Genomic DNA, 72,089 nt, shown 5'->3' with positions numbered 1-72,089 from the left:
CTACAATAATGGAAGGGCCCTACAATCTTGGATAATCCCTACAATGGGGGTTGTAACAGTGAATCAAGGTGATCTAATAATGAGATCTTAGATTAATATTAAGGTATTACAAACTCATGTGCAGGATTTTCCTATATTACTTAGTGCAACAGATTGAAAACATTGTGAATAATATGGACAATGAGCAATTAGAGAAACATAATAGACACACACACATAACACAACAAATAATCAAGGAGTTCACCCAAAACTCTTGGGCTACGTCTCTTGGTCCAACTTTTAGTGGTGACCTCTCTATTATGTCTTCAAGAGCATATTTTTTACAAAGGTGAGCTCAAATTGAGTCTCAACACAACAGGAACAAACAATAGGGTTTTTCTTGAATCCCTCAAGTCTTTCTGAGTACACAAACTCTCCCTCTCGCTCTCTTTCTCTGTTTTCTCTCTGTCTCAGCACCTCTTGTCTCTATCTCTGACACTGAGTGGCTTTTAAGCGTATTGACGCTTGTCTGTTCATTTTCCCTTTCGGGCTCTCTGGCTCCTGGCCTCTGTCCGCTCAAATCCCCTCTGAGCGTTAACCAATCATGGTGTAACTTCTTCAGGTATGGTGGCCACCTGTTTTTAAATGGAAGGTATCATCGACGCGTATGAAATGCCAAAACAGTCATTTCTTTGTTTACACAGAGAAATTACAAAAACACTGAAAAATTCGCCAAAACACCTTTTATCGGACTTGAAATATTATTGAATCCGCCCTAAACTCCATCGGGTCTGCCTTTATATCGCTATCGCAAGTCGCTAGTCGCGGGTTCCTTTGTATTTGGGTTTATAATGAAAAACCCAAATACATAAGAAAACCCGACAAATTGCTCCATATCGGAATTCATACTATATCATATCGCATTCATAAACCCTTTCAGGTTCGACTATATCACATTTTGCATATCCCTTTTGACTATTGATCGTCGATTGCACCGATTGGCCTTATCGGCTATCGACGCATCGCTATCGCATGGTTGCTGGTCTTCTTGGAATTACCCCTTACAAAGTTGCGATGCGATATTGCGATGTGATCACAATCGCATATCACCAATCCTTCAGACCGCGGGCTAAGTCCTTCTGTGTATGCATATGAGAAATGCGATATTGCACGAGTAGATCTGGGTCGTTGATTTGCGCGCTTGATCGATGGTCCTTGTTTAATTGCGCTTGATCGCTATCGCGATTTCCATAAGGCTGCTTCTGATTAACTCCGCTTGCTACCTCTGATTGCAATATGCCGATTAGATCTGGACTATTGATCGGCCAGATCCGACGGCTCCTGTGTGATGTTGCTTAAGCCTCTGATAGACTCTATTTTCGCCATTTCTTCATGTTTTTCCCTTCTTATAGTGTTTTCCGCCATTCTTGAAGGTTTATCCTTTGCGATAGTGTTTAAGTATTGAAAGACTTAAAGGATTTTAGGATCCATTTTGGATCACGCCTTCCCACTAAAAAGCTTTTGGACCACCAAAAGTTGGTTTTTAGGCATTGATTAAGTGAGGGTACAGCGTCCTCACTTGCCCAATTTCTATCCATTGTGCACTGCTTGGTCTTGAACCTTTGAGTCTGATTCTCAGGTACTCAACATCCCTTCTATGCGTAGTTCTCACCTTCCTGTCTAAAACTGTGTCTTCCTGCAACTCATTGAGATATTCAGGCAATAGATCATCAATAGAAGGCAACTAACTTTGCTCTTCGGGATCTTCAATAAATGAAGGTTCATACAATCTCAAGTTTTGTGAATTAACAACTAAATATATATGCATATAAACTGGCAAATCAAGGAAAAAAGCATTTTCACAAATTTTCTCAAGTATCTTGAAAGGCCCATACCTTATTGGTTTCATCTTCTTACCTTCACCTTTCATTTTGTCTTTGCTGATGCACAGCCAGAATTGATCACCAACTTGGAAACTATGCTCAATTCAATGCTTGTCATGCCTTGCCTTGTACTTGGCCTAGCTTCTTTCCAGCTATTCTTGTAATGCTTGGTGAATTTCTTGGATCTATTCAATGAACTTGGTTGCTTTGTCCACATCACTGTGTCCATCAACTTCTATGTCTTTACCAAAGACAAAATCCAAGGGAGAATTTGGTATAAAACCAAAAAAAGTCTCAAAAGGAGATCTTTGAGTAGAAGAGTGCTTGGTACGGTTGTAAGCATGTTGCACATAACAAAAATGTTCATCCCAAAGCTTGGGATGCTTGCTGCAATAGCCTCTGAGAAACTGGATCACTATCCTGTTGACCACCTCTGTTTAACCATCTATTTGTTGATGAAATGTTGTGCTCTTCTTCAATCTGGTGTCCATCAACTCCCATAGACTTGACCAAAACTTCCCAACAAATCGGGAATCTTGATAAGATACAATAGAAGTGGGTAACCCAAAATGAACCCATACATGATGAAAGAACAACTTAGTTGTTTGTTCAGCTGTAACCTGCTTGTTACAAGGTATCAAAATACACATTTTGTTGAATCTATCCACAATAACATACAAATAATCATGACCTTTTCTAGATTTTGGAAATCCCCCAACAATGTCCATGGAAACACTTTCCCAAGGACGAGAAGGAACTAGAAGTCGAGTGTACAAGCCTAATTTTCTATTACTAGGCTTGCTTTTAGCACACATAGTACACCCTTTAATATATCTAGAAACTATTTCATGCATTCTTGGCCAATAATAGAACCTTTGCAACTGTGCAATTGTTTTACTTACACCAAAATGACCTGATAATGGAGAAGTATGTGCTTCTTGGATTATGTTAACTCTTTCAGTTTGTGGAATGCATAACTTTCCCAAATGATACAAGAGTTGGTCCTTAACATAATAATCTAATTCTTCTACTTGCTTGCCATGACTTAAAGTTACATATACATCTTTAAAATCTACATCTTGAGCATATTGTTCAATGTAACGTTCATGCATTACTAAGTTATGCTTAAGTATAGTACATGCATTTATGATTGGTCTTGATAGCATATCTACAACCTTATTGTGTATGCCCTTCTTATATCTGATGACATGATGAAATTGTTGTAGGAAACCCATCCACCTGTAATGTCTTGATTGTTGCAATTTAGTTTGTGAGTGCAAATATTGAAGTGGTTGATGATCGGTATGCATGATTGTTTCTTTGCCCATTAGGTAATTCTTCCACTTTTTCATACTCTGTCATAATGCATACAACTCTTTATCATATGTGGGATAATTAACTACTGCAGAATTAAATGTCTCAGAATGATAGCATATGGGTTTACTGTGTTGCATCAACACTGCTCCCATGGCATAGTCACTGGCATCTGTTTCAATCTCAAATGGACGTTGAAGATCTGGCAGTGCTAGTAATGGTGCTATACTAATTTTTTCTTTTAAGGTGTAGAAGGCTTTCTATTGTTTGCCTCCCCACTGAAACACCTTGTTCAATCCTGTTAAAAGATGTAATGGAGCTTCAATCAAAGAAAAGTTAGCAATAAACTTTCTCAAATATTGTGTTGCTCCTAGGAAACTTCTAACTTTTATAGCAGATTTGGGTTTAGGCCAGTTCACAATGACTTCAACCTTAGAGGGATCTATCTTCAATTCACCATCCTCTACAATATGACCGAAATAATTTAAAGATGTTTTGTCAAATTCACATTTTGGTAACTTCATGTAGAGATTTTCTCTTTTCAAGACATCTAAAGTATGCTTTACATGCTTCAAATGGTCTTCCCATGTTTTACTAAAAACAAGAATGTCATCTAAATATACAATTACAAAATCATCAATAAAAGGTCTGATTACATCATTCATAACTCTCATGAAAGTGGCAGGAGCATTATTTAAGCCAAAAGTCATAACCAACCATTCATACAACCCTTGCTTTGTCTTGAAAGTAGTCTTCCATGCATCTTGTTCTACAACTCTAACCTAATGATAGCCACTACGCAAGTCTAACCTAGAAAAGTAAACTGCTTCTTTCAACTGATCTAACAGATCTTCAATGCAAGGAAGGGGATAACAATTCTTGATCATTATTTTATTCAGTGCTATATAATCAATGCACATCCTCCACCAACCATCTTTCTTTCTCACCAGTACGATTGGAGATCCACATGGTGATGTGCTTGGTCTTATGAACCCTTTATCTAGCAGCTCATGTACCTGCTTTTTTATCTCTGCATTCTCTAAAAGCGGATAACCTGTACATTCTGGTGTTAGGTAATGGAGCATCTTGCTTCAAATGAATATCATGTACTATTTCCCTTTTGGGTGGCAGACCTTTAGGTTCTTCAAATAGGATATCATATTCTAGAAAAACTTTAACTAAATCAACTTTCTATTTAGCATCATAACCTTCAAATACATTGGTTTTATTAGGGTTCTTTTCCTTTACAACCATTAGTAAAAATTGCTTTCATGAATTTACAATTCTTTTCATCTGCCCTGAGTTTATGAGAGAATAGTTATTTTTGAGTTTATGAGCTCTTACAATATATTCTATTCCATCTTTAGTGAGTTGATACTTATTTTCAGCTCTATAGAAAATGGCTTTTCTATCATACAAGTAAGGACTTCCTAAAACAAAACCACATATATCCAAGGGAACTATATCTAACTCAACCTCATCTACAAATGTTGACCCAATAGCAAACCCGAGTTTACATTGTCTTGTCACTTGTAGCTTTGCTTTATCAAATACCCAACCTAATGGATATGGCTCCTTGTGAGTTGTTGTTATAATCCCAACTTCTTTACAATTGTTTCAGAAATCAAGTTTACTTGTGATCCACTATCAAATAAAGTATCAAAATTTTGGTGGTTCGAAATAACTCTAATATGAAAAATATCATGTCTTTTCCTCTCATTATCTTCATTATCAATAGATTGTGCAGAATTACTTGAAGATGCTTCAGAATTTTTACCTTTTATACCTGTGGCTATGGCTGTTGTTTCATCACCTGAGTCTGACCCCAAGTCTTTCTGAATAGTAGCAGCAGTGTTTTTCTTCTTACCACCAAACTTCTTAGGTTTCAGCTCTGGATGCAAAGACCAGCAGTGTGCATCATCATGTATGTCCTTCTTGCAATGAGTGCATGAATGTTTTTCCTTCTGTACAACGTTTGTCTTCCTCTCCTTCCATTTCAGCTTCTTCTTTTCCTTGTTCTTGCTTGCAGAGGGTTTTGATGATCCCCCAACCTCTGGGTTCACATTCTTGCCTCTAGCTTCTAGATGTGTAGCCTAAATTGATACATCACCTAGGCTAGTGGGATTAAACATGAGAATGGTGTGCTTCAAATAGCTATGCAGACCACCTATATACTTCAAGAAAGTTTCAGGTGAGTCTAGATATATGCCTAGAGTTAAAGCTCTTTTTCTAAATTCCTGGGTATAACTCTTTACACTTTGGCCCTTTAATTGGCGAAGAGTTTTCCAACTCACCATTTCTTGCTGCATATAAGTTAGAGGATAGAATTTTTTTCCGATGGTAGAAACAAATTCATTCTAGGTAGAAATAATTTTACCATGTCTCTTCAGATCAACTCGTGTCTTGCCTTCCCACAACACTAGTGCAGTTCCTCCAAGACGAAGGTTAGCCAGCTGAATCTCTCTCCTTTTTGAATCAATGTTCTGCACCCTACAATAGACATCAATCTGTCTAATCTAGTTATCTAGCTTTTCTGCATTTAGTTCTCCATCATAAATTGGAAAATCAAACTCTACATCTAATTTAATCAAAGAAGCTTACTTATTTTTCTTATCAAGGCTAGGAGATGAGGATGATGAAGGAGATGGTGGAGGAGGCATTTCTCCTTTCCAATTTCCCTTTGGAGCGGCAACTAGAGAAGGTTCCTCTGCTCCTTTGTCTTGTTTGGGTGTTGAAGTGCTTTCACCTCGACCCTTCTTAAATTCCCGATACATCTCTTCCACCATGGCTCGCATGGCCATAAAACTGTCCATGAACTGAGATTCTGATTCCAATGAAGTTTCTTCTGCCATTCTCCTCTGAGGATAGACTCTTCCAATCTCTGGATTAGCCTCAACAAGTTCTCCTTCTCCTAGTTTGAGCTTTGACCTAGTTAGCATTCAAAATCCAGCACAAGCTTGTCTAACATTAAAAAAACCAAAACCAAAATATCTAATACCACTTGATCTAATAATGAGATCTTAAATTGATATTAAGGTGTTACAGTCTCATGTGCAGGATTTTTTTATATTACTTAGTGCAACAGATCAAAAATATTGCGAATAATATAGACAATGATAAGTTAGAGAAACATAACAGACACACATACATAACACAACAAATAATCAAGGAGTTCACCCAAAGCTCTTGGGCTATGTCTCCTGGTCCAGCTTTTAGTGGTGACCTCTCTATTATGTCTTCAAGAGCAGAGTTTTTACAAATGTGAGCTCAAATTGAGTCTCAACACAACAAGAACAAACAACAAGGTTTTTCTTGAATCCCTCAAGTATTTCTGAGTACACATACTCTCCTTCTCGCTCTCTGTCTCTGTTTTCTCTCTGTCTCTGACACTGAGTGGATTTTAAATGTATCGGCACTTGTTTGTTTGTTTTCCCTTTCGGGCTCTCTGGCTCCCAGCCTCTGTCAGCTCAAATCTCCTCTGAGCATTAACCAATCATTGGTGTAATGTCTTCAGGTATGATGGCCACCTATTTTTAAACGGAAGGGACCATCAACGCATTTGAAATCCCAAAATAGTCATTTCTCTATTTACACAGAGAAATACATAGAAACACTGAAAAATTCCCCAAAACGCCTTTTATCGGACTTGAAATATTATTAAATCCACCCTAAACTCCATCAGGTTCGCCTTTATATCGCTATCGCAAGTCGCTAGTCGCGGGTTCCTCTGTATTTGGGTTTATAACGAAAAATGCCAAATACATGAAAACCTGACAAATTGCTCCATATCGGACTTCAAAATATATCATATCGCATTCATAAACCATTTTGGGTACATCTGTATCGCATGTTTCATATCCCTTTTGACTTCCAATGGCCGATTGCGTCGATCGACCTTATCGGCTATCGGCGCATCACTATCGCATGGTCGCTGGTCTTATTGGCATCACCCCTTACAAAGTTGCGATGCGATATTGCGATGTGATATATCACAATCGCATATCATCAATCCTTCAAACTGCGGGCTAAGTCCTTCTGCTTATGCATATGAGTAATGCGATATTGCGTGAGTAGATATGGACGTTTTTCTACGTACTTGATCAACAGTCCTTGTTTAATTGTGCTTGATCGCTATTGCGATTTCCATAAGGCCTCTTTTGATTAACTCTGCTTCCTACCTACGATTGCGATATGTCGATTAAACCTGGACCGTTGATCGGCCAGATCCAACAGCTCCTGTGCGATGTTGCTTAAGCCTCCAATAGACTCTGTTTTCGCCATTTCTTCATGTTTTTCCCGTTCGATAGTGTTTTCTGCCATTCTTTAAGGTTTATCCTTTGCGATAATGTTTAAGTATTGAAAGACTTAGAGGTTTTTAGGATTCATTTTGGATCACAAGGTTTGATCCTCATGTATATGAGGGTGGCATGAGGAGTCCCAATCAAGAACCCTTGCGTCGGTGGGTAGACAAGATAACTCTTTACATCAACCCTCTAGGTATCACAAAGAAGGTAAATAGGTCAAGTTCATGTTAATCGTTGCCAAGGAAATAAGAAGGTGGAGTTGCATGTAGTAGGTAAAGATCAACGATAAACATAGAAATTCATCGCCTCTAAGTTGTTAAATGCTCAAGGGCCTCAGTGAAAATGAATGGACCTAAATTTCATTAAAAATCAATTCAATTATAATGTTTTGTGTTGACAATATGGTCATATGGTGCGCTACGAAAGCATCAAAAATCTTCTTGGATGATAAAATAAATAATTTTCTCAATGATCCAAGATTTTTTATCATAAAAGGATTTTGAGTTGCATCAAACATTGTTATTTCCTTAACAATTCATTCAATTTGTTCATGGATTTTCACAATCATAAAAATTGGTGTGAGGACAAGCTAAGTAAGATAAAGACAATTTTGTAGGATGAAGGTGCTAGGCTATCCCATTTATTGGACCTTTATGTGGGTTTGCAATGACGATTATTTCAAATTTTCAATCTTGTGATTGCTTCAACTAAGGGTCTAGGCTAAAACATAATATATGCTATAATGGTCACTACATGTCTTTGGATATTGATTGCAGATATCCTTCAAGGGTAAATTATGTTTCTCCTAGTTATAACATGCAAATGTTCCCTAATTAATCCATAGAGTTTATCCTTAACACATTAATTTCACTTCACACCCTTTGACAAATTTTACCTTTAAATTTTTAATCCATAACCTAAATTCCTAATGCATTATAGCCCCTAACCATTAACCCACGCGTCAACAAACCATCCTTCTTTTACCTAGTTTGTGCCTATTCAAAAATATTGTAACCCCCACATTGTTAAATTTATATATTCTCCAGTAAGCTCCTAATATCCAACAAAATTTATAGCTCATTTAAAGAAACAAAATTATTCATCATCCTATCCTAAGAGACGGTTAAGTTTCTAAGAAACATTAGCAAAATTCAAATATGGTATATATTTAAATTTGATACATAAGGAGTTATCAAAACAAGAGGTATTTTCCAAATTCATCTTTTGGTTTAGGTCATTAATTTGAGTTTGCAGGTTGGCCATATCATCCTCCATCTAGCTAATTTAAGCCTTAACCTCATTAATTTGGTATAAAGAGACAACAAGGATGGTTACCAATAGATTGTGGTTTATTTCCATATTCATGAGTACATCCTGCGAATCATGGAACTCCAGTTCAATATTATTCCTTTTGGATGTTCTAAACATGACTTCTAGTGTGCAACCCCAAGTTGAGTTACACTCTTCCTCCTAGAATTTGTCTACCTGAAAAAATCCACTCCCTGTTTTCTCCACCAAAAACTAACCTTAATTTCAAATCTCATGAACATGTTGAGCCACCCAAAAGAAAGAACAAATGGTGCCAAGGGTTCCTATAAAGCAAACCCAACCCAATTTTTACCCTAATTTTTTATCTAGATTTTTTATCATTCATTATTAGATTCTCCCTATCTAGATTTGTTCCTTTCAAATAAGTCATACATCTAGATATATTGGAGTTTTTTCCATATAGAAATTTTGTTAGTTATATCGTGAAATTCCTTTTCATGAAAATGTGAACTATGAAGTATGGGAATATATAAGTTTTCCAAGTTCTAGTTCTAGGTAGTATTATTTTTATGGTGGAAAATTAATTATAATTTAGTTGTTGATTAGTAAGGAGGATTTTGATTACTATTTAGAAATATCGATTTATTTATTATTATTAATCTAAAAAATGCATGTCATTTAAAAGCACTAGCTAATAGTTTTTAAGGGCATAGACTTTCACTCTATCCAGATGTTTTCAAGTCTTGGGTTATTAACTTATTTCTTTATGTCAAAGAAATATGAGTTCTTTGCCATTGAAATGCTATATTATTTTTTATTCCAAACTCAAAACTCAATTACAACCTAGTCAATATTTTCCAGAATGCTTTGTGATCACCATTTAAGTCATATCCAATGTGATCATCTATTGTTTAATAATAATTAGCCTTAATTATATGAACACAATAAATATTATCCAATTTATATTTCAAACTTTTATCCAAAAATTAATTCAAAATACTTATACATGGGGGAAATAAATTTACTTAATTCAACACTACACTAATAATAATTATTATTATGTTTTTATCAAACAAATTCAAAATTACTTTATAGTATAGTAAAGTAAGCATTAAATTATGGTAATAATAAAACAAAATAACCAAATGTTAAAATTATTAAATAAAGTTTTTTATTTAATAAATAAAAAATATTATGTAAAAAAAAAATTAAAAAATTTTAAACTCTTCCAAGATAGTAGATTTTAAAACTAGTAGAAATATTTGCATTTTTTTTTCTTATTATATATTTTATTTATTATTCACTCATTAATATTATTTTCAATTATTATATTATTCAAATATATTTTAATATATTGTTATTGACTCATTAGCATAATTTTCAATTATTATATTATTTAAATCTTTTAATATATCTTTTATAAACTATTAGAGGTGAATGCAAATTTTTTTGGAGGACGACACAAAATGAAACTTGGTAAAATTAATTGTATTTTTTCACAACAATAAATTTGATGTATTATGAGGACTGAGCTCAATTATTTGAAACAAAGAGAAAGAAGCGAAGAGCTCATATTGTTACATTACATACATACAACCATTGCATTCTGAATTGAGACGCGAGTTTCAACATGAACGCCATCAGTATTTCACAATGACAAAACGTTTGGGTTTTCTAAAACCTGAATCAAGAAAGCGTGTACTGGTTTTCTTGATGGTGTGGGCATTGTTCTTGCTTTCTTTATTTAAGAGCCCGAGGTGTTGGAAATGAAAGGAAAAGGTTGAAATGGGAGGTTATGATGGAGAACTCGGGTGTGTCAATGATGCACATGGCCTTTCTAACCAACAATAAGATCATCATCTTCAATCTTACTGATTTTGGCCCATCCAATGTCTCTTTACCATTTGGGAAATTTCGGCTTAAGAAGGACTGCTAAATTCATTCTATCAAGTATGTTAAGTATGATTTCCACAGGAACTAGGTCCTCTCCCTTAAACTTCAGAAGGAAATATGATGTTCTTTTGACGTGATGGCGCTTGATGGGTGAATGATCAAGACTGGCGGTTTCAATGAGGGAGATCAGATGGTAAGGGTATTCAGTCCCTCTTGTTTCTACTATTGGACTGAAATTCCAGCTGGGCTGCCAAACAAGAGATGGTACGACACCATTGACATTTTGTTCGACAGGGAAAGCATGGTCATTGGTGGGCGGTGGTAGTTCAACTACGAGTTCGTCTCAAAGAAACAAGGAAAGTTGGTGTACGAGTTCCCTTTCCTTTAGGATTCGATGGATTCTTAATTTTGATCTTTAATTTACTAACTAATAACTGTTATAGACATTTTTGTGCCTTACAGCATTGAGCATGAAATGTCCATAAACTAAGGGATCCAAAGTCCCTAAACATGTTGTTCCTACCCCTAGAGGAACAAGGCCAACTAACCACAGCAATTCACAGAAGTTCTCCACCTGAACACACTAAAAAACAAGCCAATTCTGGATCATGTCAACTGCTCCACTGAGCATCTACGCTGAATGTCAACTGCTACACTGGCTACCTGCGTTGAATGTCAACTCCAACACTAGCTACCTGCGCTAAGCGAGCTTGGACATGTGGCAGAGTCATTCCTCAAGGTGTCAATGCCCAGGAAGCTTCCAAAATGACACTTGCATAAAGGAATTCGACTGGTGATGAGTAAGAGGTTCCAAATCTCCAAGTGGACTCAAGAACTGAGAGAGGGAGAGGACACTAGTCAGATCTCAAGCTGACTCATCCTCTCTCCAAAATAACTATATATAGATCTCTCCTCCATGGGATCTAGGGGCTGGAATGTTGTGATTGTAAAGAATTGTTGTTGGTTTGTGGCTGGAAACATTGGGTGCTTAATGCTTTGAAGGGAGTTGAAGAAGGAATTCCATTCTGCTGGGAAGGAGATGCTGGATTGGAGCCCTATGGGTTGTATCTCTTCCTGAACCCTGTTGCTTATCAATAAAGCTATCTTGATTCTTTCCTATATGCTGGTGTATTTTGTATGATTGCATTAGTGTATTTGATTTACTTCTAATCCTGAATCATTATGAATATGTATATTTGCCTTTGTATTGTGTTCTTCTCTTGTCGCAAGTAGCTGTTCTCTTGTCACAGGTAGCTGTTCTCTTGTGATCTCGTGGGATTCAAGTAGCTGTTCTCTTGATCAAGCGAGGAGACAAGTAGCTGTGGATACACAAAGAGAAGAGGATTTAGATCGAGGGACAACCGGAAGACAACGGTAAGTCTGCCGATCTCCCCTCTTTCACATTTCATAAAGGAAGAAATCATAATAGCTGTATTCATTTGTTGCTAAGGCGTTGTCACACCTTAGGTGGATAGGATCGTCCTGCATAGGCATTTTTCCCCACAACAAATTGGCGACTCCGCTGGGGAAGAACTTGTTTATTCATTTCATTTGTGTTTCCGTCATTTGTTTACTTCATAGACTTGACAACAACTATTGAACTGCATCTTTCCCGGATGCAAAGTAAAAAGTTGCTGCTTTGATCCAGTTGTTGGACTTTTCTATGATCTAAACTAGATCCACAAATGATTTGATGATCCTTGTGATAGTCTTTAGTACCCTATCAAAGCATCCCTCTGTTTATACCTTGCTTGTGTTTCTGATTTGGCCTGAAACAGTTGATTTTTGAGCATTTTATGACCCAGAAACCAAGGGAAACGAGAGTTTCTCTTTCAGCGCAACTGCTGTGAAGGCAGTCTGCATTTCAACGCAGGTCCCGAAGGGGCTACCTGCGCTGAATGTCAAACTGACAGTGTTAGACCTGCGCTGAACCAGTGTGGCCTTGTGCAGCTGGGGTTCTTTGTTGTCTTTTGCCCTGTTTTGATCTCTGTTTTTGCAGCCTTTAACCAGCATAGGTACCAGTCTGATAAGCCTTTTCTTTGCTTAGATTCCGCCTCTTTTTTGCACAAAAAGACTGTGAATGTTTTTATGTGTTTGTGGCGTCGTTTACAGTCTTCCTTTGCATGAGTAAAGTAGTCATCCTGTAGCCTTTGATTCAGATCTGGTTGATAGTGGTCTTAGAAGGGAGTTCATTGGCTGTTTTCAGATTGATTATAGATTTACTTTTGCTTATTGGTTTGAATTTGTCTCTTTCAAAGTGTCAAAACAAGTCTTTATTTCGAAAATCGCAAAGTGATTGTAATCTCTTCTACCCTTGTTGATTTCGAAGAAAGTGAACTTGTTTGTATTGATCATCTTAAAAGCAAATTCAAAATTGTGCAAAAAGCTTTCTTTGTAGGCATTTATACTAAGAAAGTGGAAAACAAACACCTGCATTATGCATTTTGCATTTGATAGTTTGCATGTTGGATTTAGGCAAAGTGCATTAGAGTGTGTTGATTGCTCTTTGAGAAAAGATAGTGTTATTCTTTTCCCTTAGTAGCTAGGATTTTCAAAGTTCAAAAGATAATAAAGCTTGCTTATCATCTTAGACTGCATTTATGAATTTGTATCATACATCTCGTGGTGAACCTTGAAAGGCAAACTTTAAAAAGATCAACCTAAAATAAACTGAATGAACTTAACAACGCTTTGTAACATAACGCACAACATAGAGGTCTAGGCTAGAGACGTGTTCCGGCGTCGTTAAACCTAGTGACTGTCGATCTCGAAGAAGGTGGGTGATTCCTCCTGAGAGATGGTGGCGCTAATACGGATTTGTTCTCCCATGTACCGTCGCGTATATATTGGGAGACCCCTATAGGCATATATATTTTATCCTTAGGAAGCTGTGTCGGCTGCCCTACTGATCGCAATGCAGTGAACACAGCATTCACGAAGATCGACCACCCGTACCGTAAAAAGTATTCTGTGGTTTTGCGAAAAGTTTGGCACAACCTCTGCCTAGATCTCCAGAGCAGTTTCTTTTGGCCTTTTTCAGACTCTATAACAGAAAAGGTCCATCCGAGCATTTGTCACTTCGGGCTCATTAAAACATCGAAGGAGACTAGAGTCATCTTTAGATTTTTCTCAACTCTTTAAAACTGAAAAAGCAAGTTGTGTCTAAAAGCGTCGTTAACAATTTATTTTAAACGGAACAATCACCCTTTAATTCCTGCGTTGATCTTTAGGTCGAAGAGATGGAGCACACCAACCAAGGAATTCATCTTGGTGGAAATCCTAGTCCCTTCTCCTCTTGGGGAGATGTTGGTGCGCCCCACATGGCCACATTGTCGCTTCCAGGACTGACAATTGGCCTACCAGTTTGGCTCTTTTCAACCAATGTCATTCAGAATACCACCATTCCTGAACAGTCGAGTCAACAGTTAGATCAGACAAGAGTTGCCTCCCAGCCTTCAACTTCATCTTCCTCCCCTCCTTCCTCTTCGCTTGACGGAACTGGTCGAATTAAAAACCAGGTTCCTAAGGAGAAGAAGGAGAAGAAGAAGAAAGAGAAGAAGAAGAAGGAGCCTAAGGCGACTGGGGGCAAACAAGTGTCATCTAACAAAAACCCACACACCCCACTCGTAAGGCCTAAATCGCCATGCGTCATATGCAGGGAGACCACTTCCATAGAGATTGTCCCTGTATCCCGCGGATACTAAGAGACTGGTCCCCCCGTTTGCACAATTCGGTAGCATCGACCTCTGATAGCCATGTCGACTACTCACCGTCAACTAGTGGGAGTGAAGCTCCAGGACAAAGCGGGAGAGCTAAATTTCCCTGCAGACTGTGTGAAGGCGATCACACCATCCACCGTTGTCCCTTCTTAGACAAGGCAAAAAGAGTTCTGGAAGATCGCCCGATTTTACGAGCGCATCTCCCTCCTGGATATCAAAGAGTCCTGCCAAGTCCCTCACTAGTTGAGAATCCGGCTAAGCCACTTAGGTGGTCAGCCGAAGCATCTGTCATTGAAGAAGAACCGTCTGGATCCATGCCTGATGAAAGTCAAAAGGTTGATACGACAGTTGACCCGGTTTTGCCTTCAGAGGCTCCATCTTCGAATGACACCATCACAGAGGAGAATAAAGACGAGATCGTCCAGATTCTCTTCATCAGCACTGACTCTAATGATCAAGAGGGCAATGCCACCATTCCTTTATCGCAGGAAGGAAGTTCATCAGAGCGCTATCCGGTCGTCTATTCGGTCCCACCACCAAGCAATCTGGTTGTGTCCTTTGATTGGAACCAACTAGGCAGACCCCGATTGCCAGCCGGTATACCATTCAGAATTATTTGTCAAATATACAGAATGGTAATGGCTGGCACTATCATTGATGAAGGGGCATCTGTGAGTATCCTTTCCTCTATTTCTTGGAAAGTGCTTGGTTCGCCAGCGCTTTTGCCTGAGATGAGAAGTCTATCAGGTTTTGATAAAGGAACCAGTCGACCTTTAGGGATCCTCCCCAATGTGCCTATAACATTGAAAGGGAAGACCGTTCAAATGAACGTGATGGTCGTTCAAGGACCCTTGGATTATAACCTACTCCTTGGACGAGACTATATATATTGCATGGGAGCTGTAGTCTCCTCACTCTTCAGAGTAATGTGTTTTCCGCATGAAGGAAGAATGGCCAAGCTCGTAGACCAACTTTCGTTTCCCGGATCACACATCGCAAATAGTCATGTGCCATCCCTAAATGGTCTATTCATGCAAGAAGTGTCTCAACCCACGGTCTGTCCTCCTGATGAGCGCGAGTAATCCGGGAGGATATGACTGGAACCCAGGGGGCATGCGTCCTGGCCTGCTTCGGCAGGAAAACTTTGGGTATAGGGTAGGTTTCCGCGGGAGAATATGACTAGTCCGTACCCCGTCCGTGGATGGAAGAGGGGTTGTTCTAGAATAGGATTCTTTTGTCAAAGTTACGTGTTTGGCACCAGAGTCATTCACCCTTGTCTATTTCGGTAGACATTGCCGAGGAAGTGTTTGTTTGAAAGAGTAACGAGACAATCTTTGGGTAACCTGAAAGAGGTAAGCCTCTCTCGATTAAAACAAATGTTTTGGTGGAGGGTAAGTAGAGGTAACCTTGAAACTCTGTTTTATACCTGGGGGCATGCAAACCTTTTGGAGTGCAAGCAAGGGGCGACTATTTATTTTTTAAATTTTTAGGTCCTCCCTTTAAACCTGTAGGTCTAACCCTTTAAACTCGTAGGATTAGTCGTTTCCAAACTTGCATAAAGAAAGGATCAGGAGCAAAGCTTAGTGAGATGAAGCTCCATAAAAAATAGAATCTTGATGAGACACTCTTATCTTATGACTGGGTAATCGAGCAGTTTTAGCATAAATTTCATGCTCGTTAAAAAATAAACGCAAGATCCGAGCAGTTTTAACGCGGTCTTCATGCTCGTTAAAAAATAAATATAAGCAGTGAGCAGAGTTTCCTCCAGTGTTTAAGCTCATTTTTAACTAAAAAATGAACCTATCCCGGTAAATAACCACTGTGATTGTAAATTTATCAGCCATAAAGCCTTGGTTGTGTTTGCACCTGCCACCTCCACTTTTCATTTGGCCGATCGTTCACCCTCATATGATTGTTTACCTATTTTGAGGAACAGCTGCGAAGAGTCATTTCACCTAGCCATCCTTGTGACACTGCCGTGATTGGAAAATTCCAACCTGTACCTGGAATCAGTTGCTATCCCTGTTTATCACTCGTACCTCAAAAGACGAGTCTTCTTTAAGCTCTTTTCAATTGACTCGTAAAATATGAAAAGATTGTCGAGTTTTGGCCTTCCAGCTCGTTAAAGGACAGGAAGAGCTATCCCTCCTCTAGATTTTAATCTTTTTGGACCTGAGGGATTATTGCACAAAAAGGTCGAGCACTTGTTTTATTCGGCTCGTTAAAATTATCGAAAACTCATCCCTTCTGTATTGTTTTATACTTTTTCGGACTTAAGGGATTAAATGACGAAAAAGGAATTTTGGAGTTAACTTTATGTAATTTTTCAGACTCTCTAAAAATGAAAAGGACCGAGTTATCCTTGTCTTTAGACTCGTTAAAATTATTAAATAGCGACAAACTTGTCTTTAGACGAGAACAAGTTTCAATATCGCTAGGCTCGTTAAAACATAGCGATGGGCTTGCCCGAAGGGCAGGTTATAGAACAAGCATATGTTATCCTCCTCAAGCTTGACAAAAATAAAGAGGTACTGGTCAGCAATGACTGGGGAAAATTGGGAAAGAATTGAGAAAACTTTGATGGTAGCAGGTCGCTCTTGAACATGACACTTTTCCTCCTTACCACATTCGGGTTGGGTTGTTTCATTCACCGGTCACATCACCATGGTCTCGCCATACCATCCATATTTGGGGTAATGCTACCGATCCATCGCATCAGTGTCGCCATATGTTCAAGAGAAGTCGTTCAGAAAGAGTCAACCGGGTCCCATCCACTGCCATACATTATCCTTCATCCATTCATGACCGCCATCCTGAATCATATGTCACAGATCGTTTTCACCTCCATTAAAATCATTAGCTTCGTTCCGTGTCACTGATGTGGGATTCATTAAGGCCCTCCTATGACGGATCGCTTCTTGTCGACATCAGCTCATTATCCAAGAAGTTGATCTAGGAACACCCCCTTCAGTACTTTGAAGCTTGCATGCCTCAATGGCAAGTTTCTCACTTCCGGCGACAGGTATACATTAATGACCTTCGACCAGAAGATTTTGCGTGGTGTTCGATGCCAAGTCCTTTATTCACGCCACGTGAATTGTACTGCAGTACCTTGAGGGTCATCATCATTATCGGTGATTCCTCTCGCGCTTGTTAACGGTTTACATCATTGACCGGTAATCAAGCGATGTCTTTCCATGTTCGACTTCAGCGTAATTCTCACATGGATCGACTTGTACTTAGAGTGAAGATCGAACGAGTTTGAAGACCCCGGATCTAGTTTCATCCATCCGGGCTGCAATATATATTCAGGAAAGATAAATACATTTGACATGTACATCATTGCAGCAGATGATCATCCTACTCAAAGGATGATAATTTCGCCAAAATTATCAGTCTACCATCAGACGATCGTCTGTTCTATGTACAAAAATGAATTTATAAAGCTGAGCATGGGAATGCCCGCCTCAGCTAGATCATGAAAGCAGTATGAATCATAATGTGTTGTATTGTATTTTATTTATAGGTCTCCTCCCAGCAGATGGATGAACTTCGGACCCTCCTGGATAAAGCATTTCACTCGATAAACGGCCTCATACTTTAGGGGGCAACTGTTATAGACATTTTTGTGCCTTACAGCATTGAGCATGAAATGTCCATAAACTAAGGGATCCAAAGTCCCTAAACATGTTGTTCCTACCCCTAGAGGAACAAGGCCAACTAACCACATCAATTCACAGAAGTTCTCCACCTGAAAACACTCAAAAACAAGTCAATTCTGGATCATGTCAACTGCTACACTGAGCATCTACGCTGAATGTCAACTGCTACACTGGCTACCTGCATTGAATGTCAACTCCAACAATAGCTACCTGCGCTGAGCGAGTTTGGACATGTGGCAGAGTCATTCCTCAAGGTGTCAATGCCCACGAAGCTTCCAAAATGACACTTGCATCAAGGAATTCGACTGGTGATGAGTAAGAGGTTCCAAATCTCCAAGTGGAAGCAAGAACCTCCAAGTGGACTCAAGAACTGAGAGAGGGAGAGGACACTAGTCAGATCTCAAGCTGACTCATCCTCTCTCCAAAATAACTATATATAGATCTCTCCTCCATGGGATCTAGGGGCTGGAATGTTGTGATTGTAAAGAATTGTTGTTGGTTTGTGGCTGGAAACATTGGGTGCTTAATGCTTTGAAGGGAACTGAAGAAGGAATTCCATTCTGCTGGGAAGGAGATGCTGGATTGGAGCCCTATGGGTTGTATCTCTTCCTAAACCCTGTTACTTATCAATAAAGCTATCTTGATTCTTTCCTATATGCTGGTGTATTTTGTATGATTGCATTAGTGTATTTGATTTACTTCTAATCCTGAATCATTTATGAATATGTATATTTGCCTTTGTATTGTGTTCTTCTCTTGTCGCAAGTAGCTGTTCTCTTGTCACAGGTAGCTGTTCTCTTGTGATCTTGTGGGATTCAAGTAGCTGTTCTCTTGATCAAACGAGGAGACAAGTAGCTGTGGATACACAAAGAGAAGAGGATTTAGATTGAGGGACAACCGGAAGACAACGGTAAGTCTGCCGATCTCCCCTCTTTCACATTTCATAAAGGAAGAAATCATAATAGCTGTATTCGTTTATTGCTAAGTCGCTGTCACACCTTAGGTGGATAGGATCGTCCTGCATAGGCATTTTTCCCCACAACAATAACCCTTCACCAATTTGATAGCATATTAAAATCTAATTCTTCAATTACAAAATATTAACTTATTAAATGATAATCTATAATATGGAATGCACTAGTCTTTGTTAAATAATTATTTTACTCCATATTTTTTAAAAATTTTAATGACAAATCTTTCATCCATACATAAAATTTTAAGTATGTAGACTCTAATTTTTAATTTTAAAATATTAATCTACTAAACCATAATCCATACTAACACAAATGTACCTATCTTGTTATTGGTTATCATTTTAATTCTTAATCTTTTAATTTTTAATTACTAACTTTTTATCCACAATTAATTAATTTACTAAACCATAACTCTATATAGGTAACATATTGTTGTAGCGGCTACAACCACCCTCCAAACTTTTGGGCCTACACCAATTCAGAGCTCCCTTGAGATTTTCACTTGATGTCTACACACACTCGGGTTCACTTCATGAGAATGTGTGAGTCGTTACATCCTCCTTGCTTCTTCATTTCATTCAAGTTTCTGCATGCTGATGTCTAAGTCATGTTTGCGACCATGTTCTAGTTATGATCAAAGTCTTCGCTTCATATGTGCTTGTTGTATTTGCTATGAAAACATTTGTTGCAGTCACACACAGAGTCACATTCACTGTCTTGCAAGCGTCATCACGATCAATGAACGGTCATTCGTGAGTGTCGCTCTAGTTGCTTGTACCATCAGGCAGTCATGTTGAACATGTGTGTCTGGATGTTTTGGGTCGTTTCATCATCGAGTCATGTGAGTGTGTGTTTTTATGATCACCTTTGTGTCTTTCGATCGTTCACAGACTTAGTCATTTTTGCTGAAGTTCTGATGACCAGACTCCCCTCTGATAGCCGGACCATCACCCCGCTTTCGACTCGAGCGACTGTCAACCAGAATAGTGCAGAAGCACCAAGCTAGTATTTTCAAGCCACGCTACCCAAAACAAAGTCAATCAACCCTCATGATGGCCACCTGGATAGTTAGACCTTGTAGTCACCCCTGGATTGACTCCCCTAAAAAATTGCGCAGATTCCACTGATCTTACTCACTCAGCTGACTGAGGAAATTGTGCAGATAGGTCAGGCAGACACCAAGTACCTGTCCATGTCTCCCTCAGAAAATTGTGCAGTTTTCCCAATTAGTCATCCCGACAATCGACCAACTGTTCATCTTAGAAATTGCACAGTGTTCATGAGCAGGACTTTTGCTGCCCATCAATTAGCTCAGCTCAAAAATTGCACAGAGATCATCAGCAGGCTGACCTCACAGCCTTAATGCAGTTTCCCTTGCCAGTAGTAGGTTGCCAGTTCCCTCCAGGAATTATACAGTTTCTACTGCTAGTGTCTCCAGTAGCCAACTGGTAGTTCCCTTTGGGAATTGCGCAGTTTTTAGCTACCAGTGACCCTAGCAGCCATCTGCTAGTTCCCTCTAGGAATTGCACAGTTTTAGCTGCCAATCTCCTGGGAAGTTCCAGCAAAAAACAACGCAATCCCTACCTGCTAACCCTTCATGCAGCCTGGCCCGCTCCTCTAGAAAATTGCGTAAATATGGCTGTCCAACCCTCGTTTTCCGTTCATTCCAAAAAATGTGCAGAGCATGCTTGCCTTGCCTTCTTGCAGCCTGGACTATCCCTCCAAAAATTTGCACAATTTTGTCTCCCAGTCAAACCAGACCTTGCAGACAATCATTGTTGACTCAGATTGCCCATATTCACCACTCAGTGACCCTTGTGTAGTTTTCATCATCAGTGACCGGAGCCATCATCCCACTTCACAACCTTGCTTCCTCTCCCGATCACCTGCATCCGAAATGATCATGTGTCATGTTAGACTAGGAGGTTTTGGATTTGATGTCGTCTCATCATGCGTGACTGCAGGTATAGGTATACCAAAAAAACATGCCAAGATGACGAATGGAATGAACGAAGGGAGCATAGGTAGAAGGACAGGTTCACCAATGGACAAATGAACATTGCATGCGAAACGGACAAACACGATGAACATGCACCTTCACGAATAGATGATCCTATCAAACCTTCCAACGTGCAAGCAAGGAACAACATGATAAATCTTCATCAAGTGAACCAAGGACCATTGACAACTTCGCACACTTCGCCATGCAGAGGTGAAGCGATGATACACCATGAAGACACCCATCACCCAGCAACATTGAAGCTTGACATGCACTTCAACAACAACGTTAATGTACCATCACTATCATGTCAAGTCATGTCATGAGTAATGTTGTCCACATCTCTACTATGGGCTTGTTTTGAATCAATGTGATGTAACGTGGAAGTCCAAGAGACCCACTTGTTGAACAAAGAGTCATGTAAGTTGAAAATTCAAGGAAGTCAAATGGTCAGGAGGGTAGTCAAATAGCCATAAGGGTCAGTTTCAACCTTGGCTATAAATACCCCCTCATTTGTACATGAAAAGGGATTTTTCACCTGAGATCCTCCCACATAGCTAAGAGAGTCTCTAATATTTTCTTTGAGGAGTAAGCAATGGCTCCAACGCCCCGCACTCAGGGTTAGTGTTGTATGGTGTAACGATGTGTCTTGGAACTTTCACTTAATTCAGAAGCCTGCTACAGGCCAACACGTTTTCACACATGTATTATATATGTTGTAAGACTGATCTTTCACACTTGTAATGCATGTTGCTTTAACCTATGTTCTACATCTGAACTATTTCATTTGTTGTAATGCATAACCTATTAATGGAAATGTGTTGTATACATTGTTAACATTGTCTCGCCCGTGTAGATTTCTCTCTCGGACATCAGACAGACCTTTCACATGAAGCTTATTGTAACAACTGATGCACTCATTCGGACTGATCCGTTGAGTGTTGTACGTGTTATCTTACCTTGTATGTTGTGACTTCCACATCCGTGTGGACTTCTCCTCTGGAAGCTGTGCATGTCTAGTTGCGTTGTGTGTTCCTAGCCAACTTGGGACTACATTCCATCCAACCTGGAACTTACTCTCACCATATTCCCCTTTTACAGTGAAAGAAACATTGACACGAGTACACTTACACTCACCACGCACGGGAAAATCACTTCCCGAAGACAAAGTAGACCACTCTTCTGTGCTGACAAGCAAGAGTTGAGGTAAATCCTTAAGACAATGGAAACCGGGCCATCATACCAGATGGGATTTCCACACCAAACGGTGTGAGGTCTAGCTAGGAATTCATACTGAGGTGATCCCTTGAATGTTGGCAGGTCCAACACCGTCAATATTTCTGGCGCTAGAAGGAAGGCAACTAGTTATATATGGCTGAAATTCCCCTCACATTTATTCATCAACCATCTGGTCAAGGCATTAACTCACACTCCCTCTCACCTACACATGACTCTGCGATTGGTTACTCCTCACCTCCAAGTGTTGAAAATGATACTCTATATCAACACCTTCGCTTCGTCCGTCCCATCACTCACTAGTTCACGAAAGAAGTTAGACTAATCCCAGAAAGCCAACATCTTCCACGCGCAACAAGGAAGCCAAAAACCACTCCCATGGGAGTTGTTGTATCATCGGTGGAAGCAGAAAGCCTTGCCGCACTTGAAGGTCTAGGAGAAGCTATCAAAGATGGAAAGGAACCTCCAATCATCTGACAAGGTGAACAAGACACTCTTGTGATCTTGGGATTAGACTTCGGTGTAGGAGGCAGAGGGGGAGGCAAAGGAGGAGACGAACCAACAAACTTAGAGTCAGAACCATCAGACTCTGAAGGAGAGGAAGAGGACGAGAAGAGATGGCTAACCCAAATCTTGAATGGATGACTCAGGGACCATTGGCTCTATTGGCTGTTTTGCACAAGAAGCCGAGGCGAGCAGAGAGAATGAACGTCAAGTTTGACCCTGACAACACGATAAATGAGGAAGGCCACTTAGAAAACTTCTACCTATTGTTGCAGACCCTTGAGGTACGTTATGATGATGCAGAATGTAGATTTTTCCCATGCACCTTGGTTGGTCGCACAGCTACTTGGTATCACAAACTTCCACTGAACTCTATACACAACTCGATTGCATTCAAAACGTGTGTTCCTTGAGAATTTCGCTGATGAAAAGACCCCATCCATGCTACTCAAAGAGTTGGGAAGCCTCAAGATGGAGGGAAAAGAGAAAGTGAAAGATTTCAATTAGAGTTTTACACGTATATTGAACAAGTTCACAGCAGGCACTAAGCCTCATGACTCCATCACCACTAGTTACTACACGTCCACACTGCTAACCAACATCGTGTAGTTCATCAAGTGAGCTATGAAACCAACACTATTGGAAAACTGTTAAGAGCCTATTTCTATTGAGAAATACCTGCGTGCAGTCGGAGTCATCATGGATGACGAATCAATGAAGGACCCCAAGGATACAAGCAAGAAGTCCCAAGCAACGACGAGCAAGGGTAGAGACAAGGAAGCAACCAATATTTAGACCCTCACTCTTCTCATCAAGAGCAACAAACACATTTAGAAGCAGCCACCTACCTAGGTAGAGATAGGAAAACAACACATCAAGCAACAGCTAGTTCATTTCAAAAACTACGCAGAAGCCTGTGTTCCAGCTCAAACAATGTACAGATTCGAAATTTTGTTCTTTCCACAAAGAACATCATCCCGAGAACTCTTGTTCATGTTGGAAGCGAGTCACAAATTCTTTTTACAGTCATACACTCAATGCAGGAAGCAATATACAGGAGCAATTAGAAGACAAGGACAACAACGAAGAGGTTGCACTTAATGAGCCATCAAGCTCTGAGCATGTGGTGAACGCATATCAGTGCTCACAAACGATGTCAAAGATGAACACCAAGAGGTAGCCCTGAAAGCAAACTGACCATTACAATCTTAGGAGTAAAGGGGCTCCCCCCACACCTAGGGAGATGCAAGAAAAGTTTATACTGTTGATAAGGAAGACCGATGCACCAGCCGCCCCAAAGTAGAAAACAAAAAGCAAGTCCCAAAAACAATGGTAGACCAAAGCACATCCATGAACAGCAAGCTGCATAACACTCCACCGATAACACAAACACTCATTTTACTCCAGACACCTCGATGAGTCTTCCACCTCTGGATTACAACATTGTTGATGATATGAAGAAAACTCGGGCAAATATCAATTTGTTCGAGTTGGCAAAGATCCTGAGCCAGCGAGATATCATGTTGTGTGCATTGGGACAAACAACGACAGACAACACAACCTCTACTAGCAAGGGAGCAAGCACATCTCCTAGGTCAATTTTCAATTCTGCTCAATACACTCCTAATGGAAGAAGCAAACTCAGGTTGCCCTCAATTCCTGCTATCTTTTTAAAATTTCAACTGCAATGTTTAAAATTGTTTTGTTGATTCCGACACAACAACCAACGTCATGCTGCTTTCCATCACTAAAAGGATCAATGCATAGTGGAGCAAGACATTCGCACGAATCATACAACTTGATCAAACATCGGTACCAACCGTTAGTGAATTACGAGATGTGAACATTCGACTATCTCATGATGGTCGAGTCCACCAATGCATTAACATAGTGGTTGTGGACATCCCAGAAGCATATGGTCTATTACTCAGAAGAGACTAGTCCAGCAAGTTAGATGGATATTTTTCTATAGACTCCTCTCACATGTGGCTTCTGTATAAGGGCAAGTGCAACCAAATCTGGGTAGAATCTAAGAGGTACATGAAGCATAATTTCACTCCCATCAATGGCAAGAATGAACTGTTGGCCTTCGTAGAACTCATGTTCGGCAACTGCCTCCTTGAGACAATATTGGGGTGTTATCTTGTACGTCCAGCTCAAACACCACTAGACACACAATTACGACTCCTTCCTTGCCCAATTGATGGTAATGAAACTTGTACAACACATTGTACCAATAGTAGCAATAGTAGTAGCAACAGTAGTAGCAGTAGTACCAACACATCAAGTGGTCCATGTACAGATGAGTTGTGGACTATGTACTTTAACTAATCAAAGACACATGACGGCCCAGGAGCTAGGTGTGTTCTAATCGACCCTTGCAACAAGAAGCATCTGGTGTCAATTCGCTTGGACTTCGAGTGCACAAATAATGTAACAGAATATGAAGCACTCATTTTGGGCTTCTAGAAATCCATTAGCCTCAATGTGGTCATGCTCAAAGGGGTAGTTGATTCATAGATAGTGGTACAATAGGTATGTAACACCATTCACTGTTTATCACCGCATCTCAAAATTTACCATGAAGAGCTATGGCGACTAATCTCAAACCTCCAAGAATTTAATATCATTTTTGTACCACGTATGCATAATGCAGCTGCCAATGCACTGGAAAATGTAGCCTGGTGAATGTCACCGATTAAGGATAGATTTACTATTGAAATTTTGTACAAGCCATCTATCCCGGACAACATAACTAACTTACGCATGTTTAATGATGATAAACAGATACTACATTTTATGGCCAATGCTGGTGTATTCAAAGATGCAGGGATAGAAGATGATGAACATGAGTGCTCTTTGCAAACTAAAGATGGTAATATGAAATACCACATTATCACAGAAGGTGTGGCATCATTGGAAAAGATATATGACTTGAAAGAACGGTTCCAGGGGCCAAAGAACAACAAGACACACAATTCCACCATGAGGCATGAACTAATAAGCCTGGGAACATAAAAGAATCTGAAGTTTTTCAATCTTAGTACATGTTGTACACAACAAGAGTGGCAAGCCTTTATCAGCTTGTTCAAATAGTACCGAGATGTGTTCTTGTGGATGTATGATGAACTAAAAACTTATGACATGCAGGTCATCCAACATATCATCCGAATTAAAGAAGGGGTCAAGCCGTATCAATAGAATCTTAGGAAAGTACATCCGTTGCTTGAACCCCTCATAAAAAAAGAGCTTACTAAGTTGTTGGATGCACGGATCATATACAAACTTTGAAATTCCACATGGGTCTCCAACCTTGTTCCTGTACGAAAGAAATCTGGGGAAATCCGCTTGTGTGTCAATTTCCAAAATGTAAACCGCTCCCCGGACAAAGACAACTACCCCGTGTCATCATGGACCATATTTTGCAAACAATATATAGGGCATAGATGCTCTCTCTCCTTGAGGCTTTCTTAGGATACAATCAGGTTCTGGTAGGAAAACCTAATAGACTCAAAACTACTTTCCGTACCAAGTGGTGCATGTTTGCTTATAGACGAATGTCGTTTGGGCTTGTAAACACAGGCGCAACATTTCAGTGCACTATGGACATCACCTTTCATATAATCATTGGGCAGAGCGTGCTGGTATACCTCGATGATGTGACTATGTTATCAGGAAGACAAGAAGACCACATACACCATCTTAAGAAAAATTTTGAGCAATGCCGGAGGTAAAGGATTTCCTTGAATCCCAAGAAGAGCGTATTCATCATGTCGGAGGGGAACCTCCTCAGACACATTGTTTCCAAGAGTGGGATCAAGGTGGATCCATATCGGGTGCAAGCCATCACACAAATTCCTCACTCGGCCCACAAGAAATCCATGTAGTACTTCTTGGGCAAGATAAACTTCCTCTGGAAGTTCATCTCGAATTATGTGTAGATAGTTAAGCCCATGCAGGACATGATCAAGAAAGATGTAGTGTACAACTGGGGTAATAAGGAAAAGTATGCACTTTCCTGGATCAAGCAGGCCATTACAGAAGCACCTGCACTCTATAACCTAGATTTCAAGAAAGATTTCCTGCTATACACCTTTGCTTCCAATCACTCACTAGTCGCAGTACTAACTCAGAAAGACGAAGCTAATGATGAACGTCCCATCTCTTTCATGAGTGCAACCATGTAAGGATTAGAGCTCAACTACCCCGCCATTGACAAGCAAGCTTATGCAGTTTACAAGGGGGCGAAACACTTCAGGCCCTACTTGTTGAAGAACCACTGCATATTCCTCGTCCCCCACCCAGTACTCTGCACAATACTAGTACAACAAGAGCTGGGAGAATGACATGTGAACTGGATAACTGGATTGCAATAATATGACCTTGAAATCAAGCCAATGCACATGATCAAATTACATGGGCTCTGCAGACTTGCAGATGAAGCAGTGCATGCTCCGAAGAAGGAAGAAGAGCTCACCAATTTGGAGCAGGAGATTGAGATGTATGACATAAGGCAAGCAACAACCATGGAAGATGAAACCTCTTGGTACGTAGATGTACACTAGTATCTTGAGCATGACACCATACCCTCTCACTTTTATGTCAGATAGAAGAGGGAATTATGCCTGAAAGCCTTAACCTATCAGTCAGTGCATGGAGTGCTTTATAGAAAGTACAGTAATGGAGTTTTTCTCAGGTGCCTGGAGGCACATGAATAAGAGAAGGTACTTCACGATCTGCATGATGAACCCGTCGGGGGTAACTTTGCGGGAAATACCACTTCAAAAAAGGTTATGCCAGCCGATTTTTACTGGCCCACATTATTCAAGGATGCACATGCCTATGCCCACAAGTGCCTCGTCTGTCAGTGATGCACCGATAGAACATGAAGATTAGTTGTTATGAAACCAGCTCACAAAAAGATAGAAAAGATAGATCAACGCCTTAGAATTCAACCTCTTCGAGGGGGTAACCTCCATTACATTCCACAAATGAACAGTTCTTGGATGATATAAATGACTAAACCTCCCTTCCATATATAGGAGTCTAAGGGGTCACAATATAATCAAGCCGATAGAACAGTAATAACATAAGGGCACAACAATAACAATAGGGGGTTTCTATGGGGCACACTAATAACAATATGGGGACAATAGGGGCACAATAATAACAATAAGCGCTAAAATGACAATAGTAATGGGGGAATCACTAGTATTATAGGGACCTAACATGACCCTCTCCTTTTGAAAAGTGTTGTCCTCAACGCTTGAGTAGTTTTGGATGCTTATGTATAAAATTCTTATCCTCCCATGTGAAATATTCAGCGGATAAGTTCTTCCACTTGATGAGATACTCCGAAATTAATCAATTTCGTAGCTATCGAGTTCTTGTTTCTGTGACTGCTTCTAGTTCCAATATTGTTTTTCCTTCCTCATCAATTTCTGGCAATATTGTTTGAACTGGGAGCTTTTCACCTATAACCTTCTTTAAACATGAAACATGGAAAACTGGGCGCACTCGGGAAGCTGCAGGAAGCTCCAATTTGTATGCCATAGTACCAATCTTTTGCAACACCTTGTACAGACCATAATACTTTGGTGATAATTTATTATCCTTATTAGCTTGCTTGAGGGACATTTGTATATATGGTTATATCCATAGGAATACCTAGTCACCTACATCAAAACTTCTTTCACTGCGATGTTGATCTCCCTGTTGTTTCATTCTATTATGTGCCAACGTGAGCTTATCCTTTAAGAGTTGGAGAACTTGTTGTTGATGCTCGATGTGATGTTCCACTGCTTGAACCTTATAATTTTCTCTTAAATATGATGTGATGGATGGTGGATGATATCCATAAAGTGCCATAAATGGGGTCATTTTTGTTGCAATATGGAAGGAGGTGTTATACAACCATTCCATGTGGCCTATGGGCTGCTATAGTGAACAAATCCTCTCTGTGTGCTCTACCTCCTATATTTCTTGGCTATATTTTCTCTGCCTGGAAATAATGGAATGCCTCTTCCTCCTGGTGGCCCAGTTATAACACAACTCAATAGCCTACTAATGGTTAAGTTTGACTACATCAACTCTTGGCTAGAGTTACAAAATAGCCTCTTCTAGAATCTTTTTGATCCAGGTGAATATTGGTGGCCACCCACCTATTCCACTTGGGCCCTCAACATTGTCTCTATCAGTTTTTAAGTTTCCTCAATTGTAGCACAATTTACTATTTTTGGCAGCTTTTCGAGTCCTAAACTTCCGAAGTCGTTTTGAGGCCCTAAACGACGTTTCTTGGGAGAACAAAGAAAACATGGATATGGGATAAATGTTTTCATTTGAAAGTTATAGTCCTCGGATAGATATTTATAATGAGGTATGGTGCATGTCAAAGGAAGATCGTATTGAAAAGTTACGACCCCAGGAAGTTGATGTACCAATTTACCCAAATGGGGCCCATAGTTTTGTCACTTCATATCCTAGGGATAGGTTTTGGATGTTTAGGGTTTTCCATTGTTTCTCAATAATAAATAGGCCTTCAAGTCTCATTCTAACATAGTTCAGAGGCATGTAGCCGCCAGATCTCTTCTTAGATATAAGCTACCATTGCCCGAGCTAGTTTATTTCCATTATGTTTGTAAGCATGTTTCAGTATTTGATATTAATGAAATGAAGTTTTATTTCAGTTGCATCTCCGTATTTATGGTTATATCTGTGATTTGTTGCATTTATGTTAATTTTGGATCATTGGTATCAAAGCGATCTCCTCTTTCTTCGTTTTTCTTTGCATGTCCCCAACGAGGTCGGGATATAAGGAGTCAGGGCTCAAACTGATCAAACCTTTGCAAGACCAGCCTTGCAAATATTGACGACCTCCCATGGTAGAAGACAAGAACGATAAGGGGGCAGGATATCCTTTCAAAATATTGCTCAAAGAAGCCCTCAAACGACAGAGGAATACGATGATTGAAAACATTTCCCATATCCCTCAGCGACTACCCAAAGACGACACATCTTCTTCCAACAGCCACTCTAGAGGTGCCACACCCTTTAAGGTACAAGTTAACTTTGACATCCCCATATTTGAAGGTCATATAGATGCAAATTTCATAGATAAATGATTAAATCTATTAGAAGAATATTTTTTCTGTTCATGATTTTTCCAACTGGGAAAAGATCACTTTTGCACTTCTCAAAGCTACCTCCCACGTCAAGGACTGGTGGGAAACCTATTGTTAGAAGAAGGATGAAAATACACCCTCACTATTTTCAGCAGCACCCATTTGGAATTTGTTTCTGGATGCCATCAAGGAGAAGTACTACCTTGTCAGGAGCTATGAGAATAAATACATAAAGTGGAACACACTGCAACAGGGAAGAGACCAAGATGTGCTAGAGTTTACCAATGTTTTTCATACTCTTCGCACGAAGTTGGGTATCAAGGATTTTGAGCTACATTTGGTACTCAAGTACCGCAGCTGTCTACACAGATACATCTAGGATGATATGGAGTTCTTGGACATCTCCTCACTCAGCACAACATATCGATACACTGTCAAGATTGAGAAAAAGTTTAAATAAAAGAAGCAAGACTTTGGATATGTGAATTTGAAGAAAGGGAAAGGTGCCCCTAAACCACAGAGCAAAGAACAAAGCCAAGGTGGGGTGACCCAAGACAACACGTTGAAGTTGCAAGAAAAGAACAACACCCCAAAGAAAGAGAAGGATATGAGAAAATGGTGTGAGTTCCATAAGAGCTCCATTAACAACACAAGTGAGTGTCAGGCCAAGCAGTCATTGGTGGCTGAGATGAAGGCTTCCAAATTAGACACATGTTCTAACTCTAAGTCAAAACCTGATAAGGTGAATGAAAAAGGGAAGAAGATAATTGAAGTGAAGCCCAATGCCACCATGGCCACCACCAAGATCTAGAAGAATGAGCCTGAAGATCCAGAGGACAAGGAACACCTCTTCCACTCATGGATGTGGGTGAAGGGTTATTTGCTACAGTTCATTGTTGATAATGGGAGCCAAAGGAACCTCATCTCAGCAGAGGTCATGAAACGGCTGGGTCTACCGACTACAATATATTCACAATCATATACCATTAGGTGGCTTCACCAAGGAAGAGATCTTTGAGTCAGCCAGTAGTGCCACCTTCCCTACAACATCAAGCCCTTCACGGATGAGGTATTGTGTGTTGTTTCTCCTTTCGAATTTTGTGATGTATATTAGGACAACCATACTTTTGGAAGCGACACGTTGTATATGAGTCTAAACATCACTTTGTGATTATTACTTTGGGAAATAAGTTGTACAGGATACCAGAGGTAGCCCCACCTATTGCCATTTCTTTGATCTCTACAAAGCAATGCAGTAAGGTCATTTCACAGAGCAGATTTTTTTTCCTTATGATTCACCCTTAGGGAAAGAATAATTTGTGGCCATGACTTCCAAATAGGACTCCTTCACATAGCAACAACAAATGGATATGGTTATGGAAGAATACAGGGACATTTTTTATTCAAATACGAGGGTACCTCTGCACTGTCAGGTCAAGCACTCCATCGATTTGACGTTGGGCACACCACTACCCAATGGACTGAGCTATCAATGCTTTGTTCTAGAGAACAATGAGATCAAGAGGCAAATTCAAGAGTTGTTGTAGAAAGGGAACATCAAGTCAAGATCATAACCCTGTGGCAGCCCGATTCTATTGGTACAAAAGAAGGATGGGAGCTTGAGACTCTGTATTGACTATTGGGCACTGAAAAATATCACTATCCGAAATAGGTACCCAATCCCATGGATTGATGACCTTTTGGACCATCTCAATAGGGCCAAATATTTCAGCAAGATTGACTTGAAGTTTGGTTATCACCAGGTGCCCATTGAACCTTCCGATGTGTGGAAGACTGCCTTCAAATACAAGGAGGGCCTTTTCAAATGGTTGGTCATGCCTTTCGAGTCAACAAATGCCCACCATCCTTCATGCGATTGATGGATGACATATTTTGACCCTTCACCAATGCATTCATGGTGGTGTATTTAGATGACATCTTGATCTTCATCCAGAGTTGGGAAGAGCACCTCCACCATATTCGACAGGTCCTCCAAACCCTGCGACAACACAAGTTGTGTGCCAATCACGAGAAATGCACTTTTTGCATAACCCAGGTTCAATATCTGGGGTACATCATTAATGAGCAGGGTGTGCATGTGGACCCAGCCAAGAAACAAGTCATTCGGTATTGGCCAACCCCAACCACTCTAACAAAGCTCCACAACTTTCTAGTCCTTACCAATTTCTATCGCAGTTTCATGTTGGGGTTCTCTCATATCACTTGGCCTTTAAGTCAAGTCACCAAGGGAAGAGTGAAAGAAAATTTCTTTTGATCCGAAACCCAATAGAAGGCATTTTTCGAGTTGAAGCAACGCCTCTGCTCTGCACCAATGCTCACATTACCATACTTGCACAACCATTTGAGATTGTGACAGAGGCCTCTGACTATGCTATTGGTGCAATTCTTACTCAGTAGAGGCATCCAGTGGCTTACCATAGTGAGACACTTTCAGACATAGTCCAAAAGTATCCCACCTATGACAAAGAAATGTATTCCACTATGCAGGCCTGTCGTCAATGGAAGAATTACATTATGGGGAAGGAAATTGTCATCCACACATACCACCGACCCTTGCAGTTCATACAGACACAAGGGAAGTTGCAGAACGATCACCATAAAAATGGTCCACATACATGCAACAATTACATTTGAACATTAAGTACAAGAAGGGCAACACCAATAATGTTGCAGATTTCTTCAGCCAACCACCAGTCATGGCGCTAATCATTGTGCTTGACTCCTGAGGGCACAAGACTTCGAGGTGGCCGCATCTTTACAAGAGTGATCCAGAATTCGACAACGCATACCATACACTCCTGGAATGGAGGCAAGTTCCAAAATTTCACCTCTATAATGCACTATTATGCCACCTGGGACACATCTCTGTTCCTTCAAGTGAGTGTGCAAAGATGATTTGGGAGGCACACTACAATCGGGTCACTGGACATTTCAGAGTTGGTAAAACAGTGGAAGTACTGCAGAAGTATTTTTATTAGCCGAACCTTCATCAGGATGTTGGGAGGTACATTAAATCTTGCATTATTTGCGCCATTGCCAAACCAACCATCAAGAAGCATGACCTATATACTCCTCTACCTACTCCTAGTCGACCTTGGGAATCCATCTCCATGGATTACATTTCAGGCATTCCTTCTAAGCATGGAAATGACTACGTTTTCATGGTCGTTGACAAATTCTTTAAGATGCCCATTATGGAGGCCTGCAAGTAGAGTATCATCACAAAGGCCACTGCTAAGCTCTTCTTTGAGTGAGTATGGGTACACTTTGGGATCCCACAATCCATTGTCTCAGACCAGGACAATAGATTCCTAAGTGCATTTTGTTCAAGTCTCTAGTCGTTGTTGGATACCAAACTCACTAAGCCCACAGATTTCCATCCCAAACTGATGGCCAAACAGTGGTCGTTAATATGATGATCATACACATTCTGCGCATGTACAACTTGAACCATCCATGCACATGGCATGAAAGTGTCCCCTATGTCTAAAACAGCTACAACAAATCTCTCCACAACTCAACAAACCACAACTTCTTTCAGGTAGGGCTGGGATTTCAGCCATTATGTCTCATTGATGTGGCCATACCATTTTCATCTACTCAGGCAGACTCGGCTCATGTCCAATCCAAAGCCGACAAGGCTGACAACTTCATTGAGCACATTCAACACATCCACCGGTAGGTCCATGATATATTGCATACAGCCAATACTAAGTACAAGCAATACCATGATCAACATCGAGTGCTGCACAAGTTCCAGGTGGACGACAAAGTTTGGCTACATTTGTAGAAGGAGCGCCTCTCTAGACCCCACGGCAACCTTCGCTCGCTCCAATATGGACTGTACACCATCACCAAGGATGTAGGGGATAATTTATTCAAGCATAACATTCCACCATTCCTTGGTCTGCACCTAGTGTTCAATGTAGACTGCCTTCGAACATACTTTCCACCATTGCTGGACACATCCGACATTACAGAAAAACTCACACTAACAGAGCTAAACCCATACTGCATGGAACAAGCCACAACTGATCGGATCGTGGATACACATATAAAGAACACTCACCAACAGAAGATCCAACTATATCGGGTTGTCAGAGCTAGCCAAATCCTGCACGAAGGCAAGTGGCTCACCAACGACCAAGTTCAACAGAAGTTTCCCCATCCCATGGAGGCACTCAACGCAATGGGGACCATTGCTTCCTAAGGGGGGAGGACTGATCCAAGTGGATATTTATGGTCATCCATATATTACACTTGGAAACCCAACACTATCTCTTTCTTTTTTTTAGTTTCATTAATTGTAGCACAATTTACTATTTTTAGCTGTTTTTTGGGTCCTGAACTTCTGGAGCCGTTTTGAGCCTTAAACGACATTTTTTGGGAAAATTGGGAAAACATGAGTATCAATATTTGACTCATGTTATCAATTAAAAGTTTTAGTTCTCGGATAGATCTTTCTAACAAGGTATGGTGCACGTTAAACATAGATCATATGCCAAAGTTACAACCGTGGGAAGTTGATGTACCAATTTACCCAAACGAGGCCCATAGTTTTGGGGCTTAATCTCCTAGGGTTAGGTTTTTGGATGTTTAGGGTTTTCCATTGTTTCTCAATAATAAATAGGCCTTCGAGCCTCATTGTAACACAGTTTAGAGGCATGTATGTTCCACTTCTCTGCTTAGAGATAAGCTACCATTGCCTGAGCTAGTTTATTTCCATCCTATTTGTAAGCATATTTCAGTATTTGATATTAATGAAATGAAGTGTTATTTTGGCTGCATCTCTGTATTTATGGTTATGTATATGATTTTTTGCATTCCTATTTTATTTTTGATCACTTTTACATCATAATAATGTGGCTATCCCCTTTTCCATATATAATGGGGGCTGACGTGACATCCTCCCAAACTATAGGTGTGAAAACAGGAAGGTCAACTTCTGAGCGGCATAAATTTTGCATATAGACTCTAATTGACATGATTCTTGCATTGTTGGAAAGGATTATGTGTGTAGAATAACATAAAAAATTTCTAGGCTAAAGGGACAAAATTTTACCCCCAAAAAACGTCGTTTAATGCCTCAAAATGCTCCTAGAAAATTTCAGACTCTGTTTCGCCAAACTAGGTCCCACTGGTAAAAATGGTCCCGTGAGATGATTCTTCCACTTTTTCCACTCCAAATGCATCGAGATGGATGAAAAACAATATAATGATCCAATTCAGATCACCCCTCCACACATTTATAATTATAAAACAAAATTTTAAAATTAGTTAAAAATATTATGGTTTTACATATTTTAAATTTTAACTACTATCTTATATAAATAATTTATTAATTTCAAATATCAATATTTTTTCATGCTCAGGCTTTTTAAGGCTTGAAACCATTGCACTAAAACTCATCATGTTATTTGTCAAAGTTGAACCTACGTGAAGAGGATCAAATCATTCTTCCCAACCACCCACGATAAACCCAATTGACAATTTCATTATCAATATATTTAAATTATATGCAGGTAAGTCAATAATTTTCATTATAAATATATTATTTAATACTATCTTAAATGGAAAATACACTTTAGATGATTCATGATGATGATGATTAAAATCCGTTAAGATCAAAATGATCTATCAGACCTTAAGAAGGTAAGAGGCTATTTGGAACTCTATCTTTTTATTTCTATTCTCGAAAGCATTACGAGAAGCATTCCAAGATCACCATGGTTTTGCTAACTTAAAAAGTTAAGAAGGTTGGTAGTGTGACAAATATTTTGAAATTTAGATCTAATGTGAGTATAAGTTGTACAATCTAAAATAAAGTGTTTTTAATATTCAAGATGATGCAAATTCAAACAGGAACGCAAAAAATTACAGATATAACCATACATATAGAGGTGCAGTAGAAATAATACTTCATTTCATTACTATAAAATATTGAAATATGCTTACAAACAGAAATGGAAATAAACTAGCTAGGGTGAAGGTAGCTTATCTCTAAGAAGAGGATGTGCGGCTACATGCCTTTGAACTATCTTACAATGAGGCTCGAAGGCTTATTTATTGTTGAGAAACAATGGAAATCCCTAAACATCCAAAACCTAACCCTAGGAGATGAAGCGTCAAACTATGGGCCCCGTTTTGGGTAAATTGGTACATCAACTTCATGGGATTGTAGCTTTGGTATATGATCTCCATTTGACGTGCACAATACCTCGTTAGAGATATCTATCCGAGGACTACAAAATTTGAAGAGCAACATCAATCCATAGACCCATTTTGCTCCTAGTTTTCCCAAAAACGTCATTTAGGGCCTCAAAACGGATCTGGAAGTTCAGGACCCGAAAAACTACCAAAAATAGTAAATTGTGCTACAATTAAGGAAACTGAAAAACTGAAAGAAACAATGGTGGGGGTCCAAATGGAATTGGCAGGTGGCCACCAATATCCACCTGGATCATTCCTCCCCCTTTAGGAAGAAATGGTCTCCATTGCGTTGAGTTCCTCCATGAGATGAGGAAACTTCTATTGAACTTGGTCCTTGGTGAGCCACTTGCCCTGGTGAAGGAGTTGGACTGCTTTGACAACTCGATACAGTTGGATCTTTTGTTGGCGAGCGTGCTTGATCTGTGTGTCCATGATCCGATCAATTGCAGCTTGTTCCATGCAAAACCAGACTTTTTCACCCACCTGAAACTTGTGTGGCACCCAATGTTGATCATTTCGTTGCTTGTACTTGGCACTTGATTTCTCCAGAATGTCGTGGAACCGCTGGCGAATATGTTGGATGTGCTCAATGAAGTTGTTTACCTTATATGTTTCGGACTGGACATGAGCCGAATCTACCTGAGTAGTTGCAAATGGCATGGCCACATCAATGGGACATAGTGGTTGGAATCCCAAGCCCACCTGAAAAGGGTTGCTATTAGGTGAGTTGTGGAGAGCCCGGTTATAGATTTGCTAAACATAGGGGAGGCTCTCATCCCATGTGCATGGATGCTTTAAGTTGTACATGTGCAAAATGTGTAAGATCATCCTATTGAAAACCTCTGTCTACCCATTAGTTTGGGGATGGAAGGTTGTGGACTTAGTGAGTTTGGTGTCTAACATCAACCTGAGACTGGACCAAAATGTACTGAGGAACCTACTGTCCTGATATGAGATGATAGATTGTGGGATCCCAAAGTGTACCCACACTCTTTCAAAGAAGATTTTAGAAGTGGCTTCTACTATGATATTCTTCTTGCAGGCCACCATAATGGCCATCTTCAAGAACCTATCGACGACCACAAAAATATGGTCGTTTCCATGCTTAGGAGAAGGAATCCCCGACATGTAATCCATGGAGATGGATTCCCAAGGTCGATTAGGGTTAGGCAGCGGGGTATAGAGGCCTTACTTCTTGATGGTGAGTTTGGCAATGGCACAAGCAGTGCATGATTTGATGTACTTCCCGACATCATGTCGAAGATTCGGCCAATTGAAATACTTCTGTAGTGCTGCCACCATTTCCTCAAACCCGAAATGCCCAACAACTCGACTGTAGTGTTCTTCCCAAATCATCTTGGCACACTCGCTTGAAGGAACACAAAGGTGACCCAGGTGGCATAATAGGGCATCCTGGAGGTGAAAATCTGGAACATGTTGACCCTCCAAGAGTGTCTGGTATGTGTGGCCAAATTCTGGGTCACTTTGTAGACAAGTGTCCAATCATAAGTCTCGCGCCCACAAGAGTTGAGCACGGTGTTTAACACCATGATCAGTGGTCGACTGAGGCAATATGCAGCATTATTGGTGCTACCCTTCTTATAATTGATATTTAAATGGAACTGTAGCAGGTATGTGGACCACTTCTGATGGTGATCATTCCACAATTTCCCTTGGGTCTGTATGAACTGCAGGGGCCGGTGGTCTATGTGGATGACTGTTTCCTTCAGCAAAATGTAATGATTCCATTGTCGACAGACCTACATAATGGAATACATCTCTTTTTAATAAGTGGGATACTTCCATACTATGTTTGAAAGTGTCTCATTGTGATCTGCCACTGGATTCCCATTTCAAGTAAGGACTACCCCAATAGCATAGTCATAGGCATTTGTCTTGACCTCAAATGGTTTTTGCAAGTTGGGTAATGTGTGCACTGGTGCTGATCAGGGGCGATGTTTCAACTTTGTGAATGCCTTCTGTTGAGATTCAGACCAAAATAATTTTTCTTTCGTTCCTCCCTTGGTGACTTGACTGAAGGGCCAAGTGATATGAGAAAATCCCAACATGAACCTGCGGTAGAAGTTGGCAAGACCCAGAAAGCTGCAGAGCTCTGTTAGAGTGGTTGAATATGGACAATCATGAATGACTTGGATCTTGGTTGGATCCACATGCAGCCCATGTTCATCAATAATATATCCCAGATACTGAACTTGGGTCATGCCAAAAGTGCATTTCTCCAAATTGTCACATAACTTGTGTTGCCGCAGTGTTTGGAGAACCTGTCAGATGTGGTGGAGGTTCTCTTCCCAACTCTGGCTGAAGATCAGGATGTCATCCAAGTATACCACTATAAATGAGTTGGTGAATGGCTACAAGATGTCATCCATTAGCCTCATGAAGGTTTCAGGAGAATTTTTCAACCAGAAAGGCATAACCAACCATTCGAAAAGGCCCTCCTTGGCTTTGAAGGCAATCTTCCACACATCAGAGGGTTCGATTGGTACCTGGTGATATCCTGACTTCAAATCGATCTTGCTGAAATATTTTCCCCCTTCAGTTGGTCCAGGAGGTCATCAATGCGTGGGATTGGGTACCTATTACGGATAGTGATCTTGTTCATCACCCGATAGTCAATACAGAGTCTCCAAGTCCCATCCTTCTTCTGTACCAACATGATCGGGTTCCCACAGGGCGATGAACTCGGACGGAAGTGACCTTTTTGTAGAAGCTCCTAAATCTGCCTCTTGATTTCATCATTCTCCAGAATGGAGTGTCGATAGATTGGTCCATTTGACAACAACACACTTGGGGTCAGATTGATGGAGTGCTTGACCTGACAGTGCAAAGGAACCCCTGTGGGGGAGGTGAAGATGTCCTCGTACTCCTCCATGACCTTTTACATCTGTATTTGTCATGTGGAGGGACCTTATCTAGAGGTCGTGGCCACCGTCTTCTTCTTTCCTTGAGGGCGTATCATCAGGAAAACAAATTTCTTGGTTTTGGAAATGAGCTTACTACATTGTTTTGTAGTAACCAAAGAGATGGTGGTGGGAGGTGCTACCTCTGGTATCATGTACAACTTATTTCCAAAAGTAATAATAACAACACGAGGCCTTGATTCATACATAGCATGTCACTTCCACAAGTATGGTTGGCCTAATAATACATCGAAAACATCAAGGGGACCAACGTCACATAATACCTCATTCATGAAGGGCTTGATGTTGTATGGAAGGTGTTAGGCCCCTATACTACTAGTGTAACCCCTTATTGTTATTAGTATAACCCACTTATTATATTGATGTACCCATGTAGTGCCCATATTGTTACTATTGTGCCCCATAGAAGCCCACTATTGTTATTATTATGCCCTTACATTATTATTGTTATGTCGGCTCTGATTATGTTATAACCCCTTAGACTCCTATATATAGAAAGGAGGTCTTTTCATTTGTATCATCCAAGAATTGTTCATTTATGTAATGTAAAGGAGGTTTCCCCTCGAAGAGGCTGAATTCTAAGGCGTTGATCTATCTTTTCTATCTTTTCTTGAGCTGGTTTCATAACATTTGGTATCAGAGCTTTGGATTCTAGGGTTTCGCTGCTCCAAACAGGTCATCGTGGCATTTTCGCTATAACTTTTTTTCTGTGATGTTTCAGAAGTCGCAAAAAAAACCCATTTGAGAAGAATTGGCGCTGAACCTTGGGTCTAATTTCAGATCTTTTAGCGTGATATTTTCAGAGATATGATCTGTGGAAGTTGGTATTTTTGAAAACTCCTGAATTACACTCAAAACAGGTGACCTGGGGAAAATCGTCATAACTTTATTTCTAAGCATCGGATTGAAATTTCGTAAGAAGGTACAGAAAGGGGACGGACTGTAGTTTCTGTTTATATATTTTTCAGAGTCAAAGGTTAAAAAAGTGACACGTGGCACTTCATACAAGTTCGCTCTACTGAACTAGTATATAATCAGGTCACTGCGGGAGATTGTGCATAACTCTTTCTTGGAGAATCCAATTTGGATCAGACTTGTGTCAATGGAAAGAGGACACAGAGGGCTACTACAGGGCACAATTTCAGAACTTAAAGATCCGAAAGTACAGAGTTACAGTCGTTTTAAGGTAGAGCTCCTAAAATCAAGAAAAAGCAAGATGAGGAAGTTTGATGGCAAGGATCCGGTATATTGGATACTTCAGATGGAGCAATATTTCGATATACATGGTGTACAACTATTACAAAAGGTATGTATTGCATCTTCATATTTAGAACCAGATCAATTTTTATGGTACAAAGGGCTTTGTTCTCGTAAAAAACTTGTTACGTGGTCAATTTTCACGGAGGAAATGATAGCACATTATGAGGATACAAAGAGCAACACCTTCTTTAGAGCAACACCACAACAATTGGAAAGAGTAAAAGGGCTTTGTGACATAATGGAAAGCAAATTATGGAAACCAGGAAGCATACCCCTCACAGCTATAAAGATGGAAGTGTTGTTTCTCCCAGCCTTCCACAACCTACAAGGGTTACACCACAACAATTGGAAGAAAAAAGAGAAAAAGGACTTTGTTACAATTGTGATAGCAAATGCACTAAAGGTCATAGGTGTGCTGAGAAGAAATTATTTTACATAGAATATGAAGAGGAGGAAGAAAAGGATCAAGAAACATCAAAAGAAGAGGATATACGTCAGGACACCACCGCAGAGAAAGAAGAAATGAATCAGACCATATCTTGTAAAGCATTGGCAAGAATTACCACTCCTCAAACTCTCAAGATAGAAGGACATATCAAGAAGAAAAAGGTGCAAGAAGTGAAAGATCACATCGAGAAAGAAGAAATGAATCCAACCATATCTTGTAATTCAATGGATGAAATTACCACTCCTCAAACTATCAAGATAGAAGGACACATCAAGAAGAAAAATGTTCAAGAAGTGAAAGATCACATCGAGCATCAAGAAATGAATCCGACCATATCTTGTAAAGGACTGGAAGAAATTACCACTCCTCAAAAGATAGAAGGACATATCAAGAAGAAAAAGGTTCAAGCAGAGAAAGATCATATCGAGCATCAACAGCAAGTTCTCCAACTTTTAAAGGATAACGCCACTTCGGTGCAAAATCAAATGAAACAACAGGTAGATCAACATTGTAGTGAAAAATGTTTTGATGTAAGTGATTGGGTATTTTTACTGCTACATCTCAAGCAAGCTATTTATGAGAAGGAAATGTTGGCAATACTACATGCACTTAAAAAATGGCGACCTTACCGAATGGGAAGACGCTTCAAGGATGAGGATGTGGAAGCATTGTTTTGTGCTATTTATATTATCCAACCAAATTGCATAAACGAAGCAACGGATGAATGGAAGAAGAACGAAGAAGTATGGCCACTTATTCAAAAGTTGCAAAAGATCCCAATTCAAGCAATATTGCCAAAAATTGAAGAGGAAGGAAAAATCATATTGGAACCTGGAGCAGTCACAGAAACAAGAACCCGACAGCTACGAAATCGATCAATTTCAGAGTATCTCATCAAGTGGAAGAACTTACCCGCTGAATATTCCACATGGGAGGACAAGAATTTTATATAGAAGCATCAAGAACTACTCAAGCGTTGAGGACAACGCTTTTTGAAGGAGAGGGGCATGTTAGGCCCCTATACTACTAGTGTAACCCCTTATTGTTATTAGTATAACCCACTTATTATATTGATGTACCCATGTAGTGCCCATATTGTTACTATTGTGCCCCATAGAAGCCCACTGTTGTTATTATTATGCCCTTACATTATTATTGTTATGTCGGCTCTGATTATGTTATAACCCCTTAGACTCCTATATATAGAAAGGAGGTATTTTCATTTGTATCATCCAAGAATTGTTCATTTATGTAATGTAAAGGAGGTTGCCCCTCGAAGAGGCTGAATTCTAAGGCGTTGATCTATCTTTTCTATCTTTTCTTGAGCTGGTTTCATAACAGAAGGCGACACTACTAGCTCACGCGAAGATCCCATCCTTGGTGAAGCCACTTGATGGTGTACAGTTGTGGAAGTGTTGTGGTCAATAAGCCGAGTCACTTCACGACCTCTGCTGAAATGAGGTTCTTTTGGCTCCCGCTATCAACAATGAACTATAGCGGGGAGACCTTTACCCACATCTGGAAGTGGAAGAGGTGCTCCTCCTCCTCTAGATCTTCGTGTTCCTCCTTCTTGATCTTCGTGGTGGCAACAGTGGATTTGGGCTCTGCATCGATAATCTACTTCACTTTTTCATTCCCCTTGTCGGGTTCTGACTCAGAGTTGGAACATGCATCTGATTTTGAAACCTTTAGCTCGGCCACTAGTGATTGCTTGGCCCGACACTCACTTGTTGTGAGTGGAGCTCTTATGGAACTCACACCACTATCCTATGTCCTTTTCTGTCTTCGCGGCACTGTTCTTTGCTTATAGCTTTGGCGGGTTGTCTTCGGTCGCCCCGCCTTGGTTTTGTCCTTTGTTCTGTGGTTTGCGGACACCTTTCCCCCGCTTTGGATTCGAAGATCCAAAGTCTCGCTTCTTCTGTTTAAAATTTTGCTCGATCTTGACGTCATATCAGTATGTCGTGCCGAGTGAGAAGATGTTTAGGAATTATATTTCGTCCTGGATGTATGTGTGCAGGCATCCATGGTATTTGAGTACCAAATTCTGCTCCAAATCCTTGATACCCAACTTTGTGCGAAGGGTATGGAAAATATTGGTAAACTCCAACACGTCTTGGTCTCTTCCCTCCCGCAACATGGTCCACTTTATGTATTGATCCTCATAGCTTCCGATAGTGTAGTATTGCTCCTTGATGGTAGCCTGGAATGAATTTCAAGTGGGTGCAAATGAAAATAGTGAGGTCGTACTTTCATCCTTTTGCTCGTAGTAGGTTTCCCACCAGTCCTTGACATGGGGGCAGCTTTGGGAAGAGCAAAAGTAATCTTTTCCCAGCCGGAAAAATCATGAACAAAAAAATACTCTGCTAGCATATTTAACCATTTATCTACAGTGTTTGCATCTATCTGACCCTCAAATATGGGAATGTCAAAGTTAACTTGTACCTTAAAGGGTGTGGTGCTTCCAGAGTAGCTTCTAAAAGTAGATGTGTCGCCCCTAGGTAGTCGTTGAAGGATCTGGGCAAAGTTGTCCATCATCACATTCCTTTGTCACTCGAGGGCCTCTTCGAGCAAGATTTTGACAGGATCTCCTACCCCCTAGTCTTTCTTTTCATCCGCCATGGGAGGCTGTCGGGATTTGCGAGGCTGGTCTTGCAAAGGTTCGACCAATTCAAGCCCTAACTCCTTATATCCCGACCTCGTTGGGGACATGCAAAGAAAGACAGAGAAAGAGCATACTGCTCTGATACCACTGATCCAGATTTAAACAGGAATGCAACAAATTATAGATATAACCATACATACAGAGATGCACAAGAAATAATACTTCATTTCATTACTGTAAAATACTGAAATATACTTACAAACACAAATGGAAATAAGGTAGCTAGGGCGATGGTAGCTTATCTCTGAGAAGAGATGTGGCAGCTACATGCCTCTGAACTATCTTACAATGAGGCTCAAATGCCTATTTATTGTTGAGAAACAATGGAAAACCATAAACATATAAAAACCTAACCCTAGGAGATGAAGCACTAAACTATGGGCCCCTTTTTGGGTAAATTGGTACATCAACTTCTCGGGGTCGTAACTTTGGCATATGATCTCTGTTTAACGCACACAATACCTCGTTAGAAGGATCTATCTGAGGACTACAAATTTGGGAAGAGAAACATCTATCCATCAACCCATGTTGCTCCCAGTGTTCCCAAAAAACATCATTTAGGGCCTCAAAACGACTCTGGAAGTTTAGGACCCAAAAAACTGCTAAAAATAGTAAATTGTGCTACAATTAAGGAAACTAAAAAACTGAAAGAAACAATGGTGGGGGTCCAAATGGAATTGGCGGGTGGCCACCAATATCCACCTGGATCACAAGACCCCTTAATGTTGAAAATTTTATAGACTCTTTCATTCCAATGGTGTTTTGGAAATTGGCCAACACACACTTTCACTCTGAATGTCAAGATAATTAGTTTTTTATTTTAACAACATTTATTTTCTTGTTTATACTAGTGAAGACATCAAGATATTTTTTATTTTTGAGAGTTGGGTTGATCGCCTCCTTATAATATCTTAGTTTCGTTTTTCCATCTAACTCTAATATCACCCCACAATTTATCCTTAAATTTTGATATAGTAATTTTTAAAATATTATCTTTGTTTTTAAAAATGAACTCTCCCTTTTATTCCCCAATGATCTAACCTAGTCTAAGCTTCCTTATACCATCATTTATTTTGTTGAAGGTGGTGGTTTATCCATAGTTAAAAGGAATTTTAGGAAATCTATTGTCTTCCTTGTTGTTTAACTTCTTCTTATACATAAGATACCTAGTCATAGCCATGCTTTCAATGGGTGAAATTCTTGCTTCAATCATGAGGATAGGGTGTATTTCCTTTAATATTTATATTGTAGGTTATAAATTGCTTTTGGATTTTTTGTATCTTCCACTACGACTCTCTAGAAATATTACAACCCTAAACCTGATATCCATAAAAAAAAGGAGTGATGAGAGTCTTAAAGAGGAGTTTTTTTTTTTTAATCCCATATCTAAAGATCTGCTATCTTACAATTGTTTTGAAAACCCATAATAAGCTTTCCACCCTCCATTTATCCTTTTCTCAATGCTATGATTCCAGTTGAGCTTGTGATTGACAATGATTGCAAGATAATTGTATGAAGACATTTCCTCCAAGCTATTGTTTTTATATATGAAGACATTGTTGTAACTTATTTTTACCCCTGTAATATTTTTTATATTTTTCCTGCATTTTCAAAATGAAAAAGAAAAATAAGAAAAAAAGAAAATGAGATAAAAAGGGATAAAAGAATTGTATATATCCCTAGTAATTTGGAACACATTTAAATGTCGCACTTTTATTTTTTTATAATAATCTGCAACATAGTCAAATATATTATTTTATTGTAATAAATTCATTTGATTAATTTTCCGCCAAGGGTTTAAAGTTCGTTCACTTTTCAACGGACGACATCAGGTCTAACCAGATCAACAACCCCCAATGTATTATGGGACACCCCGGTGTTATTAAGAGTTAATTGGGGGGGGGGGGGCGGTCCGCAAAGCAGATTGCTAGATCTCACTTTTTGATATGTGGAAATCCCACAAAGATTACAGTACCCCTGTGCTCGATACCCACTTACCATCCCCCCCCCCCCCCCACAAACCACTCACCCACGTTGCTTTTCTTCCCACCATTTTTACCTTCCGCCAATGTCTCGTTACACTTAGCCTTTTCCATCTCTCCCACCAAATCTAGCAAATGACCATTTCCCATTAATTATCTCCCGCCAACGTTCTACAACATTTAAAACTTTGTGCCAATAACAGTCAGTTTAACTAAAACCCATTATACGCTCCTAATAAAATATTGTTATCCCTTTCAAATGGATCATTTTCCATTTCTTCCTGTAACTAAAATTCTCAAAACAATACTGCTAGCAAAATCCCAATGAACATAGACCTTCAACCATCATCATTTATGGGTAACTGTCTAATTTTCCTTAGTAATTTTGCTTTTCCTAATGGATTCCCATAAAGGAAAATCGAAGATGTTTGTACATACTCCTTTTCTGCCCCTGTTTTGGAGAATTTGGTGTATACGGATAAATACTAATTCCCTAGATAAGTAGCCATATCTAGAACAACAGTTTAAAGCACTTTAGCCCTTTCGTATAAGCAATAGATAAAACAAATAAGATGACAAGACCTACTTGTAGTTCTGCTTTCCTCTTGTCTCCTTTGTATCGATCCTGTCACTCCTTCCTGTACTTAACACGCTTGAGAAGTACCTCTAAACACAAACTGAAGAAAAAGAATCGATCAAAGAAAAAGATCTATTGAATACAAGTAAATGGAATCATATACATTCACACATATAAGCATCATATAACAAGATAAGCATATGGGAAAAAGGTTCAAATACTTTATTGAATAGAAGAAGGAATTACAACCATCAAGTCTGATTCGAAGTCACTCCTCCAGCTTGGATCCCATCCACATCACATCAAAGGCATGACAAACCTATAGCATAATAATACTTGTCTGAAAGTCAATTCTCATAGCAACATTATCTCCTTACAATTCAACATAGTCTAGCGCCTGATCACTTAGATGAGTGCTCAATTTATAGGAGGATGGAGGAGGTTATGTCATAAATGGGGGTATTGAATGGCCTTCCATACTTAGAATTAGTTCCATGGAGCAAGGGATGATAGGATAGGATGCATCTTAACTCATTCCTCATCCATTTTCGAGCTCATAGGAGTTGATAAGTGAGGGAAACTCCTAGAAGACTCCAAGAGATAAGAATATTCCCCAAACCCTATGTGAATTTCACTCAATCTCACCCGGCGCAGGTCAAAGAGGGCTTAAGTGCTCTACAGAGCACCCTGGCATGGACTTATCAGCTTTGCAGCGCACCCTTACATGGGCCTACCTATGTTGGTTCCTTTAGAGGTCATTTCAGGATGTATTCAAGTCATGAAACTGTCTGGGAATGAAGCATTCAAAAGGGTGACTTGTTTAGGGCATGTGGCAACTGAAATTAGGGTTTGATGAGCCCTAAAACACTGATCTAGATGATGAGAGTGATGTGCACAAATGGATATGTAACAACTACCCCCTAAAACATGAAGTCGAAAAATGTTAATGTCAAATGAAATGCTTTGCGATGTGATGAGGAGGTTTCGAAGTGGAAGATGACCTGTACCAATTAAAATACATATATCATGATATTTTGAGTTTTTCATGAATTGTTGAGGGAAGGCATACCCATGCTCATCATATAAACTTTCATTACATGTACATATATAGTCGTCTACAGATATAGACCCATGATCAGAATGACCATCAATGTAAAGCCATCGTACATATGATTTAGTACTCCTGAAATCACAGCCCGGATGGATGAAACTAGATCTAATGTCTTCTATCGCGTTCAATTGTTCGCTCAAGTACGAGTCTAACCATGTGAATATGTGATCTAAAGTCGAACATGGGAAGACACAGTCAGATTACCAGCCAATGATGTAAGCAGTTAACATACGTGAGAGAAATCACCGATAATGATAATGATCCTCAAGGTACTGCAGTACATTCTGCATCACTACAAGAAAGAAAGACATTGGTGAGGGGTGAAAAATGTCACCATAAGCTCATTGGTGACGTCAAAAGAGCCTTCGTCACCAAAAGTGGCATCGCCAAAAGTATAGGTGTTGTAGTGACATTCAAATTCCATCACCAATAATGATTTATAATGACGGATAGTGACCGTCACCATTTCATATGAGCAATGGTGACAGACCATAGCTTCTGTCACCAAAAATTGAACATCACCAAAGGTGGAGTTGCCAAAATTATAGGTGTTGTAGTGACATTCAAAGTTCGTCACCAATAATGATTTATAATGACAGATTGTGACCGTCACCATTTCATATGAGCAATGGTGACATACCATAGCCTCCGTCACAAAAAATTGAACATCACCAAAGGTGGCGTCACCAAAAGTATAGGTGTTATGGCGACATTAAGGTCCATCACGAATATTGATTATAATGATGGATAGTGATTGTCACCATTTCATATGAACAACAACGATTTATTGTGATGGATCTTTCATGGTCGTCACTATTGGTGCATATATATGGTGATGTTCGTTGACCCTCACCAAAAGCCGCATTTCTATAAGTATAGGTGTTGTGGTGACATTCAAGGTCAGTCACAACTAATGACTATAATGACAGACATCGACCGTCACCATTTCATATCAACAACAACAATTTATGGTTATAGACCTTTGAGGTTAATCACTATTGATGCATATATATAGTGGGATTCGTTGACCGTCACCATTTCATATTTTGGTGATGATTCAAAAATGTCACTAAAGCTCATTGGTGATGGTCAAAAGCTCATTCGATATGGATCATGTCAGGGCACGATGGAATCGAACCACCAACCTCCTGCTTGTAAAGTAGGTGCTCTTCCATTGAGTTAGCACCCTTTAAATAATTAGACTTTTAAAATTAGACCTTGAAACTTCATAAATTGTAAATTATACAACTTTCAATAAATTAAAGTCTCGACAATATTTTACGAAACAAGCAAAGCAACATTGAAGCTACAGGTCCTTACCTAATGGTTATGGAAGTTATGAAAATTGGGTGGAGGGAAAAATAATTATGTATAAGAGAATCAATATGTTTAGTTGAATACTCAATTAGAAGTGAAAGTCTAAAGACATTTATAATTTATAAATGACCTATAACTAGAAATTGCACCAAATATTTCAAAGGAAATGTCATAAGTTGATAACATATGGAAGAAGAAAATTGATGAAGACAGATGCAATATGTTATAGGTTGAGTGAAAGAAAAATCTCAATGTTGTTGTTGTTTGGTGTTTAGATATCTGAATGATATCTAAACTTTTGTGCAAATGTAGCACGGATCTCTGGAAACCATGAACAACATTTGATAAAAAAAAATTATATATATATCCCCTTTACATAAACCAACATGCAATTTAGAATTTCACAAGTACACACTCAAAACATGACATCAACCAACAAATAAAAGAAATTGACTTAGACAGAAAGCAATAGCTTCACCTTCATTCTTGAGTTCCTTCTGTTTATTTGAATTTGATTAATGACATTCTTTATCTGACAAGGAATCAAAATCATCACTACTATTAAATTCATCCAACATGGAGTTTGGATATCCCACTAACATCTATGTTTTTGTTGCCATGCCTGAAAACCATGGAATTTCCTGTTGATAATAGAATAAGATGTGTGCCTCTTTCTTAAGAACACATTCCTTTTTAACCATTGTTACATGAAAAAAACCAAATAGACAACACAATATCATCGTACACAAAATCCCCTACCGAATATAATCATAACTTAGCAAAGAATTCTAAAATATGTTCTTAATTAATAAACTTTGTATTTGGAAATATTGTTTCTTTAGATTTAAAAAAGACTATGTTGTATGACACTTCTGTCTATGTATCCATGCAATTATATCATAGCATATGTCACACAGTAGCAATCTACAGTATCTAAAGTAAAAAGACAAATTTGCTCAATAAAATAGATTTAGAAAGGAGATTTGAAAACTATAAGTTTGTCATCAAAGCTTTACTTAATTTAACATCAAACTAGTTGGAGTTTGAAAATCAAAATCATTCATAGGAAATGAATAGGACAGTGGCCAAAGTCATTATTCATACAAATAAAGCTAGAGTCACTATTTCCATTGTAGATAACTAAAATTTGGGCAGTGGTCTAACAATTAGAGCTTATTTTTCGGGAAGACTTTCCAATACCATCATTTTTTTTCCACGGTCTGTTGTGTCTCTAGATCCATATCAGATAGCTTTCCATTCTCAAGTTCTACCTTTCAAGTACTGATTTTTGGCTCACCCTTTAAAACACAATTCTACCACTTCATTTTATTTTATTTTGTCAAGAGAATTGGCAGGACCTTCCCATCCTTTGTTTTACATAATCAATAACCATCCATCAATGATATAAATAATAATAGGTACACAACAAAGGCCAAGGATGTTCTTGTTGTATACCTATGTTCTAGGACTCATCTGACCTTACTGGTGCAAAGAGATCACCTTGAAAAAATAACATCCACGTGGAATTTAGTTTTTTTTTTTTTTTTTAAATCAAGCTCCAAGTAAACCAATCAAAATATGAACATCCTTTTAATCAATAAAATCTCTGACTTAAAATAAAAGTGGCCTAGAATTGAATGTTATATCAACCATGTCAAGTAACTAACATCGGGTGAGAAATACAATCCATGCATATTGGATTAGTGAAATAATTGATCTAGTAAAGATAAAAAACATATGACTTAGAGCTAAGAAACGAAAATAAATGACTTAGAACTCAGACATGAGGTTGCCCTTTCAACCCTGTCATTAAATAACTCTTCTTTATGTCACTTACCATTAAACTTTTTTTGATACCAGGTGGAAGTGGTATTGTAACATTAACCTCTGATAGTTTGTTTCCACGACTACTTCTCAAGATCCGCTCCATTACCAACATTTGGGGCTAGATAAGATACATGCAAAAACCATCAACATGAAAATCAAATCTACATCCTTGTAAAAAAATGGGAGGAAAAAAAATATCCACAAATTGAAACAGACTGTAGGATACCTCATTCCTGCAACATGATTATCTTGTCATGAACAATAAAAATATAAATCAAGAGAAATGTAATTTTTCCCACATTTTGACAATGAAACCTTTTGCATATTCTATGAACAATTGATGAAAAAAGTCAGCTAAAGCTTGTCAGCATCAGGATTATAGTAAAACATAAAGGAACCGCTCCAACACATATATAATCCTAAACATAAGTATCTATACATATAATTACTTATTGAGGACATTGTATTTTGTGAAAATATGGAAGTCAAATATTTGAAATAACACAATCTATGGTACCACTGCCTTATGAAGTCCATTCATTCGAGTATTTACGAAATCCATTCAGGAATTTATTCGAAGTTCAAATTTCAAACAATTAACATGTAGCCTAAAAAAAATTAGATTTGAAAAGAAGATAACCCAAAGATGTAGAGTATATATCTCACATTTATATATCCTAATTTCCAAACATTGAAATAACACTTTTTAGCATACTATTGTGAATTCAGCCCAAAATGATAGAAAAAAATATTGATGGTTATTTTACTAATATAGAAGTTTTATACATGCATGTATTTAAACAGTTAGCTTGCAATGTCAAACATATCTAAGGATGCACACAATACGTTGCATCTTTAGCACTGGTGTGTGAACTTGAGACAACGAAGTCCAACATTAACAGTTTGCCTACAATATGCACTAGCAGAATAGGTGAAAAATAGTATTGTAGGCATGTGTTATGAATATATGTATTGCAGGCCAATAAGAGTAATTTTCACTGGTTTAATAAGTGAACAATAGAACTATAGGTGTGCATTCTGTATCACTTACCTAAATCCAACACCTTCAGCATAGAAATTTCAAAGAACATTTCCAGAACTGGTAGGTAATTTGCAAAATGAAAGAGTTGGCTTTATTGTTTATGGAGAAGACTAGATTCTTACATTGTTCAAGGCAAATACAGTACACTTTTCCAAGCTTAGATGGAACAAGAGGGAACCAAGCTAGAAGGTTATTTAAAGAATACTTACTTAGCTAGGGTAAAATGTTAGCCCTTTTTTGTCAAAAAGCATAAATGTAAAAACTTTAAGAAATTCAGTGAAGAGACTTTAGAAATGTTCTTATCAAACCACTAACATAAACAAAGCTAAGAAATATTGCTTTTTAGAAGAGATATTCATGGTAAAATTAACAAGAAAATGATCTTTTAGCATAGTTAATGCACTAGTGCTCATGTCGTAGTGTCCTAGGGCATGCTAGGGACTACAGGGAGTGCTCATGTACGGCTAGAGAAGAGGTGGGGAGACATTGAGCTGTAATCAGGAGGACTATAAGAGATGAGGGGCAGATACTTGAGGTACCCAACCTCTTGGATTATACGTTGCTACGGGAGCCCTGAAGAGATAGTAGCAGGACTGGCAGATGTGGGTAGAGACGGATGCGGATGAAGCAACAGAGAGTGCTACAATGCAAGAGTCCCCGGGCAGTGCAAGGCTAGTAGGCTCTAATAGTGCGAGCCCTAGTTGCAATCACAAAGGAGCCCTAGCTACAATCATGAAGGGAGACCTAGATGCAGTATTGAAGGAGCTCTAGCCACAGTCAAAAAGGAAGCCTTAGTTGCAGTAAAAGGTAGCCCTAACCGCAATCAAAAGGAGGCTTAGCCACAACAAGAGAGAGGCCCAAGACGCAGTCTAGAGAGAGGCCTAAGATGCAATAAAGAGAGGCATAAAGATGTAGTCAAGAGAGGCTAGATACGTAGTGAAACAAAGGCTCTTATCCATAGCAAAGGAGGCCTTAATCCATAGCTTGAGGGAGGCCCTTATCAGCCATCAAGAAGAAGCATATAGCCACAGTCAAGGAAGGTCTAAAGTAACACTCATAGAGGCCCTAGCCACTGCAAGAAGGATCCATAAGAAAACAAGAAAGAAACCCTAGAAGCAACATGGAAGTCTTATGTTTTGCTGTAGGTACAACGTGTGAAAGAGAGGTTGTTTTGAGTGTTGTTCTTGGGTGCTCTTGTAGGGTGAAGGGTCGAAGTTTGAAGTTTAAGATCACAACAAGAAGAGGCATTCAACGTGGGTTAAATAGGGTTATTCTGTAGCTATTCCAGGAATACTGAAGGGTTGAAAAGAGGCCGAGTATCTTGCTTGAAGCTTCAACTAAAGGATGACTTAGCTTAATAAAGTTCATGATGGCCTTTTACAATCATATAATTATGAGTAAACCCAACTCTTATTATTGGGACTTATCCCAGTGTCCTGATAGGTAGGATATAGAGGAAAAATATGATCCCCCTTTCTCCATTGCAATCCTCCCACCTTGAAAATCAAAAGGGGACATAATGAATTTCATATACACATACTTAATAGATATATATTCCAAATCTCTTGCCATCTACTAGTTGCACCTGCTTGAGTTAGGTTCAAGCAATTAGTCAATCTAGAGCATGCATATCCCTACTTATTCTCCACACGCCTCTGGGTTGATCTCTCTATCCCTATAGTGCCAGTAAAAGGGTTTGGATATGGTAAGGGCTACTAGCTAATTTTTTGAAAATTTGTATTTACATCTATTTTCGCCTGGCCTTACCCTACTCTCATCTCTATGTATTCTCAAATTAAAATAATTACAGAATCAAAAACTTTGTTCTTGTGTGGTATCTCAAAATACTTTTCAAACATAAAATTACAACATACTGTCACAAGAAGACTAATCATGGTTTAACAAATCAAACTTGACATCTTACATTAACAATTTCCTTTTAGGTGATGCCAGCCTTTTTGCCAGGTCTTGGAACCATGCCTAAAGGGGTGTACTACATGACTGGGGGTTTGCACTACCAGTAAAATTAATTATAACTAATTATGAGAACAAGATAGCATTGTTTATATGCCATATTGCTTAAATTAAAGATTAGCTTCATGTATGAATTACAGTGTACTGATAGAAACAAAGATAGTTTCCAACAAAAAGCACCCAAAAAAGTAGCAAAAGTCATAGGAGACACTTATTTCGCTTCTTCGATGCTGGTCTTTGAAGACCTCCACCACTATCATCACTTCCACATTCATCCTCCTACACCTCAAGAGTTGAAGGTACCAGTCTGCCCCAATTTCTTGAAATCTCTCTGATAGGAGTCTCTGCAGCCTTCTTAGAACAAGGAATCATAAGTGGATTGGTTCTGTGAGGCATCAACTCCTCATCACTTTCAACAGCTTCCATCATCAACTTCCAGTGTTTAAAATCAAACCGAAAAAAAAAAATTGGCTGTAAGAAGCTTCTCCAGATGCCATTTTTGTAGCTTTGGGAGCATTTTTGGGGACAAAAAAATGTTTTCCATTTTCATCAACATTTATTTCAACTCTACTATCCTTTACTAGAAATGATAACACAAAGATGTTTTCTACTATCTAGGAAAATGATATTCTATTTAGAACCAAATTCTCTAATCTAGCTTGCTTCTGTTTTCACAAAATGTTAAATATGCTTGCCATATTCTTGTCTGTTTCTAATTTTTCATCTTCTGGGGACTCTTTCACTACTTCAAGTCGAGTGCTTTCTGTCGGCTTAGTCTATTTTCTCTGTACTATAGCTTTCCTTTACTTGGGTTCATTATCCATTCGTCCAAGCATAGTGCAAATTCTTGCGACATGCTGGAAAACAGAAGTAGCTAAAAGCCCAATATTTCTCCATGATATTTGGGTTTGATCGTCATTTCCCTCCAAAGACCTGCTTCCATATGCCTGGTCACTATAGTTTCTTAGAATATCACTACTAATAAAATCAACTGGAGTATCACCATCATTGTTTTGTGATCTGTTAACAATAGCGAGGATTTTGGATGTGAGATCAAAGAGTGTATCAACATTTGTAACTTGCTCACGAGGTCTCTAAACAAAATTGTGCAAGCTTTCCACTTTGCTAATTATAGCCTCAAATTTGCCAGATTCTGCTTTTAAAATATTTTCTCTCTCCTCAGCAATCGAAGTCTTGAGGGGATGATAATGGTACCTTAATATACAATGTTGCACCATACTCTGATTGTTACCATGCATGTAGTAGCATCTTCTTTCTCTCGAGGGCTTACTGTGGCCTTGTTGTGATCCTTTTACCCCACGAGAGGAATCTTTCAGTGTCTGACTCAATGTTCTTCCTCTTTAACTCTAGCTTGGGTACCAAGCCTTCTACACATCCTTTCTATCACCTGCTTTTGGAGTTGATAGAAATGAAAATATTCAGCCAAAGCTAGAAGGAAGGGCTTGAAATTGATATTTCTGATTGAAGAACTGCTGTGAAATGGAAAGAGAGCAAGAAAATATTTTTGTGTTGTAATGAAATGAGGGAGGGCAAGGAGTTGTGATTTCCCCTACCCTGAGAAGTCTGCTTTGTAATAGAATAGGGATGAAGGCCCACTACAGTGGATATAAAGGACCAAGCCATACACATTGTCAAATGAAATGCATAGGTGCAGTGTGCCAATTAAGCGTGAGGATTGGGAGAAGTGACACATGTGGGAGAGTGGCCATATTATTGAAGAATTGTTTACATTGAGGAAGGACACCATTTGAATATGGTAAGAATGTCAATTCTAATGTGGAGAGTTTCCAACACCACTTTCTCATCTACATGAGGGAATTTACAATTTGTATATCTTTGTCTCAGTCCCATGGTGAATATATTAGTGTGAGGATCCACTGTTTCAAGATCCATATGTTGGATGCTTTACTGAACTCGAGCTTTATAAGGAAATATCTTTAGATATCCAGAACGTCTCAGAAATTTATTTTAACAATTATTGTCTTGCAACAATGTTTATTGATGATAAATTTCTTCGTAATGTACACATGCATAGAAGAGTGTGACTGATGGCATGGATACTCAACCTTTCGGGTTGAAATGGCCACCTCTAAAGATAATATTTGGAATATCCTTTGAGCCTTTCTTTGAGATGGCATCCAAGAATTTGGAGTGAAGACATCAAGGAACTCTATATTTTGACATATTCCAACTGAATCGCAAAACATGCAACATAAAATAAAACTAGGGGTTATATAAGTAATAGCCCTAGTGTATGGGAAATCTAGGATTTTAGAGGAATATTTCCGCATTCAATAATTGGATGAGGATGAATATTTATGTTACACTATGTGTTGTTATTGATATGTCTAGACGGTTTGGGTGAAGACTTGGCCCATCTTCAAGAACATCCAATAATGTTCGAGTCTAAGACAGATTTAAAGAGATCATTTACCAAATTAGTTGTCCAGTAATGAAAGACATTCAAGTTTTGAAAGAGATGCATCGTAGTACTATCAAAGCAGATTGTGGACCATGTTAGAAAATGGATCAAAACGTTTTTCAGAATGTCTGCTAAAATTTGACATTTACCATTGTCTTAGCATTTTCTTATCAACTTTCATGGAGGCAAAAAATGACAGGAGAAACTTGCACGATAATGGCGGCCACTAGAATGAGAAACACAATGAATTAGAAAAATGGAATCTGTTAATATGATGACACATGGGAAGATACTTATTACTCTCAACGTGGTTGTACAGGAAAAATAGGTTTTACCTTTGAGTATAGTTGATGTATCATAATGTAGCGGTTGTTTCCCTGCTGTAATAAAACAAATATATATCCATCTCAAGGTGAGAGAATAACACCAGTATATCTTGGAATGATATGGGCTATGTGTTGTGCTCAATAGCAAAGAAGGTATCTATTATTCATAGTGCGATGAAGCGATGAGTTCGGGTTTCTGTGCCCGTGCTGTCAAAGTATATCGATACAAGTGATGAAAAAACATATGTTCAATTTCCTAGAACATATCTTATTTTCATTACTTGTCCAAGATAACTCCATGGCCATAGTTAAGAAATGTAATCAAAAGAAAATAAATATGTAGTTTATTTAAATAAATGTGGCATGAGCGGAAAACATATGCACCAAATTACAAAATGCGAAAGTCAAAGTTCTGTATAAAAGTTTTAAATTAAAAAAATTTCAAACAGTTGCCAGGAAGCTTAACGAATGCAACTGCCTAGCACTCATCCAATGGTCATTCGAGGAGGATCGAAGCCATCCATCAATATGAAGAGATGTATAAAATCAAACAGGGACTTTGAAGAAGGGATCCCTGTTTTTCATACCCAAATGTTGCCCGATTATTGAGCAAGGGCCTGATGAGTTAGTGAGGGTTTCCCTTTTGTTTTCATTTCAATCTATTTTCATGCTAAGATTTTTGCTAATATGATGTCATTGGTGGACCTTGATATACAACACTGCACCATACTTTGATTGTTACCACTGCATGCAGTAGCATCTTCGTTCTCTCTTGGGGAATTACTGTGGCCTTTTTGTGATCCTTTTACCCCATGAGAGGAATCTTGCAGTGTCTGACTCAATGCTTCTTCTTCTTTAACCAAGCTTTCTACCCATCCCTTCTATCACCTGCTTTTGGAGTTGAGAGAAATGCATAAATTCAACCAAAGCGAGAAGGAAGGGCTTGAAATCTATGTTACTAGAAACCAAAAAGGGGAAACGAAACGAGAAACGACAACGAGACGAGAAACGGAGTTTGGAGATTTCACATTCAAGAAACGAGGAGAGAGAAAAACAAGACAAATATGAAACATACAGCCAAGCATTTGTTTCACATTCAAGAAATGAGGAGAGAGAAAAAACAAGAAAAATATGAAACATAAAACCAAGCATTCATTGTTAACATTCTCGAATACTATGGTTCATAGGTAGTTGCTCATAGACTTTAGCTGCTCACATTGGCCATTCCTTAATACTTATAGTGATCAACAAAGCTTCCATTTCTCACATAAGCCATTCTTGAATACCCATGTTTGATCCTCTAGGCTGGAAAATACAATAGTGAAGAAACATTTGGCACTGAATTCAAGTTTGATTTAGCCTTTGCATTTTCCGGATGAGTACATGATCCCACATACATTGTATATATTCTTGGATGTGACACAAGTGAACCTCAAATTTGGGATCTATTGTATCATTTTCCACACAGTTTTTGGGTTATTGTTTTCATGGTTGGGTAACAAGATGGTGGAGATTGAGTTGAAGTCCATTGGATATAGAGCCAAAAATAGAACTATTGCCACTTGCAAAACCATAAATACTACAACATGTGTTTGAAGACAAAATCTAAAGAGAAAACTTTCAAAAATTTATCTTTAATCCATTATAATAGAAAACTAATCTTTATAATAATAAAAATAATATGTTTTAAAAGTATAGTTGAACTAGATATTAAATTGCTAGTTTGTGAGAAAAAAAAAATAACTAAATTATTTAACTACTAATTTATAAATATATATATATATATATATATATATATAAAATATCTATACACATTACTAATTTATAAAAGAGATTTGATCCCTTTAGGGTGTTTGTATATCCAAAAAGAGATTTGATCCCTTTAGGGTGTTTGTATATCCAAAATTACGATGGATCTAGGCTAGTATACATTATTTACCATAATTATTGTTAAAGTGTATAATGGCTATCTCATATTTGTATTTGCATTGATTAAATGATTATTATATGTAGTCATGTTTTACATTAATTATTTTAATGCACCATATATATGGTTTTGTATGGTAAATTTATTTTTGTGTTAAATTTTAATAGTTAAATTTAGATATTCTTTCTTGATATTAGTTATTTTTTATTAATGTTCATTTTATTGTGCTGGATCCATTAAAATTTGTTATCTGAGTCAATGTTTCCAATTAACAAGTGTGGTTGATCAATATAAATAAGTGAAATAAATTATTAAATTGCGATTTTTTTAATTTCTACTTAGTTAAATATTATATATAAATATCACTTGTGGTTATAACATACCAAACCATTCATTTTTAGTTGTTAAATATGATTATGTTAAAATAACTTTAAGAAAAATGTTGTCACCCATGGTTAGAACTTACCAAACCATTCTTTTTTAGTCCCTAGATTTGTCTATGTTAAATGTAACTTTTGAAAAAATGTTATGGCCAATAGTTTTGTTATATTCCATGGTTTTGTACTTTATATTCATTTAATTTGCTAGTTTTTGCACATGGTTTTCTTAGATTCCATGGTTTTGTATTTAATATTTATTTAATTTATTAGTATTTTCTCATCAATTTTCTTTCATAAATTAAAACAAGCCAGAGAGACCTTGAAGTCTTGAAAAGAAATGTCATAATCTAGGTATTTTGTTCTAGGCCCCTCTTAATATATTTTGGGTTGTTATATTTCTGTACCAAGAGACCCTTTCCATGTGGGGAATATGTTATAATATTTGAAATTTTAACTCAGTCAAAAAAAATCAAATAAAAAAATAAAAAAACATAAAATTCTCCAGTGCATAGTTTTTTCTTGCCCATGGTATTTTTCTGCAATGTAGACTATTCAAAGGCTAATAACTAAAGCAACCTAGATCCATTTCCTATTTAAAGGCTAATAACTAAAGCAACCTAGATCCATTTTAATTGTGGATCAAGCGTTGAGAGGATCAAATCTCTTCACTTAAAGAGGTTTGTAGAGAGAGAGAGAGAGATTTGATCTCTCTTGATGCTCGAGAGTTACTATGGATCAAGCGTTGAGAGGATCAAATCTCTTCACTTAAAGAGGTTTGTAAAGAGAGAGAGAGAGAGAGAGAGAGAGAGAGAGAGAGAATTGATCTCTCTTGATGCTCGAGAGAGATAGATCTATGCTGGCTATTTATAAATGAATAGGAGTATTTTCTTGTAGTAGTACTCCTATTTGTTTTGTATTTAAAATTTATTAAATGATGGATTTCTATTTTGTATTTTGATTTTTGAGACTTGTTTATTTTTATAAATTTACAATTATCTCTATCACTATTTTTATATAATTATGAAACTTTCCATATTTATCATAGTTGAAATTATGTTTGTATTATAGACATATTAATCAATAGCTTGTTGCTCTTAAGATTTATTATTGCATATTACCTGACATAATCTCTCTTATCACCGATGGAAAAAGTATTTATGGGACAAAAATATTAATGAGATGGATAATAGATAATTATTAGTTTTTATATATTAAATTAATGTCTTTGGTTTATGATATTTAATATTATAGATAGTCTAATAGTTGATAAAAGTTTCTATAGGATGGTTTTATCAAAATCCTTTTCCAATTATTTGAGAGGTTATGACCAATGGGAAAAAAAATATTGTGTCCCAATTTTATATAAAATAATTAATTAACTAGAAAAATTATTTAACTACTAATTTAAAAATATATATATAAAATATCTATGTACATTACTAATTTATAAAAATATATATAACAAAACATTTTACATTTAAATTTATAATTTATATAAAAATACACATTTTAAATATTAGATACAATCACTAAATCCACTTTTAAATAAAAGCAACACAAAAATAACAATTTTTTTTGTCAAAACTTAACCATACAGTGCTACACATCAATGGTTACAATTAAAAAAATAACATAACTTTAACTAATAAAATCCCTAAATAGTCAATGGTATTAAATATATATTAAACACTATTGCAAGGTGTTGTCACTAGGGAGAACACCCAACCTATTTGCAACAAGCACCTAAGTTATATATGGTTGACTTATAACCATAGACTATGAAAATGCCTTTAAAAATTATCCAGAAAACCATTGCTTTTTATGATTCATGTCGAGGTCCAATCGGGAAGAGATCCATATTGCAAATGAACTAGATTAAAGTTTTCCATAAAAGAGTTTCAAGAAACGAACCGTTTTTGGAAAAGCCAGTTTTTTCCATATTGCAAATGAACTAGATTAAAGTTTTCCATAAAAGAGTTTCAAGAAACGAACCGTTTTTGGAAAAGCCAGTTTCTTGCACTAAAAAACGAAAATTACCCTATAAAACATTGTTTTTTGTACCGTTCCATTTTTTATAAGGTTTTTTTTCATAAGAAGACTTAGGTTATAAAACATTGTTTTCTGTACCGTTCCATTTTTTATAAGGTTTTTTTCATAAGAAGACTTACGTTTGTAACAGAGCTGGAAATTGAGATTTTTTATTAAGAACTCTCGTGAAATGGAAAGAGAGCAAGAAAATCTTTTCGTGTTGAATTGAAATGAGGGAGGGCAGGGAGTTACTTTAAGAAGTCTACGTTGTTTTTTCGCTAATTTCCTGGTGTGGTATACTACCAAACTACTATTTTTGTAATTTCTAGTGTGGTGTGCTACCAAACTACTGTAAGAGTTTAACGTATATTTAATATAAATTTCAAGGCCAATATAGTAATTTTGGGGCTAGTTCATTTGAAGCTAAATTCTTAAAAAATAAAACCCAAATAACCTAATTTCAGGTGAAAAAGTTGGTAGATTGTTTGAAGCAATTGAAATCAATGAATTAAAGGAGAGAAAGGGTACCTGTGCAAGTATTTTCTTGGGCTCTTGAAAAGAGACCAACACTTCTGATCCTTCCATCCTGGTCCAAATTTGCCCAGCGAAAATAGATCCATGTTTTTGAGCAAGCCATTGAAGAGATCCTCCTCAATCTTATTTCTCAACGCATCCAAATTCAACCATGAAATAATAGCTCCCAGCGAATTACTTCAACATTTCATGTGAAAATATAAAACAAATTTGCAAATCAATTCTAAGAATCGCCATCAATCTCAAAACCCTAAAAATTGATCCAATGACCTGTACCTATTTCCATATTGTACTATACCAATGGTCTTTCCTTTTTTCTCAACTACTCAACATACATTTCATGTGAAAATATAAAACAAATTTGCAAATCAATTCTAAGAATGGTCATCGAGCTAGAAACCCTAAAGATTGATCCAACGACCTGTCCCTGTTTTCATATAGCCACAGATCAGATTGTATTATGCCTGTGGTCTTTCCTTTTTTTTCAACTACTCAACATTCATTCAAATACACTAAGGCGGCAAAGAAAACTTGTTCTTGTCCTTTTTTTTTTCAATTACTCAATATTCATTCAAATACACTAAGGTGGGGAAGAAAACGCGACATAATGAGATTTCCTCTTTTTCAACTACTCAACATTCATTCGAATACACTCTCGCAGGGAATAAAACGCGGCAAAATGGTCTTTCCTTTTTTTCAACTACTCAACATTCATTTGAATACACTAAGGCAGGGAATAAAACGAGGCAAAAATTAAATTTTTAATTTGGATGATCGTTAAATTTTTTAATTATAATTATTTATTTTTTTTATAAATTTTAAAAACATTATATTTTATGAATATATCAAAATCTATGGAATGTATATTTTCTTATCTTATTGTATATTCATTTCAAAAATTATATTTTTTATTTTTCAAAATCACAAAATAATTAACCAAGTTGTAAGTTGTAATTTTAAACAAATTCAGATTTGGATTTTATATAATTAAACAAAAAAACAATAAATATTTTTTATTAATGTTTAATTATCTAATACTAATATTGTGGGTTTCCATGTTATTTAAACAAATGAGATTTGGTTTTATAATTATTATGTCAAACTTTAAAGCTAAAAATTAATTTTTAACAATGCAATCTTTTATAACCAATTTGAATGTAGTTCATTATTATGGCAGTAAAAAACAAATCTCATGAGTCAATTTGGTTGTAGTTCATTGTGATGGTAGTAAAAAATGAATCTCATGAGCCTGGTCCCACCCACACATTGGTATAGTTCCACCCAAGGAACCATTGATATTTCTCCATGAATCGGTAATATTGTACCAAGAAGCAGCATAATGTATGGCATTTCTATTTCCCACAATTGAAAAAGCCCCATAAATCCTTCTACATGTGCATTTTGCTTCCGTATTGTTGAACTAAACATGGCAAGACTTTCTTGTGGCAACAAGAATTTCTGAAACCCTCATCCCTCCTATCACAATATATCTTAGAGTCTGTCATGTTAGAGTGTAGTATCCCTAATAAGCATATAGGAGTGTAGGGGAACACAACCTCAAAGCCAATGGGAAGCCAAGGGGAAAGGTTTGTGCATCTAAGAGAGATACCTCGATTACATGGATGTGGTTTTCTAAGCTTTTGCATTAATCAAATGTATATTTGAGGGGGAATTCAGCCATAAAAAAATGCTTGACTAAATTTTCATACACAAGGGTTGATTCTACTTCGAATTTTGAGACTTTGTGTTTATTCACTTTAGTGTCATTACATATAACTAATAATTTGCAAGTCCTTATCTCATTTGATCTGATTTTATTTCAATTTTGAAGTGTCTAAGCCTTGAACCCCAAATCCTCATAGCTAAGATTTACAAAGTATGCATTGTCTCAGTTCCTCTCATTTTACTTCAGTTAAATGGAGCAACTATGCCTTAGCCCCAAACCCACACAACTAAGCTTTGCACACTACAAAATCCTCTATCTCCATGATATTGCACTTGGTTTAGATATATTTTTCTTAGAAGAGAAGCAATGTCTCACTAAATACCTTAGATGTTAACTTATCATATGATCCCATTACATTTTCCAAGCATTGAGGACATTAATAAAATTTCAAAATTCAATTTCACACTCATTTTATGTAATCATCATGTTCCATCAATTTCAGTTAAACTCTACAAATAAATGTAAGTAATTATTTTGATTTTTTGATTGATTCTAAATTCGCAAGTGAGAAAATTGCGAATGCATCTTTATTTTTAAAGTAAAATCATCCAAGAAAACTCATCAAAGACTAAAGATAGGTTAAAACCTTTATGGAGTGAAAAATATTGTTGGTATCCTCCATAATAACACTACTTTCAGAAGCTGGGTTCAAATTTTACAACAAATACAAGAACCAAAGTGAGAAGATTATTTTAAAGTTTTTATAGAATGATATATTATAAAAAAAAATTGAAGCACACAATACAATTTTTTTTTTGTATCTAGTATCATTCTAGATAGATAAAAGTACTCGTTGGGCTATCTATGACATGAATAAGAATTGCTACCCACCTACTTTCAAAATCATCATGGACATTTAAATATTAAAAAAGGAATTGATTAGGCTACGTATGACTAAATAAGAGTTATTCCTCACCTTTCCAAACTATCATGTACATTTAAGCTATCATATTTTATCAACATCCTCTCTATGATGCAACACATTACACCTTTCCATTATATTTATGCGTTATATGAGTTGATGTACTTGTAAGGTGCATAAATTCCAAAATAATTGTCCAAATACCCATGTTTCCACTAAATTAATTGTTTAAGTAAGAGACACATTCTATTGTAGGAAGCTGTTGAAGCCTCGAAAATTGGGTCGACAACAAGGGGGATACCCACCCGGTCCGGACCTTGGTTGGCAGCTGCTTATCCGTTTGGTATAGCGGGTCCGACTAGGGATAATGGGACCAGTTTCCCAATCTAAGGGTGTGTGTGTGTGTGCAGAGTTGGATGATGCTGATCTAAGGGTTCTAATCTAAGCTACTTTAATCTAATTCTATGCTATTATAATCTAATGAAAACAGCACATCTAATCTATGCTAACCCGGGATGTATTTCTTCTATTATGCGATATAAAGAGATTTCAAATAATAACTGGTAATAAAGTGCATTCAGCTATCATAAGAATGAAAATCAATTAAGATGAACTACTTTGCATAAAAAGTTAAGCAAAACAGTTGTGAACAGCATATCGCATAACAAGTTATTCATATATCAAACATAAATAAATGACTCCACCGTACAAAAGTGCCAAATGGTAACTCAAACATTCATGCAATAACATATAAACAACTAAAAACTGTATATCACTTTAAGAATATAAGCATAAATGGCCAAGAGATAAAAGTACCTTTTATGACTGGTCCTACTCATAAGCTTCAAGCAACAATGATTTATCTCTACTTGTTCTAATATCTACTAAGAGTACAGAAGTGCAACATCAGCAGCAGATATCAAATGCAAACATTAATAAACCTCGATCCATTCATTCATCAAAACCTCCTCTGAGGGTGCAAAAGTGCATGTTCTGAGGACAAGTTTTTGACAAATTTCTGGACCCTTCTCTAAATGCATGAGAATGGTTTAAATACTACTTCCTAATTCTAATAATAGTTTATTTACAAAATTTAGGATGCGGTTTTCAAATGACCGTCCTTTTTCTAATCTAATTTTTAAGAAAAAACAACATTCTAAATAAAGCTACTTCTGAATCTGATCTTTAAAGCTGCATGTATTCATCATGGGTTTGAGGAGAGTCGGCTAGCTGACTTCTGCTTTGAGCTGGGCTGAGAAAAATGAATCTATGAGAGCTAGCACCACCTTCTCGGCCGCATTTATGATACATTTCACAGTCATCTGCTGACTAAGTGGCTTCACCAAGTATGCCCAGTAACACTCCCAATTTAACCTGTTTACTGCTTGGACCTCTTATTTCTTTTCTTGCGCCTTCTGCTTCCATTCTACTTGTTTTGCCTCCCTGATTTGATCGTCCCACTCGTTGAAGAGCAACGTTGAGGCCACTTCTTGTGCTACCTGTGTATTTCTCACAGGTGTTTTTGGGCTTGTCCTTCAAGATTGATCAGTTCGTTGAAGGTTTCCCATTCCTTATCTAATTCTGTTGTGACGAGTGGTGCTTCAATGACAAGAGGGGGGACATCTCTTGACGAGGAGGTGATAACTTGCTGCTTTGGAAATTCCATTGACTGAGCGGTGTCCTTAGCTGACTCTTCGCCTCTATCTTGGTTGTTTTCGGATCTTTTAGAATGCTCAGGCATCCCTTGTCCAGTCTTAGATTTAGATCCGGAAGCGCTTGAATTCCCACTAAGGCTAATGCTTGGAGTAGGTTCTCTGGCAGGTGGTTGCAACTTTTCTAGAGGAACACTGGCTAGCCTTCTTTCCCTGTATACCATGAGTCTTTGGAGGTCATCTGGAGACAAACGCGATTGATCTTCCCGCAAAATTTCCTGGAGTGAGCTTTTACTCTGAAATAAATCATCAAATAAATCTTTCTTTCCAACGAACACTTTTATCTTGACTGTCGTTGTGAAATCCTGGGCAACCTCATTTGGGTCAAATGGCCTTGCCGGGAATTTAAATAATTGTAGACATGTCATATTCTCTACTTCGGTGAAGGCGTGACCTACATCGAACAATGAAAAGGCCCCACAAGCTACAGGAAACTGAGGCCATATGGCCTTCTTTTTGTCTTTTAGGTCTGTAGTCAGGCCGCCTTCGGAACAAGTTTGATATGCAATCTCTCTAGCCAGAAGTTTGTCAAGAATATACAAAGGCAGGACATGAGGGGGGACGCTGCTTCCAAATACTCTAATATAGGTGAACCATTCTTCTCCGAACCATCTTGCGATGGGGATGATATCTATCTGTGCCTCAGGTGAGCACCTCGGGGGTTCTTTATCATACATCATTCTATACATGGGTAAGATAAGCCCGTGACAAATTTGGTAGAAATGTGGAATGAACTGAGAATCCCATAATATTTTATAATAAACATGGATGGGTAATGGGTCCTGAGTTGTCCATTTCCAACCCATAGCGAGAAATTTAGACACATAACAAATAGAATCCATAACATATGCCGATAGGTAAAAAGGATAGATCCTTTGAGACATGGATCTTTTAGACCGGTAATTGATAATAGCCGTGAATAGGTTATCAGAAAAGATCTTGGCCCAATCTATAATAACGGCATTTGTGGCAGCATCAATCAATGGTAACCATTTAGACGAAAACTTATTGATATCTGGCATCCAGAATAATCTACAAAGCATGGCCGCAGCAAAACAATACGGAGAGGTGAGGGAACTAGTGTTGTACATACCGTTTTTATCTTTTTTGAGCGGTTCATCTTTTCTGGACCAATCTTTGGTGGTCTCTGATAGGTTTGGGTTCTCTGCCACAAATTTTTTAATGAATTGTGCATTGTAAGTCGCCTGCGGTTCAGGAAGATGATACATGAGCTTTAAGTCTTGTGCAGCGAATGACCCGATGAGTCAATGTCCTTGAATCTTGAACTGTCTGTCGTTCATTTTTGCATTGTCAAGTATCCACTTGATCATATCCATATATGGGAGAATTTTAGGCCTTGCTGCTATCCGATGAAGGAATGAGCACGCTAGCTCTTCTAAGGATGCTTCGAAAGAGCCCTGTGAATCTGCGACAGCGGTAACCTTCATTGTCCTGGGGTTTTCTTCTTCAAGCAGTCTGTTCATGCTTTCCCACGTCGATATCCCTGCGTCTCTGCTACAAGATGTGTCTGTATATAAAGGTGCCATTTCCTTCACCTCAGAGCCCTGAGCCTTATTTTTCTTTCCCATTTCTTCCTGCGTATGGCTTGGTATCGCCCTTCGTTCTTCGTTCCTGCATCTCATAAATGGAAATGAATGATCAAGAAAGGTGATGGGAGAGTCTTAAATGCAGCAGATATATCAAATATGCCACCTTACGTGAAGTAATTCTTTGCAAAAGCACACGTCTACATTTAATATATGACAACTAATTCTTTTATTATCATTAAAAGCGCATGATCTTGAGTCAGATTATGGTAAGTGGCTTTTCTTGAATAGCGTGCTCGAAAGATTCGTGATGGAGTGATTTTGCGATTTGGTTCGCAATCGTCGCAGATCGCGACATCGCATTATCGCACCATCGCGCTCTCGTACCGACTCACAAATATAACATCGCAGAGTTGATTTGGCTTAATATCGCAACCATCGCTTTATCGCGATATCGCAACATCGCAGATCACAGAAGCTTTATGCTTGCCATATTTTGTTAGCCCATTTCCTGCGATATGCGATCTTGCGATCGGGGTTATCGCAAATAGGAAAATCTTGAAGTCTTTCTCATTGGCATTACCTTATTGTGATGCGATATACTGCTTAGTACGAGAATTCTTGCAGATATCAGGATTATACCCAACTGGAGGTGTTTTTCTATCATTTTATGATGTGATTTTTTAAAGATTTTTCTTATCATCAACTTAGGTTCTAAAGTATTCAAAAGATCTTCCTAAGCTTACGATGGTAACCTTATTTTGAAGAAAGGAAACTCTTTCTTTTCCTAAATTTTAACTAAGGGTCCCCATTCATTTAGTATTTTGGACAACACTTAAATGAAAAAGGGTGGGGGGTTGTTTCTGGCCACAACAATTGGCGATTCACTTGGGAGAACCAGTTATCTCTGATTTTCTATTGAACTTTTCAAATTTCCAAAACAAAATTTTCTAGAAAATTAAACTTTATTATAAAAAGATAAAGTGCATTATACCCCAAACTGTCAATGACATTTTGTTCCAACCTCTTTCTATTTTAATTATTTGCTTCCTCAGCTTGTCCTTGCATTTACGTCAGCCATTACTTGGTCTTGTAAAGATAAAATAAGGTATTCCCTGTGTACCAATTTTTAAAATATGCTCATTTGTCGCAGGTAGAGCCTCTGCTGCCAGTAGGCGTTCATAGCCTCGACAGGGTTACCTATTACCCAGTAATGATCATTTATCCTGCTTAAGGTGATCTACAACTTTCAAAGAAAAACCGATATTGACACTTTTTCCTTTTTTATTCTTAAAGAACAATGTCTTGGTTTGGTAGCCAAATTATGACACAATCATTCACTTGATTCACACTTTCGCTGAACAGGCTGGCTCATGATGAGACCCCTTGTCTTTTGATTTCAACAATCTTGAGTCATTGCCCTGTTTTGATGGACAGTGTTTGGCAAAGTCAGCAAAGTTATAATATCTGTGATCATCATAAGTCGGCTCGTGATGAGACCTCTTATTCTTCAAGATATAGTGTATCCTTGGGTCGTTTCTCTAAATGTTGCGATTTTCTTTAGCAGGGAGGAAGTCATTTTTTTCCTTAAGAAAGCCCTGGACGACAATAATAGAGTTTTTTGGACATGGCTGTTCTACAGGGAATCCTCATTTTATTATTGATACCTTTTATTGTACTGATATAAAACAATTTCTTCACTAAGATTGCTTTCGTCAAATTTTCTGAAGTTGAAACTAGTATCATATCTGGTTTAAAGTTTTTAACTGTATCTATTAATAATGAAGATCAATTTTCCAAAAGATTTGCTATTTATACGAGCAGAAGTTCAAAATCTGATAGAGAAATGGTGTCTTTAGTAAATGTCAAATGCTGTTAACCACAGGCAAATTTTATTAGGGAGGAAAATATTTAAAGAAATGAGAAGTAACTATTCCCTTGGATTATGTACATGACAGGGATAATTTCTTCTCTTATTTTTCCTACCAACATTTAAAAATTAAATTATCCACCTAATAACCTAGCTAAACTACCCCTACTCCTATTCGAACTATACACAGAAAAATTAACTAGGTAAAATGATATTTCCAGTGGAACCATCTTTTCATTTTTATTCCTACACGTATGTACCTTTTAAACATCAGTGTTAATAATAAAACTTTTCTTGGACTGTGAATATTGAATGTAAGATTAGAAAGTGTAACTTTAGTCGGAATTCCGCCTGAAATTCCTTTCTTATGAAATCTTTTGTCCAATTGGATACCTATTGGATCATAAAAATCGGGATGAATTTCTGTTATGGATTGGTGATCATGTAATAGGAAAGATGAGAAGCCAGATTGCGAATATGATTTTGTAGTTTTAATGGCCTGTAATCTACTATGCGTTAAAGTCAAGCTTTCAGCAATTTCTCGTAAAAGGAAAGTTTCCACATATAAATCACTAAATAAATCAATGAAGAATAGATGGAAATTTTTGGAAAGAGATTTATCAATTAATGCGAATTGCTGGCAAGTTTCCAAAAATACTTTTTTTTGTTGATGATGTTTTGGATGACACAGAAGTTTCTTCTGAAAGGCTGATATTGATTGATCGTGGAATTGAAAAAGTTCTGTATTTCCTTGACACAATTTAGTTTTCCAAAATGGTAATACATCTTTCGAATGTTCTTTGATAAGGTGCTCAATATACCATAGTAATCTATCAAAAGTCTGAAAATTTAAAATACAATCCGATTTTATACAAAATGAGTGCAAGCGAAAAAGAATGCAATGATTATCTGTACAACTAATGTTACAGAACAACTGGGATTGACTTGAAATATCTTCTTTTTCACAAGAACTGGCCAGAATTATGGGATCCGAGTAATTTCGAATTACGTCTTGTGAATCAGAAAACAAGTTATGATTGGGAACAGGCATAGGGGTTTGCTCATGATACGAATCATAGATCGGGATATTGTTTTGGATAGTAAAATCATGCAATGGTCTGTCACTCTGGAATGAAGATCGACTGATATGATTCTTGAATTAGAATATCTCTCATTATCTGAGCTCTGTTGAGTTACTTGAGATAAATCAACATCATCATCATCATCATCATCATCATAGTAGCTATCATAAATGATTTTACAGGTTTCCCTAGATTTTTCTTTTTCATCCAATATTTTCAAAAAAGGAAGGTCAAGTCGTTCTTGTTTGTAAATTACCAAAGGATGTTCTATAGCTGCCTCTTTATCTTGAAAACCTAATGGTGGTTCATTTGAATAATCCTCTGTACTTTCTGAGATATCATTAATACTGAGGGGGAAAAAATTATCATCACTAAATACATCAGGATAAAGAGAAAAATGTGATTCTGAAACAATGCATTTGAAAATATCATCGTGAAAAAACTATTGTTCATCACATTCATTGTAGACATCGGGCTTTAGATCATACCTTTGCATGTTTGTATTTTCCGAAAGAGAATTAATTTGATGTTCTAACCTTGGCGTCTACATTTGTTGACTTGCGATGATATTATCTAACCTTGTCTCCAAGTTGCTTTCTGGTTCCAAGGCAGGCTTTCTTGCAACATTCTCGCTTTTGTCTTCTTGTGTTAGAGCAGGCATGTTTCCTAAGCTTTGGGAGTTTTCTTCATCATGAGTGATTGGCACATTCAAATTGGAATTTTCATTCCTATTAGAAGAAAATAAAACAAGACTCGAACTAATTTCTGATGGATCAGACATAGGAGGTAGGGAATGCTCAGCATAATCTGAAGATTCTTCATTCATGAGTTCATTTTCAAGATCATATTTTAGACAATCAAGATGAAATCGCATATTAAAATCCCTAACAAATTCATCTTCTTTTCGTAGATACTCAATTTCATCATATACGTGATCATAATCATAGCAATCAAATTTACAAATGAAAGCCTTGACAAATTGGTCCCAGCTGTGAATTGAGGCAACTCGAAGGGTTCTACACCATTTTCTAGCTTCCGTCGTGAATGTGAGAGTAAAAATTCTGCATAAAACGCATTCATCAATTCTTTGAACGTTCGAACTCGAAACTCTTTGAATAAATTGAAGGGCATGATTAAAAGCAGAAGAATTATTCTTACCATTGAATTTTACCTGAGACAAGAGTCTTACCACTTCAGGTGGAGTGTTGGAAGAGGCACGAACATGGATGCAACTCCAAATGGGAAGTTTGTGAGCAGCCATCCTAATTCAAATGATTACAATTTCAAACCATTCCAACAGACACTATGCTTCAGGCCCTCCTTCTAGCGCCAAATATGTTGAAGCCCCGAAAATCAGGTCGACAACAAGGGGGACACCCACCCAGTCCGGACCTTGGTTGACAGCTTCTTATCCGTTTGGTATAGCAGGTCTGACTGGGGATAATGGGACCAGTTTCCCAATCTAAGGGTGCGTGTGTGTGCATAGTTGGATAATGCTGATCTAAGGGTTCTAATATAAGCTACTTTAATCTAATTCTATTCTATTATAATCTAATGAAAATAACACATCTAATCTATGCTAACCCGAGATGTATTTCTTCTATTATGCGATCTAAAGAGATTTCAAATAATAACTGGTAATAAAGATCATTCAGTTATCGTAAGAATGAAAATCAATTAAGATGAACTACTTTGCATAAAATGTTACGCAAAACAGTTGTGAACAACATATCTCATAACAAGTTATTCATATATCAAACATAAATAAATGACTCCACCATACAAAAGTGCCAAATGGTAACTCAAACATTCATGCAATAACATATAAACAACTAAAAATTGTATATCACTTTAAGAATATAAGCAGAAATGGCCAAGAGATAAAAGTACCATTTATGACTCGTCCTACTCATAAGCTTCAAGCAACAATGGTTTATCTCTACTTGTTCTAATATCTACTAAGAGTACAGAAGTGCAACATCAGTAGCAGATATCAAATGCAAACATTAATGAACCTCGATCCATTCATTCATCAAAACCTCCTCTGAGGGTGCAGAAGTGCATGTTCTGAGGACAAGTTTTTGACAAATTTCTAGACCCTTCTCTAAATGCATGAGAAGGGTTTAAATACTACTTCCTAATTCTAATAATAGTTTATTTACAAAATTTAGGATGCAGTTTTCAAATGACCGTCCTTTTTCTAATCTAATTTTTAAGAAAAAACAACATTCTAAATAAAGCTACTTCTGAATCTGATCTTTAAAGCTGCATGTATTCATCATGGGTTTGAGGAGAGTCGGCTGGCTGACTTCTGCTTTGAGCTGGGTTGAGAAAACAGAATCTATGAGAGCTGGCACCACTTTCTCGGCCGCATTTATGATACATTTCACAGTCATCTGCTGACTATGCAGCTTCACCAAGT

The sequence above is a fragment of the Pinus tabuliformis genome, chromosome Q (genome assembly GCF_031772625.1).
Source record: "Pinus tabuliformis cultivar Carrire ecotype Pingquan chromosome Q, CPIR1, whole genome shotgun sequence".
NCBI lineage: Eukaryota > Viridiplantae > Streptophyta > Pinopsida > Pinales > Pinaceae > Pinus > Pinus tabuliformis.
Note: the sequence above shows the minus strand (reverse complement) of the source record.